The following is a 72,089-nucleotide window of genomic DNA, read 5'->3' as shown; positions in this document are numbered from 1 at the left end:
TGTCTGTTCATCAGCAGTGGTTCTCTTTGAAACTGGTATGAATGAATTCCAGGATTTTATGATCTACACTTCATGAAATCAACACCCTGACATGTTGGTGTTCCTAAGAGCAGTTAGGGGAAGATCATTTGTTCCAAAGTAAATTATCAACTCAAGACATGAATTAAAAACAACACAGTACTAAATGGATTTTTTTTTTCCATCGTCTCTTTCATAATTAAAGCTGCAGGTTAACTTTTACCTCACCTCAATGTGTACATGAAGGTATGGTATAATGTGTAAGAATAGTGTGAGAAAAATTGTGACATTCAGAGCAAGGTGTTAGTGTAGGCATGGTTGATTTGTGAAAGTTTACTTACCTCCGCTTTAGAGGCTGCTGCAGTCACTCTCGCCCAGCATGACTCGTGTGACAGTTTTAGGGCTGATCAAGAAGTTGCAGGGAAGTTCAGGAGACAAAGGCAAACAGTGCAGCTGGAGTACCAGCTGGGTGACATAACTCACGGCAAAACTAATCCCAAAGCAAGACCTTGATTCTACAACACAGTGTTTTAGTTATATATAATTATATTCATATTATATAGTGAATATGTAGTGGTGTGTGAGAAAAGCATGAAAATGCCAATATCCTGTCTTGACAGTTTTAATGTCTGTACTGTCCTCACTTTTAAGATATGGAAGCTATATCCACTTTTATTTATGTTATAAAAAACAAAGTTGTGCTGTAAACCTCAAAAGCACAAAATACAAACATTTTAAAAGTTTCTGAGTATCTAAATGCAAACTGGAATAAACACATCCCAAAATTAAAACAACAGAGAAGAAAATAGAGCAGAAATTGTAGCCAGCAAACTTTTTTCCATCAAACTACACAAACAAGTTTTCTTTTTGCTGGTGTAGTCAATATAGTGACAGTAATAATGAATGGCATATTTGTTTATATTTGTCCACAGAGACAGAGTACATTGTAGGTATTTTGGTTCCTGAGGGCTGTGTATGTGTACATGTGTGTTTGTGTTACAATGAGGCGTGTGTGGGACCAGCTGATGAAATACTGACACCACAGACAGAAACAAATCATGTCAACCCAGAAAGCCAATGACAGACACACAGCTGTCACACTCTAATGACTGTTAAAAAAAAATAGAAGCTGAAAGTTGTTTGTCTGGCCGGGAAATTTATGAGACTCCATGTGGCAATTTCCTTTGAAAAGTTTTTTTCTTTGTTTATTTTGCAAAGAGCTGCTGGGAGAAAGGAGTATGATGATAGTGATAATGATGATGATGATAAAGAAAGCTTCTGCAACAGTGGGAATGAATTAATAACTGTTTAGCATTGAGAGGGGTTTTTCTCCTCAGTTGTTGATTCTGACACAATGTGATTAGATTACAAGTCATATATATTAAAAAAACACAACTGACCTCTTTACTTGTAACATGTGCTTTTAGCCATCCCATTATCTCTGCTGGGTTTCACACAAAGATAGTGATTTATGAATGTTCGCTGCATTCTGTCCCTGTCTGTAGATCGAGGCTGCAGAATCAGCTGGGCATGTGGAATATTAATGCAAAGATTAACAGGCTGGGTCTCTGATAATGTCGGAGACATTCCATTTTTTATCGTGCACACTTTGTTATGCTATTACCACCTTCTCCAGACTTACTATGCATTCCCTTTATTATGTTAGTGTTAAAGTAATATTCCATTCAAATCTAGACTCACAGCGGTGGCAACTAATTCCAAATTCAACAGTCAAGGCAACGACTTTTCAAAAACTTTTCAAACCACTCCTGTAGCACTTCTTCTCACTTGATACAAATGCCATGTGTCCTAAAAAGTCATAGTTTCAACACAATATAGCTGAAAATACAATTTCTATGACATGCTCCCTATAGCTCTGAAGCTATACTGGAAGTGATCTTAATTTATAGATTTGATTGCAATATGGACATTAATGAGTAATTATGGATCAATTACTTGCCATTTATAGTTTAATTAATCAATTAAAAATGGATTAATATAAAATGCAAGAGATAAGGGGCATGCAGAGAATCTGTGAGAAAAGTTTTTTTTGTATTTGCCAAAGTAACTGCTTGTGTCACTTGGTGGAACCTCTTATTGTTTAATGAGATGGAGTTACAGGTGCCGCCTGCCTCAAGTTGCCAACTGTCATGGTCAAGTTGATAACCACTGCAGAAAAAAGGTCACCAACTGCTCGGCATCAGTAAACAATGCTGTAGCCGCTAACACTGCTCAAATTCATGCCCATCAGGGCTCAAATTAAACATGCCTTCGAAGACAACATAAACATAAAGTGGTGAGGTGGGTCGGCAACATTACCGTGCTCTCTCAGTACATTTTAGCTGTGGCTGTAATTACTGAAAGATTTCCAGGACTTTTGAAGCTGATGGATTAGATTTCCAGCACCTGGATTAAAATAAACTATGAGCAACAAATCAGACACAAGATGAGTTAGTAAAATAAAACAGGAAATGCCTGGCATTAAAAATGCCTTTTATGATTAATCAATGGTCAAAATGGTTTCTATAAATTTTCTTTCAGTCAACCGTATGCTTAATCACTCAATTCTGCTCCAGAGTACTAAAACTATCATGTATAGTGGTGGTTTGTTGGGGCATGCCAGCGGGCAAATGGAGAAATGGCAAGAGACAGTCGTGTATAATTTGTTCCCCTCAAAGAGATTTTTTTTCCATTCATTTTGTGTGTGTGCATGTGTTTGTCACCTGTACATACTCAGAAGATAATGTATTTATACAGGTATTACAAACGCAACACAAATAATGTGTGTAGATGAAACAGCTGTCAACAAACAAGCAGCATCACCAGCGGCAGCCTGAAACTTGATCGTTACTCTTCCTCTCCACGGCAACGGCCCTCGCCAAGACAGCAGTCCATTACAAATATGTGCTTGAAAAAACACTCGTTGATTTTTCAATGCAAAAATGATTACTGTGCATGACATATTGAATGTCAGAAACATACAGGAGATCAAAATATTAGTTACACTTTACAGCACAATGACATCCAATACAGACAACCCTACCACCCGAGCGGAATCAACATGTCTCTGTCACAGCCTTTCTGTGGGGTTGAATGGCTATGATTGCCCAGGTCTCTACGACACGGTGTCCATCTCTTTGTATTTGATGCCTTTCATTTTAGATTGAAGGTCATCTGAACTCACTCCATCTCAGCTCTGTCTAAACCTTGACCATTGTCTTTTCCATCACCTTTTTATGTTTGCAGCCTATTTTCTTATAGAATAATTAATCCTGTCTGCGAGGGACTCTGCATTTGCTATAATAACCTGCGACCCTGGGACACGAGATAAGGGAGGGGGTGCCTGTGGAAATGTGAAAGTGAAAGGGGACTGTGCCTGCAGTAAGCAGCAGGAGTCACATTTATGTGTGTTTGTGTTGCACATATATATATATATATATATATATATATGCATATATATATTTGTGCACATGGAGAAAAATGCACTCATACCACCTCCCCCTCAGAGCAGACATAGAGAGGCAGAGCATGGCCTTTTTCTCTATCATGATTCACCACCAGTATGTGTGGGTTGTCTCTAGTTTTCTTCTCTCAGTCTGTCTCTGATTATCATTTATCTTCCTGTAATTCCTCTCATGCCTTCTCTCTCAGCATGTTTTTTTTTTTTATTATTTTTTTTTTATATATATATTGTGTTTCTATCTATTAATGTGATTCATTCTCTCCTGTCTATATTACTCCTTTTAAAATTTTCTTCAGCTCCTTGTGTTTTTGTGTTTTTAACATAACTCTGCTCCGATGCCTGACTCCTTTGCTTGTGCAATCAGGCAGGTCTGTTGAAATTCTTTTGTTAAATTGAACTGAAGAACAGGAGGACTCATAATCAAAATGTTTCAGTTTACACACTTTGGAGGGAACTTTTTGTGTCAAACAGTTGTGAATAAACATAAAGTCATAATTGTGCTGCCAAAGATTGCTTTCCTCTTTTTCCCTTGAAAGGTCAGTCAGTGCCGAGACACAAGTGCTAAATGCAGCCACAACAATGTGAAAATATTTAAACTTCAGTAACACATTTGGAGGAGCCAGGTGACTAAAATCAATGAATGACCTGAACCTGCCCTCCAGTAGTTAAAAGCATTGGTGTCCAGCCACACCCACAGCAGACTTCAACTCACAGTATTCCCTCCGTTTTTCCCCCATCACATGAAGCATAGTCAACTCATCAAGACCACATAATCAAAATTATGGAGGATCAAAACAATTTGACAAGGATTCTTGTGAAACAGCAACTTTTGTCGACACTTCCACAAGGAAACATTCTACTCTTTGATGGACAGATTTTGGAGTACAAATAATTTATCAATTCATTTGAAAATATGATTGAAAATAAAACTGACAACAACAAAGACAGGTTGCAGTTCCTTATCCAGTGTACAAGAGGCTAGTCAAAAGCTGGGAGTACATGTCACCAGAGAGAGGCTCCCATAAAGCAAAACAATTGCTAAAGGACAACTTTGGAAATGAGTACAAAATCTTTTGCGCTTACTTGGAAAAGTCTCTATCCTGGTCTCAAATCAAATCTGAGGACTCGAGATCGCTGCAGGATTATGTCATGTTCCTTAGGAGCTGCTGCAATGTTATGGAGGATATGGAATACATGGAGGAGCTCGACACAGTATCCAACATGAGGAGCATTGTACTCAAGCTACCATATAATCTCAGGGAGAGATGGTGTAACAAGGCTTATGAGCAGCAAGAAGAGTGCCATCGTAGGATTAGAATTTTAGAGCTTGTCAAGTTTTATTGAGAAACAAGCTCGCATAGCAGCCGATCCAATCTTTGGTAACCTTCAGGACCAGTCAGCCAGTAGGGGAAAGGCTGTAACCCCTGTTAAATTGCAGGTCACAAAGTCATCAGGCAGTAGTTTTGTTACCAGTATTGCAATTGCCCAAAAGGAGTCAAAGCGTGAACCCTCTTGCCCCTTTTGTGGCTGTAGGCACACATTGGAGTTTTGTAAACAGTTTTTAAAGAAAACACATAAAGACAAGCTCAGCTTTTTAAAGATAAAAGGTATGTGCCTTGGTTGTCTTACTATTGGCCACTGCAAACGGCTTCTCACCTGTGGGATATGCAAGCAAGCTCATCCAAGTCTCCTACATGTGGAAAGCAAAGTAAGGATGACTAAAGAAGCAGAAACACCCTCTGATGTGTTAGGCGATGCATCAGCAGAGTTATGTATTCATATAAACCTTCAGATTCTGCTGTCCATTGTCCCAGTTAAAGTTAAAGCAGCAAAAGGCAACCAGGTCCTGCAAGTGTACGCTCTCCTGGATCCTGGATCCTTGGTTACCTTCTGTTCTGATGAACTCATGTCTCATCTCAATATGAAAGGTGGAAAAACACATTCTGCTACGCACAATGAATCAGGAAAAGGTGGTTCAGACTCATGTCATTCCTGGAATTGAAGTTTCAGCACTGGACTGCAACAACCTCTTCCTGATGTCTTTAGTCAAAAGGAAACGCCAGTTACCTCAAACTGCATTCCCAAACAGGATGACTTAGAACAGGGGTGGGCAAACTACGGCCCGCGGGCCACATCCGGCCCATTGGTTTTTTTAATCCGGCCCGCCAAAGATTGGTACAGAATTGCCCAAATCAAATCATATCATAATTATGACTGCATTCATTTGACCTTGTCCTGTAATACCTGGTGGTCCACCAGGTGGCACACTAGGCACAGTGATACATTGAGCAAGAACAAATTTGAAAAAATGAGCTTATCAGGCAGGACAGTGACTCGCCATGTTGAGCTAATTGATGCAGACTTGGCTAGCAAGCTAAACAAAAAAGCGGAGTCATTTACATTATTTTCCTTGGCACTGGACGAAAGTAATGACATAAAGGACACCGCTCAGCTTTTAATTTTTATCAGAGGGATTCATGACAATTTTGAGATCACAGAGGAGTTTTTGGCCATGGAATCCCTGAAGGGGAAAACGCGGGGAGAGGACTTGTATGACAGCGTGTCGGGGGTCATCGAGAGGCTCAAGCTACCTTGGAGTACGCTCACCAACGTTACCACAGACGGATCGACAAATCTGACTGGAAAAAACGTCGGGTTGCTCAAAAGAATCCAGGAGAGGGTGAAAGAGGACAACCCTGAGCAGGAGGTCATTTTCTTACACTGCATAATCCACCAGGAAGCACTGTGTAAATCTGTACTGCAGCTCGACCACGTAGTAGGTAGGTAGGTAGGTAGGTATATACTTTATTAATCCCCGAGGGGAAATTTTTTCGCCACAGCAGCATACATACTGAAGCAATAATAGAAACAATAGAATAAAATAATATAATAGAAAAGCAATAAAATAAAATAGCAGTAAATAGCAGTAAAAAATATAAATATAAAATATAAAATGCACAGTATATACAGTATATATACAGTACATTATATATCTATATATATTATATACAACAAACCAATAAACAATAAAATATATATATATATATATATGTATATATATACACATACAGTACAGTATATATATATATATATATATATATATATATATACAAGCAACCAAGAAACACAGTCAACAGTGTTATTGTACTGTGATGGATTTTGCCAGAGGTGAGTTATTGTAAAGTCTTATTGCAGTGGGCAGGAATGATCTCCTGTATCTGTCCTTGTGACAGCGGAGCTGGAGGAACCTTTTAGAGAAAGTGCTCCGCTGTCCCTGCAGCAGGTGGTTGAGAGGGTGGACAGGATTATCCAAGATGGACAATAGTTTGTTCAGCGTCCTCCTCTCCACCACCTTTTCCAGACTATCTAGTTTGTAGCCGATGATGGAGCCGGCCTTCTTAACCAGCTTGTTAAGTCTGTAGTGAAGCCAGTTGTAGAAGTGGTTAACTTTATTGGAGCGAGGGGACTTCACCATCGTCAGTTTATTAAGTTTCTTGAAGAAACTGACGCTGATCACCAGGACTTGCTTTACCACTCCAACGTCCGCTGGTTAAGTTTGGGGAAAGTATGTCAACGAGTGTAGGAGCTCAAACAGGAGATTATCTCATTTTTGGAGCTACTTGAGAAAGCTGACGATTTTCCTGAGCTGAGTGACAGATTGGCTTTGTGATTTAGCTTTTGCTGTGGACATACTGACACACATGAATGAGCTGAACGTGAAGCTACAAGGGAAAGACCAGTTTGTCCATGAAATGTACACAAATGTCAGAGCCTTCAAAACCAAGCTAGCTTTATTCTCAAAGCAAATGTCAAACAAGTCATTCGCTCATTTCCCCACGCTGGCTACGCTGAAAGACGCCCCTCGACATGTGAAAAAATACAGGAAATCACTGGACGACCTGCACGGAGAATTCTGCCATTGGTTCTCTGATTTTGGAAAAATTGACAAGTCACTTCAGCTGGTGTCATGTCCCTTCACACAAGACCCTGAAACGGCGCCACAGGAGCTGCAGTTGGAACTGATTGATCTCCAATGTGACACCGTCTTAAAGGAGAAGTTCAACTCTCTTAAACTGGATGAGTTTTATGCTTCATTAAGCGCAGCCAAATTTCCAAACATCCAGAAGATGGCACAGAAGATGCTGGTGTTGTTTGGCTCTACGTACGTGTGTGAACAGACTTTTAGTGTGATGAACACCAACAAAGCACCTCACAGATCCCAGTTGAGTGATGAACACATCAGATCTGTTCTGAGAATTGCCACAACAAAACTAACACCAGACTTCGATGCACTGGCAAAAAAGGGTGATCAACAACACTGTTCCCACTAAAAGTGAATGTAAGTATTAACACTGTAATGCCTTTTTTATGTTTATGTTTGATATGTATGCATCTGGTGCTGGCCCGGCCCGTCTGTCAAATTTTAAAAGTCAATGTGGCCCCTGAGCCAAAAAGTTTGCCCACCCCTGACTTAGAACAATGGCCGTATCTAAGTGAGGTTAAACTTCCCAGCATTAATTCACAGGCGGAGTTGTTGGTTGGCACAAATGCTCCCAAACTATTGGAACCGTGGGAGGTTATTAATAGCCAAAGGGAGGGCCCTTACACAGTTATAACCCTACTGGGGTGGGTTGTAAACAGGCCATTAAGAAGTGGTGATTGCAGTGCAGTAGGTGTTACTGTGAATAGGATATCCATTGCAAATTTGGAGGAGCATCTGATCTTACAGTACAATCAGGATTTTAACAAAGTAGCATCTGAGGAAAAAACTGAAATGTCAAATACAGACAAAAGGTTCTTAAAGATAGCCAATGAAGCAACCATACAACCATACAAGAAATTACAATCTAAGGTTACCTTTCAGGAGAGCCAGTGTCAACATGACCAACAACCGTCTAATGGCAGAACAGCGCCTGCAGAGCTTCAAAAAGGAAAATGGAAAAGGACCAGCAATACAAACAGGAATATGTTGCATTCCTCAAGGACATGTTTGAGAAAAATTATGCAGAGGAAGTCCCGCAGGAAGAACTGAGACAGTCACCAGGAAAGATCTGGTACATACTATGCCATGGGGTGTACCACCACAAAAAGAAAAAACGAAGAGTGCTTTTTGACTGTGCAGCATCTTATCAAGGTGTATCCCTCAACTCGGAGCTGCTACAGGGTCCTGACCTGACTAATTCTCTGGTTCTTCTTGAGATTTAGAAAATAACCCATTGGAATTATTCGAGTAGAGAAATCTGGTGTGGATTACCTGAGCTTCCTTTGGTGACCACAAGGAGACACTAGTCAACGCCCAGTGGAATATCGCATGTTGGTGCACATATTCGGTGCTGTGTCCTCCCCAAGTTGTGCAAGCTTCTAACGTCTTGCGAAAAATTGCTGACGGTAACCAAAGTTTCTTTCACCCTCAAGTAGCTGAAACGGTCAAGCACAATTTTTATGTCGATGAATGTGTAAAGTCGGTAGCCAAAGAATCTGAGGACACCCAGCTAGTGAAGGATTTCACTGTATTATGCAACAAATGTGGATTTCAGCTCACTCAGTGGGTTAGCAATTGCCGAGCAGTTCTAGCCTCCATCCCCCAAGAACAAAGGGCAACAGATGTCAGAATATTGGAACTCAACAGAGACAGGCTTAACCACTGAAAGAGCACTGGGATTGCAGTGGTGTGTGGACTGACAATTTCCAGTTCAACATCAATCTTAGCCAGAAGCCACATACCCGCAGAGGCATACTCTCTATTGTGAGCTCAATCTTTGATTCACTTGGCTTTCTTGCACCTCTCATTCTACCAGTCAAGCAGTTGCTACAAGAGCTCTGCCAGAAAAGCTTTGGATGGGACGAACTTCTACTTCAGGCTATATCAGACCAGTGGATGAAATGGATGAACAGTCTGGAAAGCATTAACGGTTTCAATGTTGCATGTTGTATGAAGCCTAAGAAATATGGAACACCAAAATGTGCACAGATGCATCACTTTGGTGATGCCAGCGAAGGTGGCTATGGCTCAGTGAGTTACATCAGGCAGGTTAACACTCAGGATGTCATGCACGTAACCTTTGTCCTTGGAATGTTCAGAGTCCTTCCATTAAAGCGCACCACAATACCCGACTGGAACTGGCAGCTGCAGCACCGTCAGTGAAGGTGGATGAAATGCTGAGGAAGAATTATACCTCGACTTAAAACACAGTCTTCTGGACAGATAGCCAAACAGTGCTTAAGTACATTGGAAGTGATCACACTCATCCTATGTGGCCAACAAAGTTTAATTGATATGTGACAATACGGATGTGTCTCAGTGAAGATATGTACACAGCCAAGTCAATCCTGCTGACAATGCTTCAAGAGGACTAAGTGTAGCCAAATTCATGCATCAAAGGAGATGGACAAAAGCCCCTGATTTCCTGTCGAAGCCGGAGAAAGTTGGCCCATGGAGAAAGCATCAGGCTCCAAGTCAGTGCTATAGGAGGATCCATAGGTCAGGAGAAACACCACAGTATTCACAACAGTAGTAAAGAACACTCTGAAACTCCCAGTTCCAGTCTGAGAAGTAACTGCAGGTACAAGCAGTGGCATGGTGCCTTAACCCCATCTGGAGTGCAAAAGAGCAGTAAGATCTGTAATCTTGATCTTGTTGGAGATCAATGCATTATAAGAGTAGGTGGCCGGCTAAATCTGCAATGCTTGATGAGACCAAAAGCCCTGGTATCTTACCCAAAGATGCTCACATTTCAGGTCTTATGTTGAGGCACATTCACGAACGCTCAGGACACAGTGATAGAAACCCCATGTTTTCAGAGCTCCTTAAGAAATATTGGATTATGATCAGCAGCAGGGAAGGCGAATTTCAAATGTGTTGCGTGTCGACGTGTGAGAGGTAAAACAGGAGAGCAGAAAATGGAAGATTTGCCACGGGAAAGAATCCTACTTGACCTCCCTCCCTTTAACAACATCGGAATGGATTATTTAGGCCCGATCGCTGTAAAACGAGGAAAAAGTCTCATCAAGAGGTATAGAGTCCTGTTTACCTGTATGAGCAGCAGAGCCATACACTTGGAAGTAGCCTATTCATTAGATACCAAGTCATGCATTTATGCTTTGGGAAGATTTATTTGCAGAAGGGGACTGGTTAAGCACATCATATCTGACAACGGTACAAACCTGGTGGGTGCTCAGGTCGAGCTTAAGAAAGCCCTAACCTCCTTGAATGAAGGAAAAATCTAAGGAGCCCTGCTTCCTGATGGAATCCAGTGGTGTTTCAATCCATCTGCAGCAACTCACCACGGCGGAGTCTGGGAAAGACTAATAAGATCTTTCTGTCAGGTGCTGAACTCCACTCTCCATCAACAAACTCGAATGAACGATGAGGGCCTGCATACAATCTTCTGCGAGGTAGAGGCAATCCTCAACAACCGTCCTCTCTCCACAGTGTCCTCTGATCCAGACGACCTAGAGGCGCTGACCCCAAATCACATCCTCCTGTTAAAAACCCAACCTATCCTACGCCCTGGAACCTTTTTAAGATCTGATCCTTATGCCAGGCGCCGCTGGAAACAAGTCCAGTACATGGCAGATATTTTTTGGCATAGATGGATGAAGGAATAACTTTTGATGCTCCAAGAAAGGCAAAAATGGACCCATGTGAAGAAAAACCTGAACCCAGTAGACATTGTTCTGGTGGTTGACCCCACTGCTCCTCAAGGATCATGGCCATTGGGCAGAGCGCTGGAGACCCAACCTGATGAAAGAGGTCTAGTCCGCTCAGTGAAACTTCAGACAAAGACAACTGTCTTTGAAAGGCCTATAACCAAGCTATGGAGCATCTTCGAGGCTGAGGAATGACCGGTCATTCTCAAAAAAAAATAATTAAATAATAAAAGGCAAGGGAGACATCAATAAGGGATGCACTGTATATACTTTGTTTAGCTAAATGAATAGACTGAAACATGTCTATTTATTGTTTATTCCATGGCTCCCTTTTTTGTGCTAAATTCTAAGTAATTGATTTTATAGAGAACAATTAGGAGCTGGTGTGTAGGAGACATATTTAAGATTATTTTGTATTAATATAGTTGTGGTAATTTTTGTTCATACCAGTGTGCGCCCCCTATTGGTGATGAGGGTGATATTATAAATGGGTGCGCAATGGCGTATGGGGGGAGAAGTCTACAGCGAAGACCGTCATTGACCTCAGCCTCAGCCTCAGTCAACTCTGTGACCAATTTTATTTTCATGTTTTGTTCAATGTCGGCAATAAACTTTAAGGAAACTAGTGATGAAACCACCTCTGTCGTCATCCTTTTGAATGCTGTGAGTTGGACAGCTGCACCTGTACTCTCAAGTGGTGAAATGGTATACAGTGGTTAATGGAGAAACCACATATGATTTTTGCCACTTCAACATTTATCCTGTGAATTTCCATCCATTCATCCATCATCAATACCCACTTTATCCTGTACAGGGTCACATGGGTGGGCTGGAACCTCTCCAAGCTGACTTTGGGTGAAGGCAGGGTACATCCTGGACAGGTCACCAGTCCACAACAGAGCCAACACAGAAAAACAGACACTCACATTCACACCTATTGCCAATTTAGAGTAATCAATTATCCAAGCAAGCATGTTTTAACTGTAGAAGGAAGCTGGTGCACACAGAAAAAACCCACATAGGCACAAGGAGGACATGCAAGCTCCACACAGAAAGGTCTCAACTGATGGCCGTCCTCTGAATATAGCCTGATATAAAAAATACTGAACTGCTTCTTTATTTCACTTCTTTCTTCAGTCAGTCTTCAGTCTTACTTGAAACCACAAAAACAATGATATCAAGGCTACAAATAAAATAGGTATAAAACATGGGACCTTTAAGTTTATCCTGTCCACATTCATTGATTTTAAATACGATCTGGAGCAGCAGGCTTTGCTAACATGGAGGTTTTTTGGTTGGGTTTTTTTTGTTGTCATTTTCAGAATATATATCCACCTCCAAATGTCATTGTGTGTCATGGCATCTTTCTTTATAACCAATACAATGCAGAAGCCCACAGGTTACACTCCAATAGTAGCTGACTAGCATTAGCATGCTCCTGACAAGTGCAGCCCAGGTAAAAACATGCATAAATTAAGGTTAATAAATAGTTTGATTCAATAAATAAATGAATACAGTTTATTAAAAAGTAAGGTTAAACTACATATTTCATTTGTGTGTGATAAAATGTAAAGTTCATGGATAAGAATGTTAAAAGTGCGTTGATGTATTTTATGTTTTCCTTTTTTGATAGAAGTTAATTTGATTGAGTGATTTCTGTAGAGAGGTGTATGCGGTCACATGATTGTGCCGACATGCGGAGAGGGTGTGAGAGGAGGAGAGAGGGGTTCATGAGCAAAGCCGTGTCTTGGTGTAGTTTTGCCAAAGTGGTCAGGAAAAGTATCATATTTCCTTAAATCTTGAATTATCAGCAAAATAATCTGTAGGACTACCTGTTAGAGAAGTAGCAGTGAACTTCCACACGAAGTTTGATATGCTGTGACCTGATTCTGCTCGTTAATTCAGCCAGTAGTTAATTAGCAACGTGGACGGACTTTAGCCTGCTGCTAGCTAACCCAGCGCGACTCAGTGGCTTCGTCTGGACTTTTGTGACGGTGAACCGAGAGAGGACCACCAGGTGAACCGAGAGGGGACCACCAGGTGAACCGAGAGAGGACCACCAGGTGAACCGAGAGGACCACTAGGTGAACCGAGAGGGGACCACCAGGTGAACCGAGAGGACCACCAGGTGAACCGAGAGAGGACCACCAGGTAAACCGAGAGGACCACTAGGTGAACCGAGAGAGGACCACCAGGTGAACCGAGAGGGGACCACCAGGTGAACCGAGAGGGGACCACCAGGTGAACCGAGAGAGGACCACCAGGTGAACCGAGAGGGGACCACCAGGTGAACCGAGAGAGGACCACCAGGTGAACCGAGAGGGGACCACCAGGTGAACCGAGAGGACCACTAGGTGAACCGAGAGAGGACCACCAGGTGAACCGAGAGGGGACCACCAGGTGAACCGAGAGAGGACCACCAGGTGAACCGAGAGGACCACTAGGTGAACCGAGAGAGGACCACCAGGTGAACCGAGAGGGGACCACCAGGTGAACCGAGAGAGGACCACCAGGTGAACCGAGAGGACCACTAGGTGAACCGAGGGGACCACCAGGTGAACCGAGAGGGGACCACCAGGTGGCGCTCTGAGCTACCTGGGAATGCTCAGAGTTCCTCTGGCAACGCTGGATAACCACCCGCTCCGTGAATATACCCCCCTCCATCATCCTGCTGTGGACTGAGGCCTGTGGACCGGTAACCCTGTCTGCTGGACTGCATTACTTCAGGAAAGGTACCAGACTGTCTCATTTGTTTTTGCTCAGTTGAGTGAAGCCACCGTGAAGTTTTTGGTCCGCAGGAGCCCGAGCATCGAACCAGGCCTGCAATGTTTGTTATTTTTAAAGGTTAATTTGCCGTCTTAGTTAAGTATTATTACTGGGGTGTGCATGTGTATTTGTGAATCACGGTCATACTGAAAAGTGTGTAGAGAGCCATTTATTTGCTGCAGGTAGCTAAGTTATTTGGTTTAAATCTGCATAGTGTAACAAAAAGTCAAGAACACACTTATTTCCCTTTCCTTTTGTTTTTTTATTTTGATGAATTTGCCTTAGATTAAAGTGGGAAACTATTGTATTTAATTTTAAAACGGTTTCTGGGTATGTTTATTTAGTATCTGCATTGTTATATCAGTCTGTTAAGTTATAAGTTATATCTGTGAGTTACCAGGTTTCTTTATTGATCCAAGACTAATAATACAGAGATAATTAGTTATCCGAACAGAATTGAATTAAATAAAGAACTCGGGGCCCTATCTACCGATTTAGATAGTAGACGTGCTACACAAGCCAGCAAGAACAATGGTTCACCACCTAGTCCTAGTCACTACATAATTGAGGTGCTAGAAACAAACATATTGCAAAGATGCACTTATTAATTTGCTGCACCAGTTTCTGTTGTGATCAGTTCTTTAAGCTTTATGGCAGCACAACTTGTATTTGTGCATAGACATAACAGAAAGGGATGGCACGTCAAGTTACTTTATTGGTGGCAAATAAACACACATTCCTCAAATGATCCAGTGCTCAAATTCACTTCACATCCAGCAAAATCTTCCCAAAACCAATATGAACTACGTGTACAGCAGTCAGCGAAGCATTGAGTGATGACTGACAGGATGTGATACTGGGTCAGCATGATAAATTATTAGACCCACCATGTCATTTTAAAGGGGACATCACTACATATGGCTTCCAACACGACATCTCTGTCACTTTCACTCTCACAATCTCGCTCCGTCTCTGCTGTCTCCCATTCTCACAATTTCAATTTTCGGGCTAAAAATTCAAACTGCTCAGGGTTAGGTAAGGCAAGTGCCTATATCTCACCTCACCCAATTGACACCCACAGTTTAAAGCAGAATAAAGGCTGCTGCTGCTGCTGCTGTTGTCAGGCTGCTTTTTTCTGCTCCTTAATGAGAACGTGCGAGGGAAAGGCGGACAAAGAGAGAGTGAGGGAGCGAGAGAACGAGCATCAGTGCATGCTTGTAGGCCCAACAGATGGTATCACAAAGTATGGCTGTTCGTTTAGCTTGGTGGCCTTGATGCTGCCTCAGTAACAAGACGAGAATAATGAGCTACTTCACCCCCAGCACGTGATTCTCACAAAATGTGAAAGTTAGCACTCCTGTCCCAGCTACCTAGGGAAATATAAAAGTCCCACTGCACCGATTCATTCTCAGTCAACTTGGTATTTATAGGTGTGTTTTTCTTCGAAAGAAAATAATGATTTCACTGTGATAGTTTATCATTTGCATACACATATCCCACATGAACTAGTATGACACTAGACAATTACAATTAGAATCAACATGAACACTTGCCTTTGATATGTCTCTGATAGACATTATTTTACCTCCCTCACTTGTATCATCACCTCTTAACTCCTCATGTTGATAGAGAACTGCATCTCAGACAACTCTCTTACAATAATGATGTAAAACTACTCACATGAAAGCAAAGACTCCATATATATATAACAAGCAGCACAGTGTAATCATCATATAGATATAAACAGGATTTGGAACAAGCTGATGCTGTCAGTTAGTAAAGAATAAGATGATTTTAACAACCTTGAAGCAACTTCAGACTTTAAAATGCGTAGTTGTCCAAACACTTATGGTCTGGACTGTATCTCACGGCAGGTTTCAAGACTTAATTCAGTCAAAACATGTAAAATGCTCCTCCTACTACTACTACTTTTTATTATCTGCCTTTGCATGACTGCATTGACAGCTGTATTTCTATTTCTCATTTTATTCTGTCAATCCGTTGTTGTATGTAGTGATTGTATTATACTGTATGTTGGGAACCCTTGAAAACAAAGTGGCACATCTCATAGGTTTATCCTAATAAATGAATGATCAATTCCAAAAAAATATTAAAATAAGCTGCTTTACTTCATCATCGATCTTTTGATGGCAGCTGGGTTGAAAAAAAAACATTCGATCTGTCAGAATCAGTTGTTACTCAACTCTCTCAACTCGGATTTATTTATATAGCACCTTTCTCAGCAAATACAACGTCCAGTTGATCGACTGACACAACTTGGAACATCAGTCCAATCCAAAGCTCTTCATGCACCCACGAGTGAAATGTTGTGATTTTTGAATCTGAATCATGTTTCTATATCACGTACAATGCAAAAAGTCAAACTTTTGATTTCACTGGGTGTGCAACATTATAAAAAAAATTGAAAACCAACATATCTTAAATAAAACTTGGTTTGAACTGTTGGGAACAATGGGCCTCATTCACCAACCGTTCTTAGGTAGAAATATACTTCTTAAACCCCACTTATGCAGGTTTTACAAAGATTCTGACATTCACCAATGTTTTCTTATTTTTTCTTGGGAAGAACAAAATCTACGCACAATCAAGAGCACACTTGCACACATCTGAGTGCTGAAATGTTTGACCATTTTCTTCAATTCCACACTTGTATAATATTATAAACTTTAATCGACAATGATGTTTTTCATATTTTTTATTTTGATAATTATTTTCATTACTTTACAGCATCATGGTTTTGAATAATCACGACACTAACGCCCTGACAAACCGGACAACAGCTTTGCCTTCCAGGTTTGACAGCAATTAATTGCTTGTTAGTAAATTAAAATGAATTTGACTTTTACCATGTGATTCTTTTTATATTACTATTCTTCTCAAGAAGGAAACATAACACCAAAAAAAAAAAAAATTGACATTTCAGTGTATTTTTCATTTCTAAATTTTGTTACAATTTTCTTGAAGTGTTTCTGGGATTGTAACCAGTGTTGAGGCCGTTGTCCTGATACAGCATCCACTGAACAAGCAATCCGATCACATGCATCTTTTTTTTTAAATTATTTTACATGCAGTACTTACGTTACGCTATTAAATATGACTTTTTCTGTTCACTTCCTGCAGCAGCACATCCGCTTCAGAACTATTGTATTTGTTCTCTCGGAGTCTGCTGCTCCACCATCTTTCAGAATTATTTCCGTTTCTCTCAACTTCTCTCTTCTCCCTCACTGTCTGTAACTGTGTGCACATGGCACTGCAGTCTCATGTCCTTTTATGGGCATTAGCAGGGCATTTACTTATGCTAATTGGGGACAACAGGCCCATGCTTTCAATCTACGAGGACCCTGGGATTCATCAGTCTAAGAACAGAAGTGCGAACAAATCCGGAATCTGAAGTAGACTTTTACTTATGACATTTCTGAAGAACAAATTTAAGAAAAATCGTATATTGGTGAATGAGGCCCATTAATGGGAACAATAATACATTAATCTTCTTGTTCATAAGCCACTCCTAAATCGCCCACGACTACACCGTCTATCAAATGCAACATTGTAAGGGTGTGAATGCTGACAGAAACAGTCCGCTGGCAGAATCTGTCAAAAGCTTTGAGGTGCAGTTCAACGTTCAACGTTCTCCCTCTGAGATTCAACATGTGATGGATAGTCCCCAGCAGCTGAGAGCACCAATGTTTCGTACTTATTGATAAAAAATGATCGGCCCGGACCTTTCGAGGTGAAGGCAGACTCTGTCCCACATTACTTACAGCACACTTTAAGTCACTGTGGAAGAGATCTTTTAATGGCTAGTATGAGCAGGGAGAACAAATACAGCAAGCAAAAACTGCTTCAGTGTTAATCTGGTAACTGTATTCAAGAAAACTTAGACCCCGGCCTGTAAGTTTAGATCTGTAGACTGTGAGATCCAGTGCATTTAATGTCTGTTTTTAATTAGCAGCACTGTGATAGCTGAGGAGATTTTGTTACACAGTGGTGAACATGGAAGATTGTTGAGGCGGCGGTGCAGCGGAGGAACTATGTTGAACAGTCATGCTGTGTCTCTAAGCCTTCAAATTCCTTAATTCCCCCCCTCCCCCCCAAAACAAAAAAAACAACAACAACCTCATCTTTCTACATTAAACATCTCTGCCAAATAACTACACGAGTCTGAGCCAGGTGATTAGCATACAGCCCTAAAACTGAATTGCAGCGGTCCAGCCGTTATGGTGTCGTAAAATGGCGATCTGTGAGCTGCAGGTTGCAGCTTCCTGTATGAGGATTTTACCGTATGGTGAGGGAGTGTGAGAGAGCACCCTTGAGGAAAATATTTAACCTTTAACTACTTTCCTTAATGTCACTCTGTCCCAGAAAAGGGCCTAAGCAAAACAGTGAGAGGAAGGTAAAATCCTGTGGAGCAACGATGCCACCATTTGGTGATTCTGAGAAGAACACTGGCTAAAAATGTTTGGATTTCTACTTACAATGATTCTTTGTTAAGGAAGAAGTCACAAATAAAGTCAGGAATAATATTCAATCTAAACTAAGATGACAGCAATCAAATCTCAGATATTTGTAGTAAAAATTATGATCAATAATTATGACCAGTTCCCAAGATAAATCTGGGGGGGTTTGTGAGTTGGTGTAGAGAAAATGGGTTCTTTTGACGGGATTACAAACCAAAAGGGCGGGGAATCATAGAAGATGGATTTAAAGTCACATAATGGAGCTTTGGAAGGAAATACATTTTTTACAAATTAAAAGTTGAATTCATAAGTAGTAATAATGCAGCCTTGCTTTATTCTTCCTTCAACAGACTGCTCTATCTTCATTTGGTCTGGATAAATGTAATTTAAAGATAGCAAATGCTTGATAGATTTTGTTCTGTAGCTGACATCAGTCACTTTTTTCTGGATTTGCGACTCTTCACATTCTCTTACAGTTAAGACAATTTCAGTGGCCCGGTTTAAAAAACAGGAAAAGCTCCTTCTGTTGATTGATGGTTTTCCACCACCAAAATTTTGGTTCTGAGTTGAGTGCTGGGTCCTGTAGGTCCCCGATATTGGCGTTATGTATGACAAAAATAACAGTTCAAAAAGATATATGTGACTTAATCAAACAACAAAGGCCCCCGATGTGTATTAAGACTTTAAATGAAAAGGCCTTGACTAGAAACCATTGCTTTCTTTGATGGTGCACTTTACTAAATAAAAAGTTACAGAAAACTGTTTAATCATTAATCACTATGAGATTGAGGGGACAGCTAAATATTGTCTTGGGGGGCATGGCAGTTATAGAATATATTCGATTTTGTTCAGTTTTGTTTTTGTTTCGTGTTGAATATTCAAAGTGAACATTTATCATTTATTGTTATATTTGTAGATTAGTCTAACAATGGTCTGATCAGCCTTTACGTATGAGGAGCAATTGCAAACCCACCCAGACCAATGGTCACAAGAATGTGTTGAACTGATGTTGATTTTGCAACATAACTTGGAATTCTCATGATGCTGTTGTTTCCCTAGCACATCATTTGGGCGCAACAGTAACTGACTTGGAACTTTTTGACCCATCCTTGTACAGTATTTGTACCCTTTTGAGGACAGCTTGGTCGGTTCAGCTCCATTCAGTTCATGAAAAGTGAAAACCTCACGTTTGTTGAATTTAGTTCATCTCTTTTCAGAGCTCAGAAATGTTCTTACATATTTTGTGAATTATCTTTTGTAAATTTTTTGAGTTAATAAAAAACTCTTTTTGGGCCTGTCAGTTGGGTCCCAGTCGAGTCGTACAAAGAAATACTTCCCAAATACCTCAAAAATGACCCAATTGTGTTCTACTTCTGCAATATATTTTTTTTTATAGTTACTGTAATTCAAAGCATTGTAGTTTCAGGAAATTAGGACTTGTTCCCATTTGAATGTGGAATGAGTTTCAAATGCCCACGGTACATGAACTGATAAAAGACCATGCAAAATCTCACCGCATATGAAATGAAAACCGAAATCTGAAGCTTTGACAGAGTTGCAGTGTTTTATCATTTAACGTCCCCTGTGGAAAGGATTAAAAGCAGAAGACAGACTGCAGTGCAGACCCTGTGTTAACTCACATCCATGGCTTCTGTGTGTGGAACTTATTAGTTTGTATAAATACACCTTTCACATAACAGACTATGTAATTTTTTCTAACAAGCTGAACTGCTCTTGGCAAAATGCATGTGCTAATGGCAGTCAGTGATAACAAGTGCGAACAGAGCATTTCTCACATCAAACTCATTATAGGCTCTGTGCATACACTGCCCTTTAGTTACTACATGGAGAGATCTCCCACATTCTGCAGTTTATTTCACACCAAGGTTAACAGACCTTGTGCAGAAACACTCATGGAGCAGATATGATCTACAGTGGCAGTGCCTGTAGGGACCGCAGCTCCACACAAAGAGCCCATTGCAGCTGTCAGTGGCAGCTCCATCAGGATCACAGCCTTGTTCAATAGACGTGATGGAGGAATGTTAGCCTGGATGCAAGCAGATCTTTGGAATACCAGGCAGAGTGCCAGATGGACAGAGACATCAGCTTGACGTCTATATACCTGTATATATAGTCCATTAGGGCTGCCATATTTTAGACAAATTGGATCCATTTCTCAAAGTTTGTTTCAATTAAATCGTCTAACTGAAAATATCTGAGCTCTTATTAACTATTCTGAACTGCAGAACACAAATTAGTTATTTCCCTCTCTCCATTCCAGGTACAGACACACTGTAGCTTCTCTGTAGAGGGTCATAAACTGCAGCCAGAAGTTTTATTAGGCATAAATCAGTTATTCATCCAAGTCGGTGTTGCAAAGTGGTTTTCTAGCAAGCAATACTTAATCGTGTTTCAAATGATTTGTGAGGACGCTGGAGAGGAAATGTGAAATCCACCATTTTCTCCAACACACTTTAGATCAGATAATGTTCCAGTCCTCCTGAATTGCGGATCAGTTTCATTACATTTTTAATTGCAATTATTTTTGTATTCTCTTTTCTTTGGATCAGTTGGGAGAGGGTTGGGAAATGTTTTCTTCTTCCTTATTATCCACTTGTCATTACAGTCTTCTTTCAACAACACACATTCTCCCTGTTCAGGTTTTTAAAGCTCTGGATTGCTGCCAGTGATCACCTTTGTTTTGAGAACACAAGGTAGTCATAAGTACTCCGCTGTAGTACTGAAAATATGAACAATTTGCTGGTCTTATATTTTCAGTTGTGAAGATTAAATAATTTGTCTGTTCTAAATGACTGTAAAAATGACTATCGTTTTTTTTTATTTTTTTTTTACCATTAGTAGGACATAATCCATCTACTGTAAACAATGTATTGTTTTGATGTTGAAATAATAATTTAAAAAAAAATCCTGCTTGAATTTCCAAACTCCCACACAAAGTAAATACTGTAAGAGTAAAAGGATGGTAAAGTTTCACAGCAAATGGTCTTATGTGGTGCTAGCTTACTACCTGCTGACCTGTACGATTGGAATTACTCCACAGTGTAGTAAACTGTCTTGTTTCCTTGTCTGTCTGGCAATCATCTTTGGGTTGCTGTATGCATCCACAGATCGGCACATCTCTTTTTGAGCCACACATTCCTTGTTAAACTCACATGAACTGAGTTGCTTCATGTTGTATCTATCCCACATGTCAATTTGAGACATAAATCTGTCAAAAAAGGAAAAAAAAGACTCACTTTCCAACAGCCTCACCGAGTTGTTTCCCATCTTTGTTGTAGCTGCATTTTTTTTTCTTTCCGGTTGTTTCATTCATATTCTGCAGTAATCTGCTAAAATTGTGACTTCGTGGTGACTCACAATTTTCCCCGTTGGGCGTGGACTGTGCAGAAAGGATGCTACAAAGCATCCGTGGTAGCATGCTATACTCTCCAGACGTGCCGAGATCATCTCTTGTAGCAGAACCAAAATAAGAAGGGTTGCAGAGTGTGTTTTAAATGAGAAAACAAATGAAGTTGCACTAAAACATTTAAAAACCCATCCCATTACTTTGTATTGGATCTGACATGTGAGAGAAGAAGTGAAAATGAGAGCATTAAAACAGGCTAGTTGTATGCTTATGAAGAAGACAGCCAGACAAGAGAGACTACATTGAAACACAAAAGTAAAATTTGATGTGACAGTGATAAAAATAGACATGAGATGTTTCTGCTTGTTTGGCTGACAATGTGTCTGTAATATTTGGGAAATAGAAGCAGGAGGAGCTGACTTAGTGTGGCTGTAAATGTCATGTAATCCCCAAATACCCTCAAAACCATATAAAAGCTGTGGTGGTAAGAGTCTGCCCTTTACTGTTATCTTTGACTTATATTCAGTTCCAGTTTCTTTTTAGGAGAATATTAACTAAAATGTGGTTCGTTGTTAATTGTTGTTTTCACCATGAAAAAAACAAACGTGCTTTAGGCACATTTTTTAATCCTTGACTCGTGTTTACAACTACCACAGCACGGTTTACTGGTTTCTTACCTGGTCCTCTTCATGTGCTCTTGAATCCATAGTGATTGCCTTCCATCATTTCCTGTCTTGGGCAAGACGGTGAGCATCTGCACAAGGTCAGCTTGATCATCCATCACAGCTGTTTTAATCATTCAGGTCATTTATTTTCTTTTGCCTAGAGGAGTCAACAAGTAACCTAAATTAACCAACAAAACATGTCATTTTTCCACACCCTCTAGACTTACTCATTTCTGGATCGCACGCCCTAATCAGTAAAATCGTTACAACATGATCAAACAAGGTTTGGGCACAAAAATTACTTTATGTTAGGGTTAAACTAAGTACTTTGTTAAGTTTAAGTTTCATGATAAAAACAAAGTTAAGGAACAAAGGTGGTCATGCAAAACAACACTGACTGTCGCTGTGAAACAGAAATTGAAAAGAAGGCTCCATTTAAATGTGCAGTGTTAATCCACCATTCACCCCAACCTATTCCCTATGCAGACTTTATCACTATAATAACAACATTACTTAAAGTCCTCCTTTGGTCGAGTAAAAATCTTTTTCCAACACAGTCAACCGCTAACTACTATTATCAACTCCGAAAAGATTGAGTGTTTCAGGCTCTGCAAACCTTGTGGGTCACCCCTAAAGAGGATCTGACCATGCAGGCGAGCAACATGATGCAAGGTTCCCCTCCTGTTTCCCTTGAACTTTGCTGTGAATACTATGCTGATGACACCCTGCTATTTCTCTATTGTAATAACTTGTGTGACAGAAAACTTGGTTGGATATCAAGGTACCATTCAATGCTCAACCCGAGCAAGCACTATCTTGTGATCCTTCAGAGGTGAGGATCCCGCTGCAGAGAAACATCCAAAACACAATACTATGTGTAGATGCCAGCTTTGGACAGTGGTGAACCTTAGTTTGACATACTGAACTGCTGTTTTCTGCCACCATGCCGCAGTAGCTACAGTAGATTTCTCCTCCTGTCCAACGACAACATCCATCACTTTCTTGACCATGTAGTTGGTGCTTATCCAGGCACTTGTCTTCTCCCTTCTAAAATACTGCAACTCCCTCTATTTGCAGGTCACTCATCAGTCCTCTGCAGCTGGTTGAGAATGCTTATACAGTGGGTACGGAAAGTATTCAGACCCCTTTAAATTTTTCACTCTTTGTTTCATTGCAGCCATTTGCTAAAATCAAAAAAGTTCATTTTATTTCTCATTAATGTACACTCAGCACCCCATCTTGACAGAAAAAAACAAATGTAGAAATTTGTGCAAATTTATTAAAAAAGAAAAACTGAAATATCACATGGTCATAAGTATTCAGACCCTTTGCTGTGACACTCATATTTAACTCACATGCTGTCCATTTCTTCTGATCCTCCTTGAGATGGTTCTACTCCTTCATTGGAGTCCAGCTGTGTTTAATTAAACTGATTGGACTTGATTAGGAAAGGCACACACCTGTCTATATAAGACCTTACAGCTCACAGTGCATGTCAGAGCAAATGAGAATCATGAGGTCGAAGGAACTGTCCAAGGAGCTCAGAGACAGAATTGTGGCAAGGCACAGATCTGGCCAAGGTTACAAAATAATGTCTGCAGCACTCAAGGTTCCTAAGAGCACAGTGGCCTCCATAATCCTTAAATGGAAGAAGTTTGGGACGACCAGAACTCTTCCTAGACCCGGCCGTCCAGCCAAACTGAGCAATCGTGGGAGAAGAGCCTTGGTGAGAGAGGTAAAGAAGAACCCAAAGATCACTGTGGCTGAGCTCCAGAGATGCAGTAGGGAGATGGGAGAAAGTTCCACAAAGTCAACTATCACTGCAGCCCTCCACCAGTCGGAGCTTTATGGCAGAGTGGCCCGACGGAAGCCTCTCCTCAGTGCAAGACATATGAAAGCCCGCATAGAGTTTGCCAAAAAACACATGAAGGACTCCCAGACTATGAGAAATAAGATTCTCTGGTCTGATGAGACCAAGATTGAACTTTTTGGTGTTAATTCTAAGCGGTATGTGTGGAGAAAACCAGGCACTGCTCATCACCTGCCCAATACAATCCCAACAGTGAAACATGGTGGCGGCAGCATCATGCTATGGGGGTGTTTTTCAGCTGCAGGGACAGGACGACTGGTTGCAATTGAAGGAAAGATGAATGCGGTCGAGTACAGAGATATCCTGGAAGAAAACCTCTTCCAGAGTGCTCTGGACCTCAGACTGGGCCGAAGGTTCACCTTCCAACAAGACAATGACCCTAAGCACACAGCTAAAATAACAAAGGAGTGGCTTCGGAACAACTCTGTGACCATTCTTGACTGGCCCAGCCAGAGCCCTGACCTAAACTCAATTGAGCATCTCTGGAGAGACCTGAAAATGGCTGTCCACCAACGTTCACCATCCAACCTGACGGAACTGGAGAGGATCTGCAAGGAAGAATGGCAGAGGATCCCCAAATCCAGGTGTGAAAAGCTTGTTGCATCATTCCCAAGAAGACTCATGGCTGTACTAGCTCAAAAGGGTGCTTCTACTCAATACTGAGCAAAGGGTCTGAATACTTATGACCATGTGATATTTCAGTTTTTCTTTTTTAATAAATTTGCACAAATTTCTACATTTCTGTTTTTTTCTGTCAAGATGGGGTGCTGAGTGTACATTAATGAGAAATAAAATGAACTTTTTTTGATTTTAGCAAATGGCTGCAATGAAACAAAGAGTGAAAAATTTAAAGGGGTCTGAATACTTTCCGTACCCACTGTACATACCTGGTGTTTGACCTACGAAGTTTTTCACACAAGTCTTCTCTTCCAATCTGTATTTTTGATTTGTGTTGCTGCTCACATCCAGTATAAAGAGCAAAGAGCAAAATGAGACAAGACTTCTAATCTATATTATTTTGTGCAGAAAATTGCAGAAAAAAAACACTTTGCTTCTTTTACAGCCAATGTAATTAACCAGATGATTGCTGAGTATCAAGGTACAGGGCTGCAGCAATGAGTCTCATCAGAATATCATGTTTATCTTTGATCTGTTCCTTGTGCTACTTTAGGTTAATGTTTTTTGCCAAGTCCAGAGCCTTGTCAATCATGATTCGTCCAAAAAAGTTAAATTCTACGGCACAATCCATGTGACTTTCTTATTTACCGTGACTCTAAATTGCCTGGGAAGGGTGAATGCATCCTCTCGTGGTCCACAGTTTGTTAAGTCAGCATGAATAATTGTCAAAAAGAAGACATGGCCAGCAAAATAGGTTCTGAAGTTCGGCTAGCCAGTCCGTGCGGACATCATTTTCCACATCGAAAGTCCAATTCCCTTTTTTCCTCTCCTTGGTGTGTTGTTGGCCAGCCGTCAGATTTAATTTAAATTTGCAGCTTTTATGATAGTTTAGTAAAACAGTTTTTTACTAAAATCTCCAAATCTGCCCTCGATAACTGCACCTGCTAATGTTGCTAATGGTTGTATTAATACAAACTGGCTGCTGTTTATCTTCTGTTATTCAATCATGTTGATGACATGCCATGATTTGATTGCGGTGATGCCAAAGGGCAACTTGCTTCGCTTGACATAGTCCTGACTAATCCCAGTTGGCAGTGGCACGACTGCAGCCTCATCTGATTGGTTAATCATTTCATTTTTATTTTAGCAAGGGAAGCAAACTCAGACTGGCTTCCCTTTGGGATGTGGACAAAAGTGCAAATTGCACTGCAATACAATGTTTTACTAAACATTCACCCAACATAACATTTAGAGAGGCACAGTTACACTCATTGTAAAATGCTTAATGAGAAATACAAAAGAGACACAGCAGCAACAGCGCAGAGGAATTCCGAAACTGTTAAAGTGTTGTTGTTTTTTTTAAATGGCAACTACAGTGTGTAAAAAGGGAAAGCGTGGCTTCCCTTGGCCTCTGGGAGAAAACACCACTGTGGCAGGAAGTCGCAGCACCCAGAGTAAAACCCATGTAGGCGCAGAGAGAACATGTAAACTCCAAACGACCAGCAAATTCAAAACCACAACCTACTATATAGATATAGATATATACTGTACTGTATATACTGTGCATTTTATATTTTATATTTATATTTAATATTTTTTACTGCTATTTTATTGCTTTTCTATTATTATATTATTATCTTATTGCTTCTGTATGCTGCTGCAGCGAAAAAATGTCCCCTCGGGGATTAACGAAGTAACTACCTAACCTAACCTACTTGCTGGAAGGTCGCAGTTCTAACCACGGCACCAACATGTCACCTGTCAGGTCTATGTTATATTTCTAATTCCGATCACATCGACCCATTACCCATGTAAGATCCAAAATGCATTATCATGCATGTCCACATGCTCGCATACATTTCAAGCATCTTATTCGGTATATAAATAAATCATGACCCATCCCTAAAATAAACAAATACATAATGTAAATAAGTAAATAAGCACACGTACAGAAACTCAAGGAGAGAAGTTGGAGCAACACACTTTTAACAAAATGGTGGAAAAAAATTAAAATTGTCTGGCAACAGAAAAATCAAACAATAGGAGGCAAAGATTTTCAGGTGTAAGAACTGTTAGAGTTGAGAGAATAAAACAATCGAACACAGCAGACCCGCTCAGTTGAGTAAATAGTCCTTCGATGCCCAGAAGGCTTTTGTGTTCACTCTGTAGCTCAGACCACCTTCGCAGGTCTGATCAGATCTCAATTTGTCTTCAGTGACCTGGGTTCATGCACTCCTGTACTTTTAGCTGACCACTCGTGGTCTTGCCACTTGAGCTATATTAACACCACATGTGTCCAAAGCATCAAAATAAGAGCAGACTTTCTCATTCTTCAGCTCTTCTGAATCACATCAGCAGGTACAGAACCATTAATCACAAGCTTTCCACTGAACTGTATGATGACTAACAATGGGTGCTTCATGGAATGGGAAGATCTGGAAAGAACTCTAGGTCATTTTCTTATCCACGTCTTTCCAGGCCTGTCATTTATAATGAATCATATGCTCAGATTTGGATAGAATAAATCAAAAATATGTTACTTTGAACTCATTTTAAATGGGTAAATTCCATTTAAAATGATTTAAAATGTAATTGTTGTATTTTAATAGTCAGTGTTTAAAAGAAATACCATTTACACTCCAAAAACTGTTAGAATTTCTGTCAGTACTGGATCTCGGTAGCTTTACTAAGCACAAAGCAGGAGCCCTGCAGAGACAGCAGATTAAAGATCTCTAATACATTTGCTGTGTTTGTGTGGCCATTTCACTGATTGAGGATCCTTATCATCTGTTTACCCGGGGCAGAGTCTATGATTGCAGTACTAATAGCGAACGTGTTCCCACATTCTTAGCCATGATGGAAAATAAGTGGTCAGGACAGGAGTCAGTTCTTTTGAGAAGGACTTGATTAAACTTTGTTCTGGGTGTATTGAGATGGCTCTGTATGCACAGCACAAGCAAAACATTTCTCTGTGCGCTCCAAATCAGACTGGACCCAAAAGTGAGGTGGGTGGTGTTTACTCTCCTCTGGTTTTTGAATAGCACAGCTCCAAAGGATGCTGTCTCATGATTGAGAAATAAATGATTCACACAGAGTTGTCAGAAATGTCATCTGCTGTTCATAGAAGTGCTCTCACTTGAGAAATTCAATCAAAAGTTTGCAGCCGTTAATTGAAAGGAAGTTGTAGCGAGAACAAAGTCAGATGGAAGCAACCAAATACACATCAAGAACAGATGACAGTCATCAGCGAAGGTGATGAGTATGTGGATCATTACTGTAGTACACCAGTTGGGGCTCTGTCCTACATTAACAAAATGCCAGTTTATGATCTCTAAGGTTCTTCAGACATGTTATCCAGCCATGATGTAAATCAGAAGTGCCCTCCTGTGACTTTTGCCTTGTCGGGATTTCTCCATGCGTTTTACCTCATCAGAAGGAGTTTAATGTTGCTGCAGCAAAATCAACATGACTGTTTTTTTCTTAAACAACAGATTGTCTGCATTTGCTTCTTTACATCTGTGCAGGTTTTATTTCTGCCAGTTTCCTCAGACTAGATACATCTTCATGGTAGACTGCTCATCAGGATGAAAAGTGTTGGCAGAGTGCCTTAAGGTGAAGTGTTGCATATTGCTGCTTTCAGCCCTTCAACAATAAACCTTTGACTGAACATCTGAAGAGATCAAGTCCCATTGTTCCAGCCAATGTGTTCCTTGTCATCAGGATGTGTGTGTATGATTATAATACAAAGGGGGGAAAAAAGTATTTTACAGAATAACTCAGGACTCAAAATAAATGTAATCTTTCTAGCAGTGATCACACATTTTAGAAAAAGGGTTTTAAAAACAGCAGTTTGAACTATTACCTTTGAACTATTTAGACCTCTTTAATTATGTGCACTGTCTTTTTAACTTTTAGCAGCTCCTTGTAAATTTTAATTTCAAAATCTACACATCAGAGGGAGTTCCTTTTTTTCTTATCATCAATGTTGACCCCAACCAATTTGCAGCAGATTACCTCTAAACTCTGAGGAGAACCCACTCTATAATCAGCATGTCATGATAATCAACACTCATCACCCAGTGACCTTCATGTTATTGAGAAGCTAAGGCCCAATCACAGACATAAAAGGGACTAAGCAGCAGACCAGATTTTACTTTTACTGACTTGTACCTTGATACTCCTTTTTTTTTGTGACTTAGTCATGGAATTGCAATTAGAAGCTCTGCTGAAAGAAAAGTAGCCTTTCCAAACAAAAGTCACTTTATCAACAAAAAAAACCTTCTCACTTCTATTCATAAGAGGCTGCTGAGACTACATGTTGAATTAATCAGATTTAACAGCATATAAAGCATAATCAAGCATATTGGATTGCAACTATTATGAAAAACTCAGCAAAATCCTGGAGAGACTGGTCAGTTTGGCTGTACAGATAGGTAAATAATAATAAAAATGAATTCATACATTTTTAAATAAAAGGCCAATTATTGAATGCTGCATTGATGAATATTTGTATACAAATGATTGATCAATAGAATTATTATCCAACTTCACAAGTTTTTAGTTCTTTTAAGATAAAAACTCTGACAATCACTGTAAACGATATCTAACAGCAGTCGATACACAGGCAAAGTTAACGACTACCTGCTGAACATTAGAGCACCTGCTGCAGGGACAGCGGAGCACTTTCTCCAAAAGACTCCTCCAGCTCCGTTGTCACAAGGACAGATAGATACAGGAGATCATTACTGATACAGGAGATCATTCCTGCCCACCGCAATAAGACTGTACAATAACTCACCTCTGGCAAAATCCATCACACAACAATAACACTGTTGTCTGTGTTTCTTGGTTGTTTATATATATATATATATATATATATATACTGTACTGTATATACTGTACATACTGTGCATTTTATATTTAATATTTTCTTTTTACTGTTATTTTATTGCTTTTTATTATTTTATTATTATTGTATTGCCTTCCTGTATGCTGCTGTCGCGAAAAAAAATTCCCCTTGGGGATTAATAAAGTAACTACCTAACCTAACCTACCTAACCTAAAGTGCCAACTTTCCTTAAAAGAAGAGACAGAGCATGGGGTTACATTGAGCAGGCAGTCTCCAACTGAATGGCAATTTGTCTGCAAGATGTGTAAATAGGCTGTGGTTTGCAAACATATTTGCCAACTCTGTACCGTGATGATATGCATGTGTCGGTAAAAACATTCCCTGTTTACATCCAGGTCACACTGACCACATTATTTTTTTGCTGACAAATCTAAATCCTATTCACTCTCTTTTGAACTCTGCTTTTGGTCTCCACCAATGAACTCCTGTGGGAATTATGCCTTTAGCTCATTTAGCTACAGTATGTTCACTGCCTGCCATCTTCATCTGATTTTGATGCCGGTAGGTTCATGAACAAAAGGTCAATTTCAGGTGTCTGGAGATCTCAGTTTGAGAATCTAGAATTAGTAATCAACTTTTCTTTGAGTCGTCGGTTTAATTTCTTGACAGATGACAAGAACCGGTTGCTGCACATAAAGTGGTCACTAATGTCATGGTGTTCAGGCATTAAACTGCCTGCCCTCTCAGACATTCTCCACAGGGGACCCATTTAAAAAGCTTGAGTCATTTTAAATGCTCTTTCAACTAATGACAAGTTGTCCTTCTGGCAGCTGAGAATGTTTCCACCATTTATACACCACATGATCCACATGTAATATAAAAAAGTATTGATGCCGCTTTAATGTCCAACTGGAAAAGTGCATTTCTAACAGCAGTTTGGAGGCTTGACAGCAGAGCATCAGTCAGTTTAGACTGACAGTTTAGATTGGGCCACACTGGCAGGTGGCCCAATGTCCACCTGCCAGTTGACACCTCTCCAGAGAAAAAGGAGCATTTCCCCAAAGATCTGCTTTCTTCCTTTTAACATTAAAGAACTGTTAAAACCAACTTGCAAAAGGATTTCAGTTGCACTGCAGGACAGAGTTTCAACACAGATTCCATTTAGAGCCCACTTCTGTTTCTGATTTAAAAAAAAAAAAAGAACCCAAGTTGTAAAAATTCTTCTTGACCAACTTTTATACAGTACAAATGAATGCATATCCTCCATATTGCAAAGTTAAATTGGCTTTAGTGGATGGAATATTGCATAATAAATCTCACATCTTTGAAAAACATTTTGCAAAGAATAGCAACCAAAGCAAGGAGAGACTTTGTGAGGAAATGAATGCTGTTTTTATTACATGGATATATACAACATAACCTGACAGATAAATAAACACAACCATCACCCTTTTAACAGTTAATCTTCTGTTCCAATATTCTCTATGGACAAGCTGGTGAGTAGCAGGACAGAGTGGGCAGCAGGTTACAATTATCGCACAGTGTTTAGGTTATGACTGCCAACAAGATGCTGTAGTTTTAAACCTCTTGTGACACAATATATACACAGTATACACAGTGGAGCAGAAGCCAGGTCCAACTGAGCCATAAAGCAATAGAAATACCTTTTAGATTGTTTGGATTTGTGCCCAGAGCAAAGTTTTCATGGTTTAGTGTATATTTTAGAGGAAGGGTGTGTCTACTGGGACAGACACAGTGAGCAGGAGATTGTGCAGTAAAGAATAGCCTGCAGCCTCAGGCATGCTGTACATTTATGAGAAAGTAAAAGAAGAAAGAGATGAGAAAGAGAAAAAAGGATCACTGAAACAGAAAGAGAGGCAAGGGGCAGCGAAGTGTGTACAGTAAGTTTCTCTCTCGTCTGATGAGTGTGTGCTTGTAGGTGTGTTTTGGATGTGTGTCCGCTGGTAGGGGCCCTGGGAGACTAACAGAGCAGAGTATGTATAGAAACCCTGTTGCCATTTCACTGTTCACCAACTGAGCACAGCCTCCTATGTGCAACAAAATACAAAAGTCTGTATGAAACAAAGCAGCTTAAACCCACTGTGTATCCTGTGTTTTTATCTATCTTTCAGTACAAAGTTATAGTAAACAAAGGTAGTGACGACTAAATATGTTACTGTGACGGACATCTTGCCGTCACCGTGGGTTCTTCTGGCACTAACGAACAACATTCAGCCAAAGTACTGTTCAACGTGTTTATTCCAACACAAATACTCCACATAAATAGCCGTGCGCTCTTCTGCCGAGCATCCAATCACACGCTCACTCTGCGTCCCCAGAAGTTTATCTGCTGTGACTAGCCCAGGGTGTGAGTAGAGGCAGGTGCTCTGGCTGGGTCAGTGAGGGTCGATTATATTAGTTGTGATTGGCCAGAGAGCCCAGAACCTGCCCGCTGCACACTTTAACGTGCACCCTGAAAAACAAGCACACAGGGTCCTTAAACACATTAAGGATTTTCTCATGGTCAACTCACTGATAGTCGTAACCTGACTCCACCACAGACCTGTCAATCAAACACGCCCTGAAAAACACAGCTTTTTGAGGCTTATTTTCTAATTAATGACTAGATTATTGTCAGAGTTTAAGGAAGCAGTTACATGCTTATCCTCTTCGATGCCGTGTGTTAAAGCAGTGGAAGGCATTTACGTTGATCTTAGTCCCACACAAGTGGATCATCTGGTAGAAAACACTACAGTATCTCTGCTACAACTCTAGATGATGTCGCCCCTCTGAAGAAGAGAGTAATGAACCAGAGGAAGTTGTCTCCATGGTACAACTCAGAACTACGCTCTGCTAGGCAGGCGACTAGAAAGCTGGAAAGGAAATGGCGTTCCACTAATTTAGAAAAATTTCACCTGGCCAGGAAGGATAGTCTAATATTATATAAGAAAGCTCTTCGTAAGGCCAGAACTTTATATTATTCATCATTAATAGAGGACAACAAGAACAACCCCAGGTTTCTTTTCAGCACTGTAGCAGGCTGACAAAGAGTCACAGTTCTGTTGAGCCCTCTATTCCTTCAGCTCTCAGCAGTAATGACTTCTTTAACTTCTTTACTAATAAAATTCTTACTATTAGGGAGAGAATCAGGCCGACCCTTCCTGACACCATCACTGATGTGATGTTAAGCACAGCAGCTCTGGAAGCAACTGTAGGACCAGATGTAAACTTGGAAAGTTTCTCTCCTGTTGAGCTCTTTACCTTTACTTAAAAAGCCGACTCTTGATCAGCTGTTTTAGGAAACTACAGACCAATTTCCAACCTGACGTTTATTTCTGAAATCCTTGAATAAATTGTTGCAAATCAACTTTTTGATCATTTATAAAGGAATGATCTGTTTGAAGATTTTCAGTCAGGCTTTAGAGTTCATCATAGCACAGAAACAGCTCTGGTGAAAGTTACTAACGACCTTTTATTAACCTCAGATAATGGACTCGTCTCTGTACTTGTTCTTCTGGACCTCAGTGCTGCTTTTGATACGATTGATCATACGATCTTATTACAGAGTTTAGAATACGTTACGAGGATTAAAGGAACTGGATTAGACTGGTTCAAATCCTACTTATCAGAAAGATTCCAGTTTGTCCATGTCAACAATGAATCTTCCAGACAAACAAGAGTTAGTTATGGAGTTCCACAAGGCTCAGTGTTAGGCCCAATACTTTTTACTTTGTACATGCTTCCATTAGGAGATGTCATCAGGAAGCACTGCATAAACGTCCATTGTTATGCAGATGACACTCAGCTATATCTTTCTATAAAACCAGATGAAACTAATCAGTTAGTAAAACTTGAAGCTTGTCTAAAAGACATAAAGGCCTGGATGACCAAAAACTTCCTGCTTCTAAATTCAGACAAAACTGAAGTTATTGTACTTGGTCCTAAACACCTCAGAAACTCTTTCTGTAATCACTTAGTTACTCTAGATGATGTTGTCTTGGCCTCCAGCAAAACTGTGAGGAGCCTTGGAGTCATCTTTGATGAGGATTTGTCCTTTAGACACCATATAAAGCAAATCTCCAGAACTGCCTTCTTTCATCTACGTAATATTAATAAAATCAGGAAAATCCTTCCTCAGCATGACGCAGAAAAACTCATTCATGCGTTTGTTACTTCTAGGCTAGATAATTGTAATTCCTTGCTGTTAGGATGTCCAAATTATTCATTAAAAACCTTGCAGCTGACCCAAAATGCTGCAGCAAGAGTACTGACGGGATTTAGCAAGAGAGATCATATTTCTCCAGTTTTAGCTTTTCTTCACTGGCTTCCTGTTAAATCAAGAATAGAATTTAAAATTCTCTTTATGTTTTACAAAGCTCTACATGACCAGGCTCCATCATATCTTAGAGATCTTATAGAACCATATAATCCTAGCAGAGCACTTCGCTCTCAGTACGCTGGTCTACTTGTGGTTCTTTGAGTTTACAGAAGTAGAATGGGAGGCGGAGCCTTTAGTTTTCAGGCTCCTCTCCTGTGGAACCAGCTCCCAGTTTGTGTTCGAGGGGCAGAAACTGTCTCTAGCTTTAAGATTAGACTCAAAATGTTCCTTTTTGATAAAGCCTGTAGTTAGGACTGGCTCAGGTAGACCTGAACCAACCCTTAGTTATGCTGTTATAGGCCGAGGCTGCTGGGGGACCTCGTTACATGCTGAGCTTCTTTTCTTTCCTCCGACTCTTTAACTGACTCATACCTCACCATCCTTTTCTCTCCCATAGTTTCTTCTTATTGTCTGTTGTCTCCATTCAGTTCCTTCGCTCGCATAGTTTCTGTTCTTTCTTTTGCAGATGTCCCGTCATGGAGCTGCATGTCTCTGCCCTGCACTTGTTGTCTCCACCAACAGTTCTTCTCTTCTATCTCTATGCTGTCCTTTTCTCTCTCTGCTCTCCTCTCACCCCAACCGGTCGAGGCAGATGACCGCCCACCCCTGATCCTGGTTCTGTTGGAGGTTTCTTCCTGTTAAAGGGAGTTTTCCTTCCCTCTGTTGGAGGTTTTTCTCCCTTAAACAGGAGTTTTTTTTTCCCTCCTAGCTTATGTGGGAATTGTTGAATTGTTGGGTTTCTCTGTAAAATATTGTAAAGTCTTGCTGTAAGGACTTTGTGTTAAGTGCCATGAAATAACCTATGTTGTGATTTGGCGCTATATAAATAAAGTTGAATTGAATTGAATTGAATTGAATTGAATAGATGGACTGCCACAAAACTCATAAGGAGTGACTTTAGCTGGGAAAACTGAAATAACCAAAAATCTACCAACTTCGAATTTTATGAGAAAAGTTAAATGGGAGTCTATGTATTGTTTTAATTTCACTCACTATGGTAATAAAAACAAAACAAAACAAAACTACGGAGCCCCCAAGGGTTCACAGACAGAAATGTTTGAGGATTACTTTTGCATTCTCAAGAATACTTCTGTAACTGACAATAGAAACAAACTTCTGTCCATGTTTTTTTGCATAACAAGAACGACTCAACAGGTACATAAATAATTCCACAACCTTCCAGCTCCAGTTTTTAATCCTGTTGTCCTGCAGGGAACTTTGTCTGCTTGTGTGTGAGCTGACTGGGACTGAACATCCATCTTTCTTTTCTTCTGACGTTCGGACAAAATTGCTCTCAGCAGGTTGGAGACAAGCTGCTGATCTGTAACCAAATCCAAGACCTCTGCTGTCGCTCTATTCTGCCTAGCAGGACAGAGAATCGATTGTGTGAGAGCAGAAGCAAAACAAAAGCAAACCTTGATGGAGTTGGGGAATAGACTCAGGGCTAAGGCTTGATGGGCTGATGTAATTAAAAGGTACAAAACCTTAAAGAACCAAACAAAAATTTGTTTTTTTTGATCAAACTTGGATATACATTATAGATATACATTTTAATCTAATCTATTACTTCCTAGCATCTAAGAGATACGGACTCTAATGAATGTCCCCAATTCACGTCATAACTGAGATCTTAGATTTGAACTATAACCACGTTCCTAAAAAATGTGGGACACTGTGTAAAATGTAATTAAAGCAAGATGCGATGATTTGCAAATCATGTAAACCCATATTTAATTGAAAATTGTGTTTTTACTGATATCATTCTACAACAGGGACTGATTGATGCACTAAAGCATTGCACTTGTACTTATAAGATCTGGCAGTAAACCTACCTCTCGTTTTAAATTATTATTTTATATTTATTTCTTATTTGCTCCTCAGTCCGTTTGACACCTCGGGCTGCAGGTGAAATGATGAGACTAAAACGTTTATACAGGAACAAGAACATCAGCTGGAACACGTGCCTCACGTCCGTGCATGAGGAAGAAAGGGATGAAACGAGTGCTGGCATGTCTGGATGTGTTATGCAAACGCCACCTGCTTCACATAATCATCTCATTCACCTCCATTAAGAGCAGCATCTTTGCCACTTAATCAATCAGAATCCGGTTATGACGCTCCACCATACCATCTGACTTGGGATTGTCGGCTGTGTTGTGTTTCTTTTTGATACCCGGCAACTTGCAGAGGCTCTGAATCACCTCTGCCTCAAATTGTCGGCCTTGGTCGCTGTGCAGGACTTCAGGGATCCCATGAACTAGTACATAGTCCTCAAACAGGCAGCGAGCCACTGTGTGAGCAGTCTGGTTGTGCAGAGCATACAGGTCAACACATTTTGTGAAGTAATCCTCCACCACCAATATATACATGTTCCCCCGTGAAGTTACAGGCAGCTCTAGAATATCTGCAGCCACCCGCTGTAGAGAGCAACTAACCTGTGACCCCGCCACCATGCAGCTGCTGAAGAAGGCCATGCACAAAAGATGAGGGGATCCTCAGGTCCTCGCGTTGCAACAGCCCCAGATCAGAGTCACTGTGGCAGAGAGGATATGCAGGCTGCCGTTCCACGAGTGCCCCCTCATCTTCCTGGAGCTCTGAGCAGTCTGGCTCTACCACAGAGCCCACAGCACACACACATCAGACAGCAAGCCTGCCTGGTCCCCAGAGTCAGGAGACGCAAGCCGGCGAGACAAAGCATCTGCATTTTTGTGGCGTGAACCATCTTTGTGAATAATGGTCCGGTTGAATGAGTCCCACTGGCCCCTCAGGCGGAGTTGTTGAGTGTTGTCTGTACTCGAGGGTGATCGATTTCTGGGATAGATGTAGTGAGTTCCACCCGAACAGGCTTGCACTGTGGGAGCCCAAGCCATTTGCGTATGAAGGTGTTAGCTTTGGAATCCATCCTACTTACAGCTGATGAGGTGACTTCACACAGCTCCAGAGGCCCCATTACTCTAGGATAGAGAGTGAAGTGGTAACACCACACTTTGTACTCTCCAGGTAGATGGCTGGCATCGATCTTTGACAGGCCTGCTGAAAGCTGACGAAGGATGGTCTTCCCCATCTCCTTGTCTGAGAGACTGGATGTATAGAGCCTCTTCAGAAGCCTGGCTGTGCATGATGCAGTTTGCAGCAGGCAAGTGATGTCATCCATATAGCTCTTTAGCGGGGGAAACCTCCGGCCTACAGGCTGTCAAACTCCTCCCACCACCTGCCTTGCTCCAATCAGGATGACTTCAATTGCTGCCATGAAGAGGATGGGGGAGATGGGGCATCCATTGCAATCCCTACTTCCAGCTGCTGCCAGCCAGCCAATTTATGCAGCACGAAGCACATGTCCATATGCTGGAAGTTGCTCTTTACCATGGATTTGATGTTATCTGGGATGTACAAGAATTCAAGGGCGACGGCAATAAGCTGGTGCATTGGCCAGGTCTAGCCATACGACATGTAGATCTATTTTCCCCCTCTTCGCAGTCTGGATCTGTTCCCCCGAATAGGTCTAGCTTGGCTTCCACTGTGCCACGCAGAGTTCTTTGGCGAAGTTCACTCAGGTGTTCACCCAAGTTTCTCCACTCCTCAGCTTCGTTGGACTTGGGCCACTTGATCTTGCTCCTTCGTCCTGGACTCTTCAGACCTCTGGACCATTGGCTTGACTCTGCTCTTGGGTTACTTGGGTGTGCTACTGGGGTCAATCGCTGTGGATCGTCTGCATCCCTTTCTTCCTGCCCTGCCTCTGCAAGGTTGGGCCCGATCGCACTATGGTTTTCGACCCGGTGTTGGATCCCATCTAGCTGACCTGCCCTTTCATCTTTCCCATATGGATGCAAAGACCCTTGAGTGTCGTTCTTTTCTCCCATCCACAACCGCACTTCCGAAGAATTATAATCAAATAATAAAATGTACATTCTTGTGAAATGATCCTTTCAGCAGAAACATACTTTTACTTTTGATACTCTGTTAATTATACTGTACAGTTAGTTTTCTCTTCAACCAAAAGCATTAACCTACATGACCATTCTGCAGCTTGTAGACAAAATACTGGAAGTAATCAGTATTCCTGCTACTAAACCTCAGCTCTTCATGGGTATTTTGAGGTTCACAGACTGGTTCTTTGTCAAGGAAAATAAATGTTTACCCTGAACAAGATTTCACAAACAGTCGGACATTTTTTTCCAGGGAAAATGTTTAATTTTTGTCATAGTGAACATGGTGAGTCCAGAGCTGCTGTGGTGATCAAAGCAGAGCGATGGGTCTCCGACACATGAAAACAAACACCTGCCATTCCAGCCGTGTTTGCTTGAGGCTGTGCCGAGGCTACTCAAAACTGGATATTTGAATAGAGGCTACTGACTGAAGGCTGGCACACAATCACAAAGCATCATTAGTACCTTACAAGATTAAAAGGGAAATTCCACTCAGTTTGGGAAACAGGACTGCTTTGGTCTGAGAAAGTCCAGTCAACACTTGTTGACTTGACTTGACATGTTTATGCTCACTGTTTTGGCTCAGAATACAATCATTTCAAAACATTTGGTCTGCAGCCCATACTTCATTCCTTTACATCATCACACTCATCACTGGGGGGAAAACTGCTCTGTCACAGGTTGCATTCTTTGCTTTATAAAGAATTTAAAACTCATTGCATGGTATGAAAACTATGTCAAAAAGGGGGTTTTAATAACCTGTGATAAATATGACTCACAGCAAAGCTGTTAGACAGTGGGTTGTTTAGGACCAAAGGACTCTTAAACTGAGTGGGATTTCCTTGTAAGGCCGTGGCAGTGAAAAACAGCAGTATATTGTTGGAAGAGTTTTCAAGAAGCCAACACAGTTTTTGTTCAGCTGTTGGCAGCTGAGCATGTGTCGCAACCGGTCTGTGAAAGACATGCATCAGAACCTTTCTTCAGTGTCAACATTTTAAAAAATTGCATGAAATGGTCAGATTCAACATTTCAAGTGAGCTACCCAAAGCGTAAACATTCATTTTTAAATGTGAAGATCTGCATACAGTAACTACACAATGAAAGCAAGTCATCCTGACACGTCAACCCCTCCTGCAAGCACAGATAACTAAACCCAACCAAATCAAAACATTGCCATATTCCTAAACATTAACATTCTGGTTATGGAAATGTAGCTAAAACAATGTATAACACCTGCCTGTATCCATTTCTGTTGCAGCTGTGCATTTGGAGCACACAGTTAAAAGTGCAGAGCTGGGATGGACTGCGTCACACTAAACACAAAGTGTTGCATGTAGGAAAGAAATCCACTTCTGCACAGCGTCATGGCTGCGAGGCCTGAAATGTCTGACTCTTCAGCTGACCAATGGTGACTTTAATTGCCCCCCCCCCTTATATCTGGAAACACCCATAAAAAATATATTAAGAACAACAACAACAAAAAGATAAAATCTAAAATACATTTGCGATCACAGTGCAATAAATTCCAAGAAGATTCTCATCCAAAACAATTTCACCACTAACTCACGCATTGTTTAACACTGAGCCGAGATCAGCTGTTCAACCTGGGACCACTCTGTATCATCTGTTGATCATCAGTGCTGCACTCTAACTGTTCTCCGGCAGGTGGTGCCGTTAAACTGTATGATGGCAGAAACACAGACGTGGGGACCGAACGCACAACAAAATGGACCTCGTGTCTCTAAACCCCCTGGCTTTGTGAACAAGTAATATCACAACACTGACTACTACACAAGTAGTTGTTACCAATGCATATACAGTCAAGAATTACATGGATGTGGTCCGCCCATTTTAACTCCTTTTATAACAGGCTACTGTCAAGAAAGCGTAGAGGCCAGACTTTAAAGCATGGTACAGAAATCGAATTGAAGTCTCCTCCAGTCCGATAACAAAAAAAAACAGCTGCCTGGAGTTTGTGGTCGGGGATAGAACGGTTTGGATACAGAACACTGACCTTTTAGTAAATGACTGAGTCTATGAAATACTTGCAGGTTTGTAACTTCTTTAATATGAGGCTGAACTTTATTGCATCGTGGGCTTCAGTCTCACTACGCTCCTTCTTTTCCTGCCAGCCGGGAAACAACTCGCTGCATCGTGCTGTGACACACACACACACACACACACACACTAAAATCTGCTGTGTCCACAACAGTGTCCGGACGTGGAGGGGATTTAATCACACACAACCTCCCACTTTTTATGGAACAAAGAGTTTGTGTTGCGCTTACTTTCAAATGACAACAATTAGCTTAAAAGGGTGAGTCTTCTGTATCTTTATTATTGTCAAGAAATCCCATAAAAAGCCCAAAACAGACAATGACGTAATTTGTGTGTCTTGAATATCAAGACACACTCTTGTCCAAAAGCATCAGTGAACCTCACTGTTGCCCTGGGCGAGCTGTTCCTTTACTAACACACACACACACACACACACACACACACACACACACACACACACACACACACACACACACACACACACACACACCTTTATTTTGACTGTCCTACATATGTTCTGCTGCCAGAAACGCTTACTGGAGCACCAAAGTATATCAACTCACTGCTGAAAACTGTCCAACAAAACAGCTACAGTCTTTGATACTATCTTCCCTAGTGGGTGTTTTTTGGGGGTGAATAAATTGTTGCTTTCCTTATTGTTTTCCTCTGGATATCCAGCTTTTACACACAGAGGGCGGCAGAGGGAAACAGCCTGGCAGGTCTTTAGTGTTTGATGCTACAGGCGAGGCCCAGAGACGCAACAGCCACAGCTGATATGTGGGATTCAAAGCAGAAAGCAATCAAAAGACAATGCGAGAGCGTTGAGGTACCTCTGACAGTCTATGCTATGTTGTGTCTCGCAACCAGAGGAGGTGGTTTGCTGGTCTGCCAGCTGTTTTGTTTAAACTCACTAGTCAGTATACAGATGTTTGAAAAGGTGACTGAGGACCACACAGCCTTCTTCCTGCAACCTGGTGCTTTGAAAAGTCTGCGCTCCTCTGAACCTGTGACATCAGATCACCCCCCCCCAGCAGCAATGTGTCTCACACATCTCTGATTTGAATCTAAACCGCGCGGCTCAGAGGATGCAAACCGAGACGAGATAGGAGAAGAACCGTCCTCTCCGAACTGGAAGCTTAATGGTACTTGGTAGACTTCTGCTCTCAGTGCACTTCAGGGTGACCGTGGTCAGTCAGCGAAGACGACCTGGGTAAAGTCAATGACCTCAGAGTGGCGGGGGCTTGGGATGAACTACAGTTCAAAAGTCTGTCCCTCTTTTCCGTCTCTCCTCCAAAACCTCCCGCGATTCTCTCATCCTCGTTTGAATCACACGAGTCGGTGAAAAGAAGCATCCACTGCAACGTGATGAGAAAGTGAAAGTGTGTGAGCGGGCGGGAGCGGGGGAGGAGCTGCCGTTACCATATGTGGGATTCACAGTGAGTCATTTTGATGACGCCCACCCCTCCACCGAGCCGGCGGTAGTTCATTCCTCCGTACAACCTGGAAAAAGGGGACAAGTTAAAAAAAATGTGCAAAAGAACAATGTGCTTCAAAGTAGACAGAGTTTTAAGATGTGAAGATGCCAGCAGGTGGAGGAAGTGGATTTAACTGCTGATTCTGTTTGTGGGAGCTTCTGTTACAAATAGTTTAGTCAGTCTGAACAGAAAGATGTTTCTGTACAGGCCGGATATGCTAATGAATCATTAAGAGTCATTTATTTAAGAAATTTGTTTTGTACATTAAAACACCTCTTAAAACTTTGATGCAAACATTTTAACTTCTAATTTAAGCACAATAGAATATAGAATACAAATATATTTTTTTCTTTTCTAGATAATAAATCCAATTTCAATGCTTTCAATTTTTACAATATCAAAACAGGAAATTACAAATGCTGCTTCAAATGTATACCTCAAGTAAAGATTATGTAAATAAAAGCCAAATCAACATGCTAGTTTACAGATGATCCTATCAAATATTTTTCCTCCTATGGTTAATAATAATAATATCACAAATGATGTTTCAGACAGGCCCGCCTTAATAAAGAGGGGCTGTTTGTTTGTTCTTTTTTTAAATATGTCAGTTTCCCTCTTTTGCCAGTTTAGGAAGTTTGGTGTTGAGTGACTTAAAACATTTTTTTGCATAACTTTACATTCTAAATACATCAAAAACAATCAAAGCAGAGATCACTTTTTTTCCCCCATGAAATATCAGCTGATTCCCAGACTGTGCTAATTAACTGTTTTTATCTCTGTTCATTAAATAACATTGATGATAAAACAGACTGTGACGACACACAGGAGCCGTTTTGTTTGGCTGTAACAGAAGTTGGATAAGTGACACTTAGAAGCTTGACAAATTGAACTATAAACACACCAACAAATAATCTGTCATTAAAAAATAACAACTTCCTTTTAGCTGCTGACTCTGCGACCACAGCAAATATACAGAGCTATTAATTTTGCTAACAGACAACTGCAGAAGACTTCTTGTGGCTCGGGTCTGTCTGACAGCAACTCAACATCCTGCTGGATGATATCGTTTATATCCGTTTATAATATGTTGCAATCCTGTGCTGTCTGTACATCTGCTGTGTGTTGTCCACCTCAGCTGGGCTCTAAAGTATCACTATCAGTGTGAATGTGGAAAATGATTTGGCCCCTCCTGTGATCAATTCTAAGGTTGGCAAAACACATAAGATACCATAAGATATTGTTATTAGCAAAAAGCAGTAGTGTAGATAACATTCAGTTGGAGCATCTTCATTCCCATTTTGCACTGTGACTGGTTTAACTGAGCAGTGAATCAGGTCATGTCAACTGCCGTTAGATTACATCCAGGGAGTAACTTGATAACGGGCAAAAACCAGCTTGTCTGGTGCTCTCTGCAGCGAGTGTCTGTACAAAGATTGGTAGTAAAGGGAAGACGTTCCACTTTGTAAAACCACTGCACAATCAACGTTTCTGTAGTTTCAACAAATCTAAGAGTGATGCTCACAAGCAAACAGCTACATTTAAGCTTATGGTGTGCGTGTGTATAATGTCACAGATAAATATTGATTTAACATTCAGGTGGACATGAGTACCATATAGCAGACCGTACTGTAATGTGTTGTGGCATTTACCTCCATGTGTTGGCGTCAGGGTCGTAGACTTCTATAGTTTTGAGATATGTTGTCCCATCGAAACCTCCTACTGCCATCAGCTGACCATTCACCACTGCGAGGCCCACCTACAGACACACACAGTTGCACTTCTGTCTCACACAAATTATATGATAAGCAATAGAATACTTTAATATCCACTATGGAAACTTAATATGACATGGAAAAAAAAAACATACGTTAAATGTAGCTCTAGCCCAACACACGTATACACACCCCGCTCCGTCTGGACGTCATGGCCACTACAGGAGACCATTGGTTGGTCCGGGGGTTGTAGCGCTCTGCGCTGCTCAGTTCAGTCGTGTCGTCTCTCCCTCCGACAGAGTAGATCATGTCCTGATAGACGGCGCAGCCCAGGTGCTTTCTCCTGGTTCCCATCGGAGACACGGTGTGCCAGCGGTTTTCTTGAGGGTTGTAGCGTTCCACTGAGGGATGATGAGGAAGATGGAAAGTACAATAGTATTGTTTCAAATTTGCAATGAATGTTCCAGCCACTGCATTATGTATCAAAAACCGGAAACTGGATAACATTCTGTTGAGTCCAATTTGGCAAGCTAAAAGCAGAGAGCTACTCAGTCTTTCAAGGTATTGCACATGTTTTTAAGTCTCCATTTATGTGTTCACTCTACACAGACATAGAAATGCATTAGCGAACCTAAGGACACCTTTCTTGTTATTCCAAAACATCCTTCCTGTTAGTTGTGGGTTCGTTTAACTTAGTATGTACATGTGACTCGGTACCACACCTGTATTTAATGGGGACGTCCCATCAGAGCCTCCTACGGCATACAGGAATCCTCCCAGCACAGCAACAGCGACACCCAGTCGCCTGGTGCTCATGGAGGCCACACGAGTCCATTTGTTCTCTTTAGGATCATATCTGGAGGACAGGAAGGTCGGCATTCTGTTACACTGAGCTGGTACAATAAGTATGTTCCCATCAAAATACCTAACACTACCAATTGTTGGCTGCCAAAGCCAAAGTTGATTGTATCAGGTTTCCGTTTGGTTTCATTTTAATAAAAGACTTTTATTTAAACATGTACAGTTTAATATACACACAAGAATTCAGTGTGATACCTTTCTACAATGTTGAGGCAGGAAACTCCATCCTGTCCTCCCACAGCATACAGATATCCACCCAGCACAGCAACGCCCACGCTGGTACGACAAGTGCTGGTGGGGGCCACATCGCTGCTCCACTGGTTGGTCTTAGGATCATATCTGGAGACGAGAAAAACATTGAAACTTAATTTGTAGTTTCAGAAATGCGAACCGTTCAGTCAAACAGACGCACGTAGAGAACATTGGAGAGCAATAAATATCCTAAAGAGAAAGCTTGAGAAATCTTGGCTGACCTCTCCACCGAGTTGAGATACGACGAGCCGTCATGACCTCCAACCGCGTACAGCAAGTCATCCAGGACACTGACGCCGACTCCACACCGCCGCTTACTCATCGACGCCACCATCCGCCACTCGTTGGTCTGCGGATCGTAGCGCTCCACGCTGGAAATGGCGTCTCCGCTGCACCAACCACCAACTGCAGGGAAAGGAGGGCGAGGGTCAATGGAGTGGAGGGACTTTTTATAATCTTGTACCCTGGTAGTCGAGTCTACATAGTACTATAATGCACTGGTACAGATTTAAAAAAAAATATTTGATGCAGCAGGAAAAGATGATTGACCTGCAAAAAGAACCTCTCCACAGCGGATGGGTTTCCTGGGCCGGGTTCTGGGGCCCTGCATCAGCGGCCTCTCCTGTGGCAGCAGCAGGTAGTTTTTTGCCTCATCAACCAGGTCTCTGAAACATAACAAAAAAAAGGTACATGATATATACACAGTATGCTGCCAACGAAAAATCTGTAATATAGCCACTGCATCTCTGTTTAGATCAAACGAAAAAGTAGAAATTATAACTGATTGGGAAACCAGAAAATTCCTACATCTAGATCTGCACCAGTAGCATCTTTTCCAGCCAAAAACATTGCATGTTTGACAACTTTTAACTTCCAAAAACCGCTCCCACCTGCACTCCTCGTCACTCTTTATCAGAGGATCTGAACCCACAGTGCCCACCAGGAACTTGGGGCTGAGCAGTGGCAGACGGACGTGCTGCAGGACCTGTAGAACACACAGCCTCCAGTCAAAATGTATTCAAAGGGCATCAGCATGCGAGACTAGCCATATAATACTTAGATTATCAAGAAACAAGAGATAAAACAAGACATAACATATTAATCTGGCACCAAACCTGGGGGAGCTGAGGTCTGCGTTCCTGGATGCTGTATTTCACCCAGGCCATCACTGCGTTAAAAACCTGCTCTTCACTGCGCACGTTTAGCTCGTCGCTGGAGATGATGTCAATCAGCTGATTGGCAGGCAGCAGCATGAACTCCTCACTTTCCATTACCTTCGACAGTAGAGTACAACAGCACGTCAGAGAGGACAGTATGTTCACGGTCTACGGCGATCAGTCAGCACATTCATTCTCCCAACGTCGACATCTTGGCAGGTCAGAATGACAGTTGTATCCTTCATAGTTTTGCCTGTTGGCTTGTTGTAGCAGGAGAGAACAGATGCAGATGAGAAAATGAAAACCACTGCGCTGAGATCGCTCCAGGATCCTTGTTCTCGGCAGTTTGGCTTAGTGATATACTTCATAGAACTAGTGAGATACTTCATGGAACTAGTGAGATACTTCATGGAACTAGTGAGATACTTCATGGAACTAGTGATACTTCATAGAACGTAAGATACTTCATGGAACTAGTGAGATACTTCATGGAACTAGTGATACTTCATAGAACGTAAGGTACTTCATGGAACTAGTGAGATACTTCATGGAACTAGTGATACTTCATAGAACGTAAGGTACTTCATGGAACTAGTGAGATACTTCATGGAACTAGTGAGATACTTCATGGAACTAGTGAGATACTTCATGGAACTAGTGATACTTCATAGAACGTAAGGTACTTCATGGAACTAGTGAGATACGTCATGGAACTCGTGAGATACTTCATGGAACTCGTGAGATACTTCATGGAACTCGTGAGATACTTCATGGAACTAGTGAGATACTTCATGGAACTAGTGAGATACTTCATGGAACTAGTGAGATACTTCATAGAACTAGTGATACTTCATAGAACGTAAGATACTTCATGGAACTAGTGAGATACTTCATGGAACTAGTGATACTTCATAGAACGTAAGGTACTTCATGGAACTAGTGAGATACTTCATGGAACTCGTGAGATACTTCATGGAACTAGTGAGATACTTCATGGAACTAGTGAGATACTTCATGGAACTAGTGAGATACTTCATAGAACTAGTGATACTTCATAGAACGTAAGGTACTTCATGGAACTAGTGAGATACTTCATGGAACTAGTGAGATACTTCATAGAACTAGTGATACTTCATAGAACGTAAGATACTTCATGGAACTAGTGAGATACTTCATGGAACTAGTGAGATACTTCATGGAACTAGTGAGATACTTCATGGAACTAGTGATACTTCATAGAACGTAAGGTACTTCATGGAACTAGTGAGATACTTCATGGAACTAGTGAGATACTTCATGGAACTAGTGATACTTCATAGAACGTAAGGTACTTCATGGAACTAGTGAGATACTTCATGGAACTCGTGAGATACTTCATGGAACTCGTGAGATACTTCATGGAACTCGTGAGATACTTCATGGAACTAAGTCATTGCTGATAAACTTTGCCTCACTTGTGCTTTTTCTGCTGTGAAAAGTCAAAATGTCTGCACTGAAACAGGTGTGTCACTGAAGTGAAAAATGGAGTTACATTCACCACCAGATGTAGTGGTTTAACCTGCTGAGATTAGCTGTTGGCAGGTAAATTCAGCCCTTCTTGTTCCTCTCAATAAACAAAACAGATCAGCTGCTCAAACACCCTGAACGCTGATAAACTTTCACAGAGTTGATTTCAGATTGCGGCTGCTGACCAGCACGTCTCTTCACCGTGTTTTTATGGACATTAACATTCAAGCTATCACAGCTCCATTTTGTGTTGCATACGAGTACGTTTATGTAACAAAATAAATATGTTTAACTGCAAAAAAAAAAAAAAAAAAAATTCATAATAGGTGCAATTTAGAAAGAACACAATCTTAACTTCTACATTTAAACATAGCAGAACCTGAAGGGACCAGAGCGACTTTTTTATTAATTACAGTAGTTTCCTATACCAGATGTCAAAACCCAATTATGTAGTCCGTGCTGGAAATGATGGGTGTTGAACATTTTTCTCCCATCAAATTTGCAACAACTCCTTGTGACATTGCTGTAAGTAATCCCATTTTGTTTTCTTTGTCTGAAGACACTCACGCACAGACACATCAAACGCACACGCAGATGACTTCCGGCAGAGAGAAATCTTTAGAGTTGATTAGTTCAAGAAATAAACACTTAATTTTTTGGGGGGGACATATAGGAGCATCAGAGAAAAGTCATCTGGTTTGGTTTAAGTCGTTAGAAAATGTAAACACGACCAAACTTTTTAAACTAAGAAAATGATAAAAGGTATATGTTGTTAAACCATAACAGGAGAAGGAGGAACTGCAAGAGAAAGTTCCTTGAAGGTCCCATAGAGAAACAAAGTCACTGAGCGCTGCTCTTTAAATAAGGCGTTCTAATGCAAGTTCTAATGGGGCGAATCTATCTACGACCTATGAAAGCACTGTGGCTCACTGACGCTGCGTAAAGATGGCAAAACTTAATGCATTTAATACAAATAATGATTCATTTGACTGTAGCATGTCTGCTGAATGGGAGATCAAATATAATTCTAACGTGAATTAAATCAATCAGGTGTTACACTCCTATCTGCAACACTCCTTAACATTATGCATACAGAGCAGATCCTCTGCCTTTCTGTTTGACATTTATTCTGAAAAGCAACTCACTGTGAAACTCTTTTACAGTGGGTACGGAAAGTATTCAGACCACTTTAAATTTTTCACTCTGTTTCATTGCAGCCATTTGCTAAAATCAAAAAAGTTCACTTTATTTCTCATTAATGTACACTCAGCACCCCATCTTGACAGACAAAAACAGAAATGTAGAAATTTGTGCAAATTTATTAAAAAAGAAAAACTGAAATATCACATGGTCATAAGTATTCAGACCCTTTGCTGTGACACTCATATTTAACTCACATCCTGTCCATTTCTTCTGATCCTCCTTGAGATGGTTCTACTCCTTCATTGGAGTCCAGCTGTGTTTAATTAAACTGATTGGACTTGATTAGGAAAGGCACACACCTGTCTATATAAGACCTTACAGCTCACAGTGCATGTCAGAGCAAATGAGAATCATGAGGTCGAAGGAACTGTCCAAGGAGCTCAGAGACAGAATTGTGGCAAGGCACAGATCTGGCCAAGGTTACAAAATAATGTCTGCAGCACTCAAGGTTCCTAAGAGCACAGTGGCCTCCATAATCCTTAAATGGAAGAAGTTTGGGACGACCAGAACTCTTCCTAGACCTGGCCGTCCAGCCAAACTGAGCAATCGTGGGAGAAGAGCCTTGGTGAGAGAGGTAAAGAAGAACCCAAAGATCACTGTGGCTGAGCTCCAGAGATGCAGTAGGGAGATGGGAGAAAGTTCCACAAAGTCAACTATCACTGCAGCCCTCCACCAGTCGGGGCTTTATGGCCGAGTGGCCCGACGGAAGCCTCTCCTCAGTGCAAGACATATGAAAGTCCGCATAGAGTTTGACAAAAAACACATGAAGGACTCCCAGACTATGAGAAATAAGATTCTCTGGTCTGATGAGACCAAGATTGAACTTGTTGGCGTTAATTCTAAGCGGTATGTATGGAGAAAACCAGGCACTGCTCATCACCTGCCCAATACAATCCCAACAGTGAAACATGGTGGTGGCAGCATCATGCTATGGGGGTGTTTTTCAGCTGCAGGGACAGGACGACTGGTTGCAATTGAAGGAAAGATGAATGCGGCCAAGTACAGAGATATCCTGGAAGAAAACCTCTTCCAGAGTGCTCTGGACCTCAGATTGGGCCAAAGGTTCACCTTCCAACAAGACAATGACCCTAAGCACACAGCTAAAATAACAAAGGAGTGGCTTCGGAACAACTCTGTGACCATTCTTGACCGGCCCAGCCAGAGCCCTGACCTAAACCCAATTGAGCATCTCTGGAGAGACCTGAAAATGGCTGTCCACCAACGTTCACCATCCAACCTGACGGAACTGGAGAGGATCTGCAAGGAAGAATGGCAGAGGATCCCCAAATCCAGGTGTGAAAAGCTTGTTGCATCATTCCCGAGAAGACTCATGGCTGTGCTAGCTCAAAAGGGTGCTTCTACTCAATACTGAGCAAAGGGTCTGAATACTTATGACCATGTGATATTTCAGTTTTTCTTTTTTAATAAATTTGCACAAATTTCTACATTTCTGTTTTTTTCTGTCAAGATGGGGTGCTGAGTGTACATTAATGAGAAATAAAATGAACTTTTTTGATTTTAGCAAATGGCTGCAATGAAACAAAGAGTGAAAAATTTAAAGGGGTCTGAATACTTTCCGTACCCATTGTAAATGTGCCGCTGTGACAGCTGCTCTACTCTGTGCTGTGAACCCCCCCCCCCCCCCCAAAAAAAAATCTCCCGCGTGTTTGTCACATGTTTAACATCATGACTGAAGTTTAGCATCATGAGTCAACAGACTGCCTGGACTTTTTTTTTCTCCCATATTAACAATCCCTCGTCAAGCGCTAACACCAAACACAGAATCACACCAACAACTGTATTAGTTACAATGTGCTCACATCCTGAGGCTTGGAAAAAGGGAAGGTCAACAGAACAGGAGACGATGCAGAAAACAAACTCAACTTTGCTGATTGTATAACACTGTATGTAAACAGACACATGCTCTATTCCACATGCCTTCAATAAGGCACACACTACTGATATTCCTGATGAAACCATACAGCTCTGCCAGCAGTGTGGAGGGAAATTTAACCTCACAGCAGTGCCCTGTCTTTATATGCAAACAGAACTTTGACTAAATATGAAATCTGCGAGTCAAAATTTGTTTGCGTATGTAACCCACATTAGTTTTACCAGCAACTAAAGGGTTAACTCAAACATGCAATACCATGCAGTTTTTGAGGAGCTTTATTTATTTGATCGTTAACCAGACCGACTCCGAAGGAAAAAGTTTCTTTTAAGTCTGAGAAGAATCTCCGGTGAGTGACGAATGCGTTGCTAACAGTTAGCTGTTGCTGTAGAGCTACAAAGGAGGACAGTTGTTTAGTTGGGCTAAAGATATCTATCAGGAGAGAACAGAAAAAAACCAGTCAGAGATAAATATTAATTTGTTGATGAATATTATTTTACGTGGTTGATATCTGCGATTGTGGAGCTACATGTGACCGACGGGTCTTGCTAAGCGCTGGGGGTTAATGCGTCGGGACCTGTTGAACCGAGCGGGAACGATGATATATATATATATATATGTGTATACTATTTTACTGGTCATTTACTGTTACACCAACAATAGAGTTTATAAATTATAGTACTGACATCGTATTCAATTCTGCTGCATGCAGATTGTTTTTTTTGTATGGATCTGTGATGGAGACAGCGATCCCCAGAAACCTCCACAGAGCGCTGGAGCTGAGTGACCCTGTGATCCCTGATCATCTTTGCTGTGAGTGAAGCTGCATTTGGTCTTCTTGGATTCTCCTGCAGGAGCACTGAGGAGCAAAAAGATTCAGATAAGAGTTAGGCTGAGAGCCTCCAGACATACACTACCCGGGTAGTAGACTGAAAGACAATAGACTGAAACTGACTGACTGTGAGAGAAATACCGGTATTGGGGTTATTATTTGAATTTGTTATTTTTCTTTTATGTTGTTCCCTTGATTTTCTGTGTGTTAATGACTATAATAAATTGCAGTTCAGTTCCTTGTTTTAAACTGCAAACATTTGCCGTGTTTCATTCACTCCCAGAGCGACCTAAAGACAGTCCTAAACTTAACACAGGAAATCTAGTGTGTTACATAGATACTACACGTGCATAGTTTTAAAAGTGTTTTTTTTAATCTATGTGCGTACCTCCTGAAAATTGTGCTGGGTGAACTTGTCTGCAATGCGGAGCAACTCGCGGCAGGAGTGTGTGTCTGCGAAGGCCCGGATGCCCAGACAGTTGGATGGATCCAGCTGCCTCTTGAGGAACTCGCAGCAGGCCTCCTGGATTTCAGCCAGCTGGAGAAGGCAGGCTGCAGGGAGCAGCGTCTGGACGTTCCCTTCCTCTACAGTCACCTGGGAGGGCGGAGGACAGGACAGCAGAGACTCTTTGACGTGTGCAGCATTTATAGTTTTGACATGAAGTTTCCAGCATTAAGGAGTTTAAGAAAGAGATGTGGTCTGTGCAGTCCCTCCATTCTCACTCAAGGAAACCCTGCAGCTCCTTCTCAGTCTCCATGAAGTATTTGAAATTGTTCTTTGGATTTTTTTTTTTAGAAGACCTCACTGTCCTCTGACGGACATGGTAAAGTGTTATATCCCTCTCCTGATTGGTATTTTTTAAGGACTTTACCATCGATTTGTTTGTAGAGTTCTTTTGTTTTCCAGGATATTGACTGAATATCGGTTCAGATATTAATCTCAAATCATTGTTATCGCCATTCAGCATTTGCAACCAAAACAACTGGCAACTAGGGAGGTTTTTTTGTACTTCAGATGAAGACTAAACTATGTGTATCTGAGTTTAGATCAATTTGTAAAGATTTGTTTCTACTCTGACATTCTTCCTGCTCATCCCTGCCAAATATTCCTAATTACTTCCACTATAATTCTAGTTTAGGGATGCAACTATGTTCATTATCAATTAATCTCAATTAATCATTTGGTCTGTAAAACATCAAGAAGCAGTCCAAAATATGTATTACATGTTTCCTTAAATCCAATGCAACATCACACATGCCTTGCAATGTCTGACCAATAGCACAGAACTAAAACACCTTTGATTAATTATAAAGCAAAACAAGAAAGGAAAAAAAAAAAAAATCAGCCAATTCTCAAATTTGAGAACCTAAAATTAATCAAATATTTGGCACTTTTGCTTTAAAATTGTTTACAATTTTCAAAATAGTTTCCAGTGAATTATGCCTCAATCCACTAATTGCTGCAGCTTTGTTTAATTTTGTAAAACAACCAAAAATTAATTCAATGTCAAAGTCAAACTAAGGTGAATTTCTTTGAGGCAATGTTTATCCAGCCTGATGATCAGGGTCATGAATGCAGACAAGATTAAATACATCTCAACTTTTTAAAAAGCCCCTTCCCTTGATAGTGTTCATTCACAACAGCCCTCGACGACTGAAGCAGACCCACATTTTGAGTCATCTTCAGTAGCTGTTGTGTTTCCCATTTTGAGGAGATATTAACATGATATTTAGCTTCAGTTTATGACTGCATGTTTGTGGTGCATACTGTTATGTATCCTAATCGAATGCTCCTATTCCTACCTGGGAGGTGTAGGCAAAGTCGATAAGCAGCTCCATGGCTCTCTCGTCGATGTCGCGGATGACCACTTCAGTCTGCCTGCTCTCTGCCAGCTCTCCAGTAAACATCGCCCTGTGGAGAACATGGAGATCCGGATTCAGTTAATCTTCCACCTGATTACTGCCTTTCAATTTAAATATAATGGCCTTTTTTCTATCCACAGGGGGTTACTGCGTACCTGAAGTAGGGGCTGCATGCGGACAGGATCACGCGATGAGCATAAATCTTCTTGGCACCCACCACCAGCACAACGTCGCAAAGCTCCCGGTGTTTTCTCAGCAGGTTGATCACCTCCAGGGTCTGCCGCGGGTGTTTGTCGGAGACGTAGGGCATGCGTGCAGGCTGGGGGACCCCTTCAGGGAGCTTGTTGGGGTCCCCCAGAGTACAACGGCTGGTGATGTCCATTCCAGTGGCGTCTTGGCGTGCGCTGGTGGCCCTTCACAATAACCAGATGGACAATAATTTAAATCAGTAAATATCTATTTGACAGCTTAATAGCTCATTTTGCTCAGTAGTTAAAGGGCAAATCCACACTAACAATATAATTCAATTCATTTTATTTATTGTGTAAAAATCTCTGTAGAACATGGTTCCAAGTTGGAAAAATAGAGGAAATATTAAAACAAAAAGTTCAAAACAAACACAAAGAACAACCTCATTTATAGCCAACTAGTTAATTTTTACAAGTAAATCTCTTCCTTGATAAACCAGGTGTGCTCACCTTCCCCACTGCTCTACGTGCATTACTGTGCTTCTCTTTGGACTTCCTGCTTCTCAAGCAGTGTAGACGCTTTTCTGCTTGCTCTTGCATTTTTCTGCTTTTATTTCTCTTTCTCTTTTGTGATAATCTATGAGGAGCCGCTTCTGGAAAACTCCAGATTACTCTTACTTTTTATTTTTGAAGTTTGAGTAAGCGATTGCCATTTTTCAAAATTTGTTATGACCTCTTCATTACTACGGGAGCAAAGCCTCCCAACAGCACGGTGGCTAGCTAAGGCTAATTAGCAGCTAAGCTAAAGCTAAGTAGCAGCAAGATGTCTCCCTTCTCCACGGACGACTACCACAAACTCCTGCAGAAGATTGCAGTCCTGGAAACAAAAATCCATTGACTAGAAGTGAACGTAGAGGTAATTGGACTGTGTGGGAATGATACTACTTTACTATGGACTCAAAACATTGGACAAGAGCAATCTAAGACACAGCTAAGTAGCACCACCAAGGCTACCAAGAAACAGGAGGGCTGTGTAGCAGATAATACATCTTCAAATGATAGTCCTCCCTGGAACTCTCGGTGCAAAGCCGAAGAGTAAATCATACCCTCAGGATATGGGAGGGCGACTAACAGGCAGAGCCCAGCGCCCTGAGATCTGTGATGCGACTGGCTGGTCTGCATTACCACACAGGCAGAACACCTCCTCAACCCCTGTACTTGGCAAGACACAGCTAAGGACAGCTGCAAAAAGTAAAACCAGCACACAAAAAAAACCTCCACAACAACCAAGCCTACAACTTGAAAACAGATTTGCTCCATTATCGCAGGATCCTAAATCTCTATCTGATGAGCTGGATAAGCAGCTATCTTCTCAAAGCAGGTTAAGAACTGAGAGTAAATCTGAACGTAAAAGGCCACAGGGAAAGCTAATGACTGGGCCTGAGACTGATTGTGGGTGACTTTGCTGTAAAAGAAGTCAGAAGGATGTGCAGCAAGAATACCAAAATACTCTGCTTTTCTGAATGATATGGTCTTTGACATGAGACAAAATCCTGGACATCGTGGTTGAACTTCCAACGGTGAAAAACATCATGGCGCATACAGGAAGCTGTGATGTTGTGAAACAACAGTCTGAAGTTCTGAAGCGAGACTTTATTGATCTGTTAAACACAGTCAGCTCTGTCAGTGCTGAGGTGTTTATCAGTGGCCCTTTCCCACCAGTCAGAGGAGGAGATGAAAGATTCAGCAGGCTGTTTGCACTGAACAAATGGTTGTCAACTGCATGTACTGTTCATTCAGTGCATCTTATCAACAATTTCTGCCTTTTCTGGGAGCGCAGACATCTTTTTAAGGCAGATGGAGTTTGCCTGAACAAGTCAGGGGTAAAATTATTTACTTGTAACCGATTTTATTTCCTGCATCACCCATTTGTTCCCGCTGCCGAGGGCAAGAGACAAGAGGAGTCTAAACAAGACCAGTCCGCATTGCCGTAGAGACCTTCAGGGAAAGATGCCCCCGCCTAAGGAGAGCTAAGAGGAGGAGTCTCCTTCCTCTGATCACCCACCTTCTCCCTCCCTCCGAGAGCACCTACTTCCATCCTCCTGACTCCATCCAGGTCCCCCTCACTCCCTCACTCCCTCCCTCCCTCCCTCACCTTATTTGCTACCGTCGACAGGCTAACAAACCCTCCAGTGTCAGTAGCTGCTGAGCTCCAATCCACTTGGGCATGCAATCAATTTGCCACCTTTTTTACTGACAAAATTCAGAACATTAGACAAGCAGTAAGTGCCTCCACACCAACCACAGGATATGTGTTGTCCCCGTCTCTCAATAATATCCACTCAAATATCATGGCACAATTTCATTCAATCAACCATGGAGGCATTGAAGACATTATACAACATCTTAAGTCCTCCTCCTGCTGCTTGGATATTATACCAACACACTTTTTCAAAAATATTTCTAACTGCATGACTACTGATCTCTTACAAATTGTAAACGCATCCCTTCTCTCAGGTGTCCTCCCACAGGCCCTAAAAACTGCAATTATTAAACCACTCCTAAAAAAAAGGCTAATTTAGTCACCGCAACAATGAGAAATTATAGGCCAATATTAAACCTCCCATTTTTAAGTACAATAATTGAAAAAGCTGTTTTTCAACCGCTAAACAACTTCTTGGCCATAAATAATTGTTTCGAATGTCTTCCAGTCAGGCTTTTGACAGCACCACAGTACTGAAACTGCTCTTGTTAAGGTTTTCAACGACATCCACTTAAACACAGACAATGGCAGAATTTCAGTCACTGGATCTCAGTGCTGCATTTGACACTGTTGACCATGATATACTACTAGACAGACTAGAAAACTGGGCTGGACTTTCTGGCACAGCACTAAACTGGGTTGAATCCTACTAGAAGGACCGAGAATACTTTGTGTCTGTAGATAATTACATATTAGAGCAGACTAAAAGGACATGTGGTGTTCCCCAAGGTTCAATTCTGGGGCCTGTTCTGTTCAACATCTACATGCTTCCACTGGCTCAAATTATGGTAAACAACAAAGTGTGTTATCATAATTATGCAGACAACACACAAATCTACATAACTATATCGCCACGGGACTATAATCCCGTACAAGGGTTGGGTAAATGCATTGAACAAAACAACAACTGGATGTGCCAGAATTTACTTCAATTAAACAAGGCTAAAACAACATAGTTGTTTTTGGTGTAAAGGAAGAACGTTCGAAAGTCAGCGATCAGCTTCAATCGCTGATGTTAAAAATCTAGGTGTGGTCATGGATTCAGACCTCAATCTGAACAGCCATATTAAGACAATTACAAAATCAGCCTACTGTCACCTGAAGAATATATCGAGGATAAGAGAATTTATGTCTCAAGAGGATTTGGAAAAACTTGTCCATTAATTTATCTTCAGTAGACTTGACTACTGTAATGGTGTGTTTACAGGTATCTCTAAAAAGTCAATCAGACAGCTGCAGCTGATTTAGAACGCTGCTGCTCGACCAAGACAGTGGATCATATCACTCCAGTTCTGAGCTCTTTGTACTGGCTACCTGTCGAACAAAGAATCCACTTTAAAATCCTGCTGTTGGTTTATAAAGCACTGAATGGTTTAGGGCCAAAATACATTTGTGATCTGCTGCGACCTTCTGAACCATCCCAACTCCTCAGGTCGTCTGGAACGGGTCTCCTTTCTGTTCCCAGAGTCAGAACTAAACATGGAGAAGCAGCGTTCAGTTTTTATGCTCCACTTATCTGGAACAAACTCCCAGAAAGCTGCAGGTCTGCTGAGACTCTCAGCTGCTTTAAATCAAGATTGAAGACTTTTCTGTTTGCTGCTGCCCTTAATTGAACCAGATTTAAGGATGCTGATAAATGTCTTCTATTTCTGCATTTTTCTACAGCATTTTATTTCTGAAACTGCACTGTAACTTTTATTCTATTTTTAACTTGTTTAATGTTTTAATGTCTGTTTTTAATGTTTTAATCAATGTTTTTAATGGTTTTTAAATGTCCTTTTCTTTTACCTTATGTTTTGATGCTTTTAATGGTTTTATGTGAACCACTTTTAATTGCTTTGTTGTTGAAATGTGCTCTACAAATAAACTTGCCTTGCCGGTAAGATACAGTCTTCCAACTTTTTGATTGACTTGCATACAGCCGCAAAAGATCAGTGGGGGCAAAGGATTGAAACTAAAGTCCAAGCCGTAAACCGCCGTGAACGTAGAAGCAGCAAAAGTACCGAGAGCTGAGAACACGGAGACTTTATAAACGTTTCTTTCTCTTCCCCAGCACAGTTTGCCCTTGGTTGGCGCTGGTACCTTGCAGGACCACTGGGGGGCAGCTCAGGGCAGCTATCACTGCCGTGAGGCTGGTGGCCAAATTCAAACTGGTATTTTAGATATTCTTTGGTCTTATAAAGCTTTTAAAATGATCAAAGGATGTACGATACACAGATCTATGAAACAAGTCTGCTGCCATTGCACACCCCTAGTGAACCAAATATAGTTGGGGGAATGGCCGGTGGATACAGCAGCCAGCGTAAATTTATCCACACCCATCGGCTCACTCAGTATACCCCTCCATCTTTTTCAGGATGTTGGTACAGGATTCTTTTGGTTCCAGGACAGGGATTCACTACAGATCAGGTTCCCAGCCAAAAATCCCTGACACTGGAAAACACCCATGTCAACATGTGTCATTATCATTATGGGTGGGACCTTCACGCCAGTACCATTTTTATAAACTCAATAGTTCTGTAAATATATTCACCACAAAAGGTTGTGTTTAAATCTTGGGATCTCTTCAAACTCCTAAATGTAGAAAGAAATCCCCTTCGGTGATAAATTCATGAAATACAATGCAAAGTAATGCAATCCAAGACAATTTAAGCAAACCTATCTGACATGCTATTTTTACTTAAATCTTACATTACAAACTGGAGGTGTGCGGTTTAAGAAAAGTGACCATTTACTAGACGGAGAAGAGAGATGTGATTTGTTTTACAAAAATTAGAGGATCCATTTGATTTATACTGAGACAACAAGGTCATGTTATCTCGTCCCCCGTCGTTTTCATTCTGGCCTTTCATTACGTCTCTTGTTGATCCGCCGACATTGTGGAAGTGCAATTCTCAATTGCTTGAGTACTCCAAACTGAAATTTGTAGTGTTGGATGGAGCTGACATCTGTGTTACAATAACTTTGTAATGTAACACATTAGCAACATGTGCCGCAGGTTCAATAAAGCCAAAAAAGCCCATTTCTATTAACAAATTATATTTATATTTTCTATTTCACGGATATGCATTTTTTTTTTTGTCATTCGTGACAAACAGTTCAGAGCATTTGGATTATCTTATTGTCCTATGATGTTGCTGGGTTGTATATATCCTGGGTTTAGTATTTTTTATAGGATTATGGGGTATCTCTGGCTGAAATAATTAATCAATTAAGTAAAATTAATTTGCTACTTTTTTTACGTTCACTTCAGTCTTTTTTCCAGCACAAATGATAAACATTTGCTGGTTTAGCTTTTTACAATGTGAATTATATTCCTACTTTTCAAGTAGAATTCCTACTTTTAATCATTTATGATAGAAAAATAATTATTGCTTTTTTCTGGACTGTTGGATGGACAACATAAACCATCTTACCACTATTTATTCCTATAATCATAATCTGAACAATTAATCAATAAACCAAGAAAAGAGGAAGACTGATTTATAATAAAAGCAGTCCAAGAGTTAACTTCTGCCTCAAAGAATCACATATTATGCAACCCCTTTTATGAAAAAGTTGTAAAATATAAATAAAAGCAAAATGCAATTGTTTGCAAATCTCATAAACCCATATTTAATGGTAAAAAGACCATAGACAACATATCAAATGTTGAAACTGAGAAATTGTATTGTTTTATGAAAAATATATGCTCTTTTTGAATTTGATGCCAGCAACACATCTCAAAAAAAATTGGGACTGGGCAACATAAGATTGGAAAAGTTGTGTAAAGCAAAAAAAAAACCAAAACACCTGGTGGAACATCTCACAACTAATTAGATTAAATGGCAACAGATCAGTAACATTATTGGGTATAAAGAGAGCATTTCAGAAAGGCAGAGCCTATCCGCAGTGAAGATGGTGAGAGGTTCATCACTATGAAAGACTGTGTGGGAACATAGCACAACAATTTAAGAATAATGTTCCTCAATGTAAAATTGTAAAGAATTTGTGGATTTAATCATCTACAGTACATAATATCATTAAAACATTCAGAGAATCTGGAGAAATCTCTGTACACAAGGGAAAAGGCCGAAAACCATTATTGGATGGTGGTGATCTTCAGGCCTTCACTGCATTAAAAACAGACACCATTCTGTAGTGGAAATCATTGTCTGGGCTGAAAACAACTTCTGAAAACCGTTGTCTGTGAATACAGTTCATCACTGCATCCACAGATGCTGGTTAAAACTACCATGCAAAGAAGAAACCAGATATAAACATGATCCAGAAACACCGCCGCCTTCTCTGGGCCGGAGCTCATCTCAGATGGATTGAGGTGAAGTGGAAAACTGTCCTGTGGTCTGACAAATCAAAGTTTTTGATTATTTTTGGAAATCATGGACGCCATGTCCTCCCGGCTTAAGAGGCGAGGCACAACCCATCTTGTTATCAGCGCTCAGTTTAAAAGACAGCATCTGTGACAGTACAGGGATTAGTGCACATGGCATGGGTAGCTTGCACATCTGGGAAGCAACCATGAATGCTGAATGATGTATATAGGTTTTGGAGCAACATCTGCTGCCATCCACACAACATCTCTTTCAGGGAAGGACGAGCTTATTTCAGCAAAACAATGCAAAACTAAGATCTGTATATATTACAACTGCATGGCTCAGTAGTAGAAGAGTCTGGGTGCTAAACTGGCTTGCCTGCAGTCTAGACCTGTCACCTATTTAAAAAAAATATGGTGCATCACGAAACAAAACAAATACAAAAAAACAGACAAGGCAAGAATGGGACAACATTTCAATTGAAAAACTCCAGCAACTGGTCTCCTCAGTTCACAAATGTTTCCAGAGTGTTGTAAAAAGAAGAAGTGATACAAAACAGTGGTAAACATGCCTTTGTTCCAACTTCTTTGAGATGTGTTGCTGGCATCAAATTCAAAATAAGCACATATTTTACATAAAACAATAAAATGTCTTTGTTTTAACACTTGATATGTTGTCTTTGGTCTATTTGGAATTAAATATGCGCGTATGGGATTTGCAAACCATTGCATTAAGTTTTTTATTTACGTTTTACACAGCGTTCCAACTTTTTCAGAAACAGGGCTATACACTGCAATTTCTTTGACAGATTTAAACATTTCAATTTCACAGCATGGAGACTACCTACACAAGCCAGAAGGGATCTCATCCCTCATGGTTACTTTACACAAAACTGCACATATTACAATTGCATGGCTCTGTAGTAGAAGAGTCTGTGTAGTAAACTGGCCTGCCTCCAGTCTAGACTTGTCACTTACTTAAAAAAAATATGTCTGGTAAATAAGTTATTCTTTTCACAAAAATTCACACAGTCCATCTTTATCACCTGGCAATATGTCCCTCTTCTTTTTTTATGTTTTAATGTGCACAAGCAAATTTATTAAGAGTTATTGTCAGATCTAGTTTATAGACCTGGATTTGGTGGTAAACTTTTTGCGAGCACTAAATTATTTATTTATTTCTGTATGTGGTTTTACTAAATCTAACAAACATGATCACACTAAGCCGTCACAGAAGGTGGTTATCAACTCGCTAAGTTGACCCAGGGTTTCCTAAAAGAGCGTCGATCTCATTCACATAAAATGGACAGGGTTTACAGCATCTGAACAATCACAAACACGTGCGAGTGTACTGGCAGCAGAGCGGCTCATTTTACAAACAAAGAGCATTCTATAATGTCAGACAAATACGAAGAAGTTAAACACATATAAATGTCTAAATAAATATTTTCAGAAGGTATACATGTATACGTTAAAAGTAGTCAAAATATCACTGCCCCATCATCTGGCCAAAAGTAGACCCGACTATAATTACATTTGTGTATTCAATCTGTTGCTTACATGTATTTTCCAGAAACAGATTTATTGCCAGGTAATTTGGTAAAACTCAAGTACTGAGAAAAGTACAACTAACGCAGGAGGTATATAAATAAAATCTTAGGATAAAGTACACAATATGCACTTGTGTAAATGTACACATTATAAAGAATATGTCTAATGTGCAATGTAATACTACAGAGAATATTAACAATTGCAGAAATGTAATGTGTGAAAAATCTGATTATAAATTTTAATGTGATTTTCAACTTTTTTTTTTTTTTTTTTAAACACAGCCCCAGCATTGTTAAACAGTTTCTTCAAAGAAATAAAAACATAACTCAAAGCCATAGGTAGTCTTTCATATCTTACGAGTACAACAAGTACAAGGCATTATTGGTGCTTCAATCAGTCTCTGTTGAAGGATGATATCTGTGTACAAGTGCACCATGAAATTAAATATATACTACTTGTATAAAAATTGTCAGGGAAAGCCAAAGAGTTTGGCTGGTCTCTTGACCTTCTGCCCTCCACAGAGACTCTCTCCCTGGATAGCCTGTGATTGGTGATGACATTTTCCAAGAGAATTGATGGGTCAGTAGGCTTTTTATACATTTTGATCGGTTATCTTGAACTAAACCTGCTCCGGAGCAGTTGCTGTAGGTTTAGGTCTGCAGCATAAGTTACCATGGCGATGTATCCCAGTAAGAAGTGTGCCCTGAAAACGCAGACTTGTATGTATAGGTAGCTTTCTAACCACAAATCTTACTTGGTAGTACAGGCCTCTGCTTCCCATCACCCCTTTACATAACTCAACACTCAGACATTAACCCCAACAGACAGACTCTGACTACAGGTTGAAATTTTAAAACCCATCAAGGCAGTACAAATAATGTTAGATCCACACATTCCTCTTGGCAGCTGCTGAGAATTTTGGTAGAGTCCCCTTCTACCAGCTTCTGATCAAGAGGAAATATTACAGCTGGAATTTGTCTGCTTTGTTGACAATCTTGACACAACAGGATGGGTGTCACTGAGTCATGGGGAGTCTTTAAATTTCATTCTGGACCATGCTATAGTGGATAACTTGATTCAGAGTAGAGTACAATTGTTTTTGACAAGGACATGCAACATCAACCACAGTAGTATAGTTAACAACCCATTCTAGTTTCTCAGTCTGTAAATAATCCGGTGAAAGTATCATAAACACATTCCATCACACTTCAATACCACACCTACCTGCGCATTAGCTTTGCATCCATGCACTGAAGAACAATGTTTGGTCCCACACCTTCAAGTTAACCTATAAAGACAACAAAGCAAGTAAGACTCTCTTTGCAGTCAGTCCATCCAGTTTAGCAAATCTAAAATCGTTCACCAGAGCGCTCTTTCACATCCCCTCTTGTAGTTTTTAACTCAAATCTAATCTAGTTTTGTGATTCTTGCCTGCTGATGGTAAAGCAATGACATGGTCGTGTGAGGGCGGACACAGGTTTGTTTCTTGCAGTTTGATGTGTTACCTATCAAATCTGATCTGTAGCCATTTCTCACACCTGTGCATTCAAATTATCACCCTGCAATAAATCCTGTTGTTGTAAAGTTTACAGTGTATGTTTTTGTTGGCACGGTCAGACAGGTGCTTAGTTTAATCATTTGGGGACTAGAATTAGCTGTGATGATGTTTTTGACTTTGCAATTCAGTTTCTGATCGACACATCACGTTCTCATAACACCTACACCAACTACAGCTTGTGTTATGTGGGTTGCTGTGACAAGGTATCCAGCTGGGTGAAGAGGAGAAATACAATACAGTTCTTCTCCATTAGTTTTCCTTTCTAAATAGGCTATAATGAGCTTTGGCATTTTCATTTGGTGTGGTAGCAACTGTAAATCTGATGCTGAAAACAGGAAGTGAGTTTGATAATCAGGTTGTCACAGAATCCAGCAGCGAGCTAGAGCACAGATTTAAAGATAACATTGGACTGGCGTTAATAATCTTATCTGAGATCATCATTATATTAGCAACACCTTTAAGTGAAGACATCCCCAAAGTCAACCCTATCACTTAACGTAACGCTTACGGTGCTTACAAGGTAGCACCAGGAGTTATTTGTTTCTAGCCACATTCCTAGCATGTCTAACAAGTAGCTTAGCTAAATCAGGCTGTTGGTTTGTTAGCCCTTTTAAAACAGGATGGGCAGCCAGCTAGCTGGTTAGCTAATACATGGTTGTAGCGAGCTTTATCGACAGTTGTAGCGGATATGAATGAGCTGAATAGAAGGACTGCGTGCAGTGAACTATGAAAAGCAACGAGGTAACACTGGCCAACAAACGTTGGTTAACTTTGACCATTACCCGAGAATATCTAGGAGCGCTAACTAGCAATGTGCTAACAGGCGATTCTTATCACAATAAAAAAAAACCTACCACAGACTGGATACAACTAAAGACAACGATGTATAACAATAAGCGAAGACATTTGTGAGCTAGCTAATACATTCAGGATATTTGTGGCCTTTTAAGAATCTGTCTCAGCATCAGGTCACAAACCACGGATTGGATATAAAGAACGGAAATCCTATTTGGTAATAAATTCCCATTGAAGCGCATGTTGACGATGTTAACACGGACTACTGTGCAACAAAGAAGCCGACAAAGTGTAAGACATGTTTTACCTTATATTCCCATCCTAACGACAGACACAAGTCGGCCAGGCTGCTAATGTTTACAATTTTAAGCCGCTGGTTAAACGACGGAGCTTTTCTTCCTTGGTAATATGCGCATGCCAAATACCAAGCGCCACTTCCGGATATGTATGTTTTCAAAATAAAAGTTTGAGATTACGTCATCAAATAATAGATGAAGACAAGTAGGCAAATGATATAGAAAGTTGCATACATCTTCAATTTATGAAATATATGAAATAACACTAAGGAAATATTGATGGATTACATGTACTTAAAGAATATACTTGTGTTTGTTACCACATGGGAAGGTGTCTATGCTCTTCCTGGTCATATCCATTTAGTTGAACTTGCACAAAAAAAATGCACATTCCATCAGAATGTGCTAATTTAGTTTTCATATAAACCTAGAAATAAAGGATGAGAATATAAAACATTAAAAAACACAAAATGTAGAAGTGCTTCAAAATATTTCAGATTTGGAAATATTTCAAGGTCAGCAATCACTTGGGGCATTGACCATTTTAACACCTTTGTACAAAAGGTCAGATTTCCTTGAACTTTATTAAGTCAGCATTAAGATGACACTCAGGTGAATTTGATCAACTCATCAGAGGCTAGTTCAAGTGAAATTAACCAGCAGCCATTGATCACCTGTTGGTGGTGATGGTTATTCTTCATGTTTCCAGAAAAAACATTGCTTATTAAGTTTTATTGGAAGCATGCATTTTCAAAAAATAGGTCACATTGGCCAAGGAAAAAAAAGAACAACACTTAGTGGTGCAGCTGTTTACTTTAATCCCTATATCAGATATCCACTGTGATAGTCCATTTGTGCAGTTCATATATTGCAGAATCTAACATTTACAAGTTAATGAAACCTTTACACATTATGCTTTTTGTTTGTGCTTAACACATGCTCTACTGAAAAGCATCAAGAAATCTTAATCGTGTGGATGTGTTTAGCATTGCAAGAAAAGAAGGCAGGAGGGCAGTCTGGTTTATTCATGCATTGCGCATGTTTATCTTCTCAATAAGACTAAAAAGAACAGGAGACTTAATCCATGAATGTACCATCTCTGGTGGTTTTAATCTGCAGGATAACTCAATTCAGAGTTTTCTAGTAGTCTTTAGACAGAAACAAAATCTGATTTTCACTCTTGTAAATGAAAAAAAAAAAAAGATTTTCTCAGTTACATTAAAAAAAAAAAAAAAAAAAAAAACATTTTACTCAAAAGCAAAGCCATTTTACATCATTTTCAAACAAAGTGCTGTATCTCATCAAATCCTCCAAATAAATTAAATACGAAGAAATTCGTAACACTAACAAAATCACAATATCAGTATTTTTCTTGACATTTAACTAATTCTCAGATTCCCTGTGATTGAATTAAATTAATTCAAAGATTTAAGTGTCTGTTCACGCATCAGGCAGCAGTGAAAAGTCAGTGCTATAATTTTGCTCGGCAATTTACGAATTTTACCCATCCTACTATAACAAGATATTTTTTACTCATTAAGTATTGATTATTTTCATCCCGTCATCAAACAATCATCATCTTCAGTTCTCAGGGGATGGGCTGAAGCTCAGGCATGGCTGACAGGCAGTTGTGTCAACGAATGGGATATAAGTGGCTGAAGCAAAAGCGGGTCTGGAGTTTGGACTGGGGAGGTAAAACATGAAACAACAATAAAAACAAAAACACAGACTTAATTAAAAGCAGCAAGTTATTTTCTTTAGTAAAAATTAGTTGGTTAGCCAAGTATGGCCTGTGGAAGTCTCTTTTTTTTCTGTATTTTGAAAGTCTTGATTGGCAAAACAATGATTGTGTTTCTTACCATCCATATAAGTAAGTGCACTGAGGAGCGGTGCGTCTGGGGTGATATAGGTTGTGTATTGCAGATCCTCCATTAAAGGTGGCGTCAGCTGACCCGGGGCAAGTGATGTGATCATGGCTGAACAGGTGGGACTTGGGCTGATGTGTTTCTTTTGACGAGCTCGACAGTTCTGAAACCAAACCTTGAAGGAAGATAGACTGGATTTAGAAATGATACTAGAAGTTAGATTCTCCCTTTGAGGAGCTGAGGTGAGGTGACACATTTCAGCTGACTAAACATGTACATTTAACTTTTAAGTACACCAATACACAACACGTGTACCTGTGGAGTTTAACAACAGGACTTCCCCTGCAGTTTGCAGCTTCAACTTTTAAAGCCATCACTCTTTCTCTGGTGTGAAGATTTGTCCTGACCCAAATACTTAAGTCTGTTTCTCTACTGGAATTTTTGAACTAACTTATATTCATGAAAGCAATGCTCCAAAGGGCAGAAACATTTGCTGTACCTGAATAACCCTGCGGCTGAGACCAGTTCTCTCTGCCAGTTTCTGCAGAGTCTGGGCATCTGGGTTGTTATCATTAGCAAACTGGGTTTGCATCACCTACATGTGGGGAGATGACAGAAGGGGACATGTTTACATATGAGTATAGTTTGTTCATGTTATTATAAAATTTACAGTGTGCTTTACTCTGTCATCAAATACTATGCATTAACTGCCTCCAGAGGGCAGAATAACATCAAAAACAAACTGACTAAATATCACTAGCTTATACTTTTCCTTTGGCTAACTTTGCCCCTTTACCTCTTCAGCAGACATACAGCAATATCAACATGTTATTTAATTTCATTCAGAGTTATGTTTCTTTTCACCTGACAAAGTCAACATTCACTCTTGTTTTAATTATTTTTTTTGCCTGGTTCTTTACAATGTGAAATATACTGAATAATTAGATCAACAGGTACATACATGAAATACTAAAGGTGGAAGCATATATTCCTTCTACTAGTCATAGTATAATCACATACAACTACTACTTTAGTAGGACTTGGCCTAACACTCAAGTGGAAGTCAATCGTTGACATCAGTCAAAAGTAAACATAGCCCAGTAGGTGCAGCAGCAGTTAGGACACACAAACACATAGTTGACATTACCTGTATCTGGTCCACTGTGAAGCTGGTCCTGGCCCTCTTAGCAGGCCTGGGCAGAGTCCTGGCACCATCTTTGTCTGGCACCTCTTCCTCCACTTGTGGTTGCTCTTTAAGACAAGACATAGGGCATGTTACAATGATTTTGAAATGATTAGGTTCTGATAGAAAGGTGTATATGTTTTGTATTGTGTATGCTGGCATTTTTTTCCATTCCCTTTGTGATACAGAGAGTAAATGGGAAGATTTTACTGTCTTACTAGACAATTGCCACATACAGTTTTTAATTAATTTTCATGCGGCAGAAACATTTGAGACGAGCAGAAGATTTGCTCTGCTTTACTTTAGGTGACTTCTTCACTGAGGTGTGCTGTATTAGTAATTCAACAAGACTGATATAGAGGAGCACCATCTCTATAGCTCACTACGCACACTGATCAACTCTTGTACATCAACACTACAGCCCTCTAATGAATGATACTTACAACAATCACTGCCACAAAACTAAAACTATCTGAATGAGTAGAGACTGTTAGGTTTGAATGTAATAAAGGTTTTGTAATGTTTTGGGTGACCTGATCCTTTATTACTAAATATGTAAGGAGTATGTGAGGACTTAATTTTGTTTTTAGTTGTCCTGAAATTCTTACTATTCTGTGTAATAGTGGTTTATTTAAAATCATTTACTGACTTTTGTGTGTCATCAATCAACCTAGACCCCGTACATACACTCACCGTTTTCCTTTGCACGTTTGAGATTCTCCATCATAATGTCATAGTGTGGCCGACAGAAGACCCTGTTCTCTAGTAGTCCACATTCCTCCCCTGTAGACAACTGGCGCTTACAGGAGGTGCAGGAGAAACAGTCCAGGTGGAAGGTGCTTCCTCTTGCCCGACGCACCCAGTCAGTAGAATGGATATTACGGCCACAACGAGCACAGCGGGTCCCATACTTCCTGAACAGGAAAGGGATGTTGAGTGTGAGGGGGAGAAGTCTTTTCTATTCAGCTGAGATGAGTTGTAATTGGATGATGAATCAGTGATTGTTTGATCAGATAACAAAGTATTAGTCTCTGAAGAGATGTTGCCACTGATTACACTGACCTGCAGTCTGTATTGGTAAATGATTAATTAAACAGTACAACCACTTGTTTGCTAAGGTAAGGTGCTAAGGTTTGCTAAGGTGTATATTGGCTCCATACAGCAAACAGCCTCAACATTAAGGCCACTGACAGGTGGAGCGTTAAGTATAAGACAACGGCCCAGCAATATATCCTCCCTCTATGAGGATTATGATGTTCAGTTGTTATTCAATCCGAGATAGAGGAGTTGATTTATTTTAATGTTCACATCGGAAACTGTAATTTGTGGTGATGTTGGACTGTACTGAGTTATACTGAGGTGTTCCTAATATTTTGTCTCCCCATTTAAATGAATTGGGCTGGCAAAATATTAGGAACACCTCTCAGTATAAGCCTGTAAAGTTCAACAAATTTCAGTCACCAAAATGACTAATACATTATTTTTTCTTCTTTAAGTCAACATCTCAATCATATTGAATAAAAACTGTAAATTGTGATTCTTCTGACGCCAGTATTTATTCCTGGTCTCTTGTATTATACTTAATGCTCCACTGGTCAATGGTTTTGATGTCATGGCTGGTGGGTGTATATTTGTATGTACTGGATTTGAAGCTACCTGGACTGACTCAACAGTCATTGTAAAGTCTTGCTGTAAGGACTTTAATGTGTTAAGTGCCATGAAATAACCTATGTTGTGATTTGGCGCTATATAAATAAAGTTGAATTGAATTGAACATGAGGGCTGGTTGTACGCCCCAAACATGGATTAAAATTATTATAATGTCTCAATTAAAAGCATGTGTAATAGGATTGTACGTGGATGCACATTTAGATATGAAAAGACAATCATTTTTAGATTCAAGGTATCCATTTAACTCAATCAAACATTCAAATGTCCACAGTTCTGGAACAGTGATTTGAAATTATTTCTGTAATTCTCAAGTTATTCATCAGATGCTACTTGTTATTGAGCGCTGAGTTCACTGATTGTCCTGATTGTAACTCTTAAAAGAGAAAAACATGAATCCGAGTCAGACTGATCATCTCCGAACAATGTTATTTCCTTCTGGAGCTCCAGAGTTGCATGACTGTATTAAATTCCCAGGTTGTGACAGTTTATACAGTAACTACATATAGGACACAATCCTCCTCTTCCCTTAGAATGTAATACAAGCTATTTTTTTTTAAATTTTGTTTTACTGTTTCTCAATATAACTTATCCTTTGTACTGATGTTTATGTTGAATTCCTAAAATAATGACAGCATTTAAAATTATCCTCCTGAACTGTATGGTCAGATATTATATTTAGTCAAGGCAGCTAATAAAAATGTTTGAGACCATTGATATAAGTCACTGCATTGATGTTGGGTGTGACATACCTTAAGTAGTCAAGTTTGCAGAAAACCTGTTTATCTTTGATGTAACAGCTCACGTGTCGCCCCAATGATGTCTGACACACACTGCATGACAGACAGCGCATGTGCCAGCACAGGCTGTTCACCTAATATGGAGAAAAATATTAGATTTTAACCAATTTAAAAATAATTTTACACATCTCTTAATAGTACATTCATTTTTATCCTCATAACTAAGGTTATTAGAGTCTGCCCAAATCATTGGTAATTCATTAATTTTACTGAAATAAATTAAGATAAAGTGGTTAGATTATTAGATTACCTAATGGATAATTTACAATAGTGTTCTTATGTGCTAATTGCCTACTGTATTATCAATTACATATTATGATGTCATATCATGTTTACAATCTCAAAGGTTACTTGGTTTGCAGCCAGAAATAAAAATTCTACCTACCATCAACATTATTTGACTGCAGATTTTGTGTACTATGAAGCATTTGGGCTATGTGCAATAACAGGCTGCATATTAGTTATTTTACACACACACACACACACACACACACACACACACACACACAAGCACACCTCTTTTAGTTTAAGAAGATAAAAAAAAACCTTTGTCTATGAATAAAAAAATTGTAAACACACACAAATGGCCTAAAACTATGGGAAGCTGGATTTTTCAATTTAGCATCTGTTTTCGAAATAATTAGGCTGCACAGGTTTTCCAAATGGGCCAAGCTTTGCAGTGTTGACATGATACAGACTTATGGCAGCCTGACCTTGAGGAGGTATCTGTCCACTATCTCTAGGCCGCATGCGGTGCACAGAGTTTTCCCCTGCAGGGATGCCACGGTGGGGATGGAGGACGAGGAGGACGAGGAGAGGGAGGACGGAGAGTGGGAGTCCTCCTCAAAAAAATCCTCAGGCCCAGAGGAGCTCTGAAACAACAGTTCGACAATGAAACTATCACCTTATAAAAACTTTAAATATCCATAAACCAGCCTATCAGAAAACGGAAAGAAAACCACAGGTTAGCATTTTTTGACATCTGAAAACTGAAGTTGCTCTCAGATTGGTTAGCGCAACATTTGTAAAAGTTTTTAAAACGCCTACAGTGGCGCGAGCTCCATTTCGTTCTAATTTTCCACTCTCGGCTTCATGCTGCCATAGGCCTGTTTAACTTAATGTTTTAAAACACCTACTGTGTCGGTAAATATTTGTCCTTGCTGTAGCTGATTAAAAACAGCTTCCGTCGGTCGCTCTTCTGCCTCAGACATGGTGTCAGCGACAAATCCGGAGCAACGCACAAACCTTGAATGACTCCCAAATAAGATGACGTCTCCTTCATATTCCCATGACAACCACTAGGATTGGCCTGCACATAAATAATTGTCACCTCTGGAAAACGAAATATTTGCTTAAAACGTTGTACAGACGCCATGCCTAATATCGGCTATGCTTTTATTTTATTTACCTCTGCATGCTTGTTCCACTTGTTTAGAAGCCTGTATGCAATTAAACAGCTTCTATTATGTAAAAGTTAAAGGACTTCAAATGTGGTCAATCAGCATATCCTACCTGGGGACATCATGGAGAACGGCCTCGAGCACAGCTGAATCTTATTCTGCCTAATTAGTGTTCAGCTAAGCACGTGCGCAAAATTATCAATCGGGCTCAGGTGAGTGCTCCGCTGGTTACGTCAGTGACGCCGCGCTGGAGTATGTTCCTATTCCCTCAAGACTGTGGTCTCAGTCAATCTACCATTCTATTGTAAACAGTAGCAACACTTCAAAATATGTTTAACCATTTTTTTTTTTTTTTTTTAAATAAGGTTAAACATTTTTTAAAGCAGGCTATCAAAATTAAATAGGCTATTATTAACGATTCTGACTGCAGGGAATGTTCCCAGATATTCCGCTTAGTTGTTCGGTGACTAATGCAGGTACTACAGTAAGCAAGACAAATGTATTAAAACTTCCCCCTTTGTTTATTGGAAGAAAATATGCGGGTAGGCTGCACAAGTTCGAAGAAAGAGGCCTATATGAGGTCCAAAATACATAAATAAATAAATAATGGTGTGCTTGAAATAGCTTTAATGCTTAGTTTTTTTTTTATCTGAACAGAAAATCGTAGCCTATAAGCTAATATTGTGTTGATAATTTAATTGAAGAATAGTCCTGTATGACATACAAATGGCACAACTTTACAATGAACCTTTAAGTTCTTACCAGACTGTTGGAGACACAGTTAAACATTTCCATGGAACATCCCCGGTCACCCAGATGTTGGTATTCCGCAGCAACAGACTGAGTTGTTCCTCTCCCCGTAATCAGTCCACTGTACTCCGGCTTGTCGACCCTCCCCGCCTCTGTGTCGCGTCTTGCTCTTGTGACTTTCAGATTTGGCCCTCTTGCCACTTGTTGTGAGAGCCAAGACGTTTTTTTTCTTGACCATTTAAACAGCTCAGCGCACCTCCTACTGTGGTGGCCCGGGTCCGCCCGCTGCTGCATCAATGAAAACTTCATATTTGTATTGGACGAGCCTTCATTTGTCTTCCTTACTCTCCGGCTGCTGACTTGAGCGGATTGTTTAAAGCAGAAAAATTAATCAAAGCAAATTACAAAATTGCCATGCAGCGACCATGCCAAGCTCTTAAGTTGCAATGCTCTATATTTGAGTCTACATTAGGCCTACTTTGAATTCTCGTAAATTGCATCAAATCTTACCGTTTGTCATAGTTTCTGCTGTTCGTATGTTATAAAATTGTGATTCATAGCTTCGACTTGGGTGTGTAAAGTAACAGAAAAACGCAGGCAAA

At 40.4% G+C, this 72,089-nt stretch overlaps 2 protein-coding genes across 2 annotated transcripts; both read right to left on the bottom strand.

The window, feature by feature from the left end:
- Nucleotides 1-38,290: 38,290 nt before the first annotated feature.
- Nucleotides 38,291-63,931, bottom strand: klhl20 (kelch-like family member 20). The gene is made up of 14 exons (XM_069164411.1): nucleotides 63,833-63,931; nucleotides 62,397-62,460; nucleotides 53,014-53,271; nucleotides 52,799-52,907; nucleotides 51,384-51,590; nucleotides 45,522-45,680; nucleotides 45,297-45,391; nucleotides 44,956-45,071; nucleotides 44,628-44,811; nucleotides 44,350-44,493; nucleotides 44,016-44,149; nucleotides 43,486-43,694; nucleotides 43,231-43,337; nucleotides 38,291-41,606 (listed from the first exon to the last, which is right to left on the bottom strand). The coding sequence occupies exons 2-14, from the start codon at nucleotides 62,417-62,419 to the stop codon at nucleotides 41,522-41,524; spliced, it is 1,830 nt and encodes a 609-aa protein (XP_069020512.1). The 5' UTR covers nucleotides 62,420-62,460; nucleotides 63,833-63,931; the 3' UTR covers nucleotides 38,291-41,521.
- A 1,176-nt stretch (nucleotides 63,932-65,107) lies between these two features.
- On the bottom strand, nucleotides 65,108-71,671 carry LOC138207366 (LIM/homeobox protein Lhx8-like). The gene is made up of 8 exons (XM_069164532.1): nucleotides 71,500-71,671; nucleotides 70,051-70,209; nucleotides 69,290-69,411; nucleotides 67,563-67,783; nucleotides 66,834-66,937; nucleotides 66,186-66,281; nucleotides 65,681-65,861; nucleotides 65,108-65,505 (listed from the first exon to the last, which is right to left on the bottom strand). Exons 1-8 carry the CDS (start codon nucleotides 71,530-71,532, stop codon nucleotides 65,429-65,431), a joined length of 993 nt encoding a protein of 330 aa, XP_069020633.1. The 5' UTR covers nucleotides 71,533-71,671; the 3' UTR covers nucleotides 65,108-65,428.
- Between the last annotated feature and the right edge of the window lie 418 nt (nucleotides 71,672-72,089).

The sequence above is a fragment of the Embiotoca jacksoni genome, unplaced genomic scaffold, assembly GCF_022577435.1.
Source record: "Embiotoca jacksoni isolate LCO1_2020_lvr unplaced genomic scaffold, fEmbJac1.0.p SCAF_31, whole genome shotgun sequence".
Taxonomy (NCBI): Eukaryota; Metazoa; Chordata; class Actinopteri; family Embiotocidae; genus Embiotoca; species Embiotoca jacksoni.
Note: the sequence above shows the minus strand (reverse complement) of the source record. Positions and strands in the feature narration are given on the sequence as shown.

Bases quoted from the DNA above. Each gene is read 5' to 3' on its own strand.
- klhl20 (XM_069164411.1), bottom strand. From the start codon at position 62,419: ATGGATGCAAAGCTAATGCGCAG. The intron at 53,272-62,396 runs GTAGGTGTGGTA...GTTATTGTGAAG, and splicing joins GATGCAAAGCTAATGCGCAG to GGCCACCAGCGCACGCCAAG. The intron at 51,591-52,798 runs GTAGGAATAGGA...CCGCCCTCCCAG, and splicing joins ACTTTGCCTACACCTCCCAG to GTGACTGTAGAGGAAGGGAA.
- LOC138207366 (XM_069164532.1), bottom strand. From the start codon at position 71,532: ATGGAAATGTTTAACTGTGTCTCCAACAGTCTG. The intron at 69,412-70,050 runs GTCAGGCTGCCA...TCTCCATATTAG, and splicing joins TGGACAGATACCTCCTCAAG to GTGAACAGCCTGTGCTGGCA. The intron at 65,506-65,680 runs GTAAGAAACACA...TTACCTCCCCAG, and splicing joins TGCACTTACTTATATGGATG to TCCAAACTCCAGACCCGCTT.